General features: G+C 38.6%; 6 protein-coding genes across 10 annotated transcripts in view; 2 read left to right on the forward strand and 4 right to left on the reverse strand.

The window, feature by feature from the left end:
- Positions 1-505: 505 nt before the first annotated feature.
- Positions 506-2,466, reverse strand: LOC113020038 (beta-galactoside-binding lectin-like). Its single transcript, XM_026163706.2, has 4 exons — positions 2,391-2,466; positions 1,753-1,832; positions 1,170-1,341; positions 506-964 (listed from the first exon to the last, which is right to left on the reverse strand). Exons 1-4 carry the CDS (start codon positions 2,397-2,399, stop codon positions 818-820), a joined length of 408 nt encoding a protein of 135 aa, XP_026019491.2. The 5' UTR covers positions 2,400-2,466; the 3' UTR covers positions 506-817.
- A 10,906-nt stretch (positions 2,467-13,372) lies between these two features.
- LOC113021542 (beta-galactoside-binding lectin-like) lies at positions 13,373-15,442 on the reverse strand. Its single transcript, XM_080300675.1, has 4 exons — positions 15,434-15,442; positions 14,970-15,039; positions 13,990-14,177; positions 13,373-13,824 (listed from the first exon to the last, which is right to left on the reverse strand). The coding sequence occupies exons 1-4, from the start codon at positions 15,440-15,442 to the stop codon at positions 13,678-13,680; spliced, it is 414 nt and encodes a 137-aa protein (XP_080156801.1). The 3' UTR covers positions 13,373-13,677.
- An 11,644-nt stretch (positions 15,443-27,086) lies between these two features.
- LOC113020927 (beta-galactoside-binding lectin-like) lies at positions 27,087-41,637 on the reverse strand. Its single transcript, XM_026165259.2, has 4 exons — positions 41,453-41,637; positions 28,568-28,647; positions 27,906-28,077; positions 27,087-27,656 (listed from the first exon to the last, which is right to left on the reverse strand). The coding sequence occupies exons 1-4, from the start codon at positions 41,459-41,461 to the stop codon at positions 27,510-27,512; spliced, it is 408 nt and encodes a 135-aa protein (XP_026021044.1). The 5' UTR covers positions 41,462-41,637; the 3' UTR covers positions 27,087-27,509.
- LOC145428567 (paraneoplastic antigen Ma3 homolog) lies at positions 29,742-33,379 on the forward strand. 3 transcript variants are annotated; one of them, XM_080300928.1, is made up of 3 exons: positions 29,742-30,135; positions 30,225-30,335; positions 31,044-33,379. In XM_080300928.1, the coding sequence occupies exon 3, from the start codon at positions 31,669-31,671 to the stop codon at positions 33,298-33,300; it is 1,632 nt and encodes a 543-aa protein (XP_080157054.1). In that variant the 5' UTR covers positions 29,742-30,135; positions 30,225-30,335; positions 31,044-31,668; the 3' UTR covers positions 33,301-33,379. The 3 variants fall into 3 exon arrangements, with proteins under 3 accessions (XP_080157054.1, XP_080157052.1, XP_080157053.1); XM_080300926.1 differs by having other exon boundaries at positions 29,742-30,335; XM_080300927.1 differs by having other exon boundaries at positions 30,225-33,379.
- An 8,342-nt stretch (positions 41,638-49,979) lies between the features above and the next one.
- gtpbp1 (GTP binding protein 1) lies at positions 49,980-58,262 on the forward strand. Of its 2 annotated transcripts, XM_026165261.2 has the most exons (14): positions 49,980-50,447; positions 51,963-52,074; positions 52,212-52,392; positions 54,014-54,197; positions 54,448-54,612; positions 54,749-54,872; positions 55,031-55,145; positions 55,229-55,373; positions 55,466-55,648; positions 55,834-55,969; positions 56,173-56,351; positions 56,544-56,705; positions 56,983-57,033; positions 57,181-58,262. In XM_026165261.2, the coding sequence occupies exons 1-14, from the start codon at positions 50,253-50,255 to the stop codon at positions 57,295-57,297; spliced, it is 2,049 nt and encodes a 682-aa protein (XP_026021046.1). In that variant the 5' UTR covers positions 49,980-50,252; the 3' UTR covers positions 57,298-58,262. The 2 variants fall into 2 exon arrangements, with proteins under 2 accessions (XP_026021046.1, XP_026021047.1); XM_026165262.2 differs by lacking the exon at positions 56,983-57,033 and having other exon boundaries at positions 49,982-50,447.
- A 931-nt stretch (positions 58,263-59,193) lies between these two features.
- The window catches only part of sgsm3 (small G protein signaling modulator 3), a 13,008-nt gene continuing 1,096 nt past the window's right edge, over positions 59,194-71,105 (reverse strand). Inside the window, exons 2-22 of one of the 2 annotated variants that reach the window (XM_080300929.1) lie at positions 67,745-67,813; positions 67,489-67,574; positions 66,676-66,739; positions 65,823-66,034; positions 65,593-65,700; positions 65,221-65,364; positions 64,902-65,097; positions 64,627-64,772; positions 64,195-64,428; positions 63,875-64,057; positions 63,538-63,693; positions 63,385-63,439; positions 62,732-62,781; positions 62,381-62,533; positions 62,219-62,289; positions 61,944-61,992; positions 61,722-61,807; positions 61,494-61,616; positions 61,220-61,280; positions 61,030-61,101; positions 59,194-60,517 (exon numbers count right to left, since the gene is read on the reverse strand). In XM_080300929.1, coding sequence (XP_080157055.1) covers positions 61,030-61,101; positions 61,220-61,280; positions 61,494-61,616; positions 61,722-61,807; positions 61,944-61,992; positions 62,219-62,289; positions 62,381-62,533; positions 62,732-62,781; positions 63,385-63,439; positions 63,538-63,693; positions 63,875-64,057; positions 64,195-64,428; positions 64,627-64,772; positions 64,902-65,097; positions 65,221-65,364; positions 65,593-65,700; positions 65,823-66,034; positions 66,676-66,739; positions 67,489-67,574; positions 67,745-67,751 — 2,256 coding nt within the window. In that variant the 5' untranslated portion in view covers positions 67,752-67,813 and the 3' untranslated portion in view covers positions 59,194-60,517. The remainder of the gene's footprint in view (positions 60,518-61,029; positions 61,102-61,219; positions 61,281-61,493; positions 61,617-61,721; positions 61,808-61,943; positions 61,993-62,218; positions 62,290-62,380; positions 62,534-62,731; positions 62,782-63,384; positions 63,440-63,537; positions 63,694-63,874; positions 64,058-64,194; positions 64,429-64,626; positions 64,773-64,901; positions 65,098-65,220; positions 65,365-65,592; positions 65,701-65,822; positions 66,035-66,675; positions 66,740-67,488; positions 67,575-67,744; positions 67,814-71,105) is intronic. The other variant, XM_026165260.2, reaches the window with a different exon arrangement.

A 71,105-nucleotide genomic window follows, 5' to 3' on the forward strand; every position in this document is an offset into this window, starting at 1 on the left:
TAAAAAAATGATCTTGATGTCTCTGATAATGGGAAAACAATAAACCCTTCTGGAAGTTAAAAACTCTCTTAACAAGAATGTCAAAAGGTTACCTCATTGTGCTGCAGCTGAGTAACCAAATCATTCAACTTCAGAGCTCCAGCTTAAGCACTACTTCTTATCCATAATGGACTTTGTCATCATTTTCATCATCTTCTGAGGCTCCTCAAAAACTGGTATTTCCTCCTCTGACCTTTTTTTTTAAAGTTTATATTTTAATTAACAACAATACTTAAATTATCTTTAAAAAAAGATAAAGAGTTTTTGATGTTGTGTTGATGTTTTTCATCAGTTTATTAATGTGAGACTATACATTCTGAACTGATCTGTAGTTCATACTTTGGTACAGACGCTAAATACAGCCCATATGTGAAGGTTAAATTACAGACCCCAGCAGTGACGGTTTCACCTATGAAGTAATTTCACTGTGTAAGTGTTACAAGGATAAAAAGTCAACAGAGTCGTGTTTCTTTCATCACAGAAAACGCTTTAATTGATGCTGTTACAGGTAAGAATCAAAATATAGCAAATAACTAACAAAGAAGCATTTAAAGGCACATTAAAGAAAACCTGATCACACTGTACTGTATGTGGTTCTTGCTAGCAAAACATTACAAAAAGGTTATGATTCTTTAGGAGTCCATCTGTTTGGATTTGCTCTCAACAAACTCAATTTCTGAAGAAGCTGAAGACCTAGAGCAACATTATCACCTGCTGCTAGACAAAGTGAAAAAGAAAACAAAAATTTCAATCCAGCAATTCAAGAGAGGAAAGAGATTTACTTGATCTCAATGCTTTGAATGCGAGCACCCTCATGAAAGCTCATGAACGAGTATTCCTGTGCACCGAGGCGGTTGGGGAAACTAAATGTTGAGCCACCTGGTAAAGTCACCTCAAACTCTGAAGGAGTGAATCTGATGACAATCTAAAAGGCATGAGAGACAGAGGACTTATATTATAGCTTGTATAGATAGATAGATAGATAGATAGATAGATAGATAGATAGATAGATAGATAGATAGATAGATAGATAGATAGATAGATAGATAGATAGATAGATAGATAGATAGATAGATAGATAGATAGATAGATAGATAGATAGATAGATAGATAGATAGATAGATAGATACCTTGAAGTCCTTTCCCAGGCTGAAAGGGAAGCGTTTCTCCCGTTGCTCCTGACACCACTTGTCTGCCTCGAAAGTGTTGCAAACAATGATGTTTGTGTCTCCCTTGGCATTAAAACGAGGGTTGAGATGAAGTGCAATTCTGTCGTCACTGGGGCCAATATTCACTGCAAACCTGCAACGAACAGACACACAAAGCTACATGCTTAAAACACTTATTAATTATTACTATACTAGGTAAACTATAATGAGAAGAACAACAAGAATTAAACACAAAAACATGTTTCATAGCTGTACTTTTAAGGTTTCAGCTTCCTTAAAGAGACAAAGACAGTTCACAACAAATTCAAATTTAGAAATTTTTCACCTGGTTAGCATTTTTGTGTGAAATCTGACATTTGGGAGATGACAGCTGCATCTCCCAAATGTATAACAAGAATCGATTTTGTTACATTTTGGTTGAAACTACAATTACTGAAAACCAAAAAGTTCCAATAAGAGTTTTTAGTTTATCCTTTTTATTATTTTCAATTTTACTATGATTCACTAATTTACAAAATCAGTTTGGTCTTACTCAAGTACTTACTCTTTGGAATCAGGTTTAACAACTCCAACAACAGTCAGGGTTTGTCCAACCTTGAAGGTCATGTTCTTTATTGTCATAACCTGTGAAGAAAAATTATTAGTTTACATTAGATTAGCCTGTAGTGTTTCCCTTGGGATAAATATATCGTGGACAAACGAGAGAAACATGTTCTGTAAGATAACGCACACATACAGACACAAAAGTTGGGCAGGTTGATGATATGGTGATGTTTTCTGTCTGAGGCTACAATAATATTTGCATCTAATAAAAAAATCTAGAAAGTAGTATTACTAGACAATAATGCACTGCATTAAGTAACTTACCCGTTACTGTTGATGATAATACAAAGCAACAGTTAAGAAGTGATTAATGCACACTTACACTATGTGGTAAATAGCAAAGGTCATCAAATAAATCCAAAAGGGCAGGACTCCCAAATTTTCAATCAAAAGTCAATTTAAAACAAAAACAAAACAAAACAAAAAAAACAGAGTTACATCAGCCTGGTATAGATTAAGTTTGCACCAGCTGTCAGTTCCATGTTTAAACTATGGTTTAAGACTCTCCATATCAGTTATAGGACTCGGAGAGAAGCAAAAGTAATGTAAGTTAAATATTGCTTCCAAAATTATACTTACAGTCTCCATCCTGACAGACGTAATAGGTCAAGTCGTAAAGCTGAGAAGAAATGAGAGTGCTGTGTGGTCTTGTCTCTTTGCACTCCAGCAGAAGGCCACAGTATATAGAAGGTAGGCGGTGCCTTCAACCTGAATGACATTTCAAACGGCCAGTATAACTGTGCTACTGCACAGTAAAATTTGCAGTGTTAAAATAACACTTAAAGAGTTGAATTTAACACTGGTCCCGAGTCTATTTGGTCCCATTTGGAATTGGTGTTAAATCAACTCTTTCTATAGTGTTAAAATTTTAGAGTAAAATTAACTCTAAATAGAGTGAAAATTTAGCACTGAGTAACAACGCATAGTGTTAAAACAACTTAACACTACTAGTAGTGTCGTATTATTTACTCTATCATAGTGATAAATGAACTCTATTTGAGGAAAATCCCACTGATTTTTAACACTGAACTGACTTATTTGAAATGAACACTGGGGGTTCAAATAACTGATGAGAGTTGATGTTACTCCATACTGTGTTATTCATACACTGATCTCTAGTGAAAAATTAGCTCTCATAGAGTAAAATTTTTAATTAATTTTACACCAAGTAGTGTTACTAAAACTCTTCCTGTAGTGTTACCTTTACACTCAATTTACCATTTTGCAGCATGAAAACTTGGTTTTTAATCATTCTTTTACATATAAAACAAGAAAGCAAAAACCACAACTAGATCATACATTTAACAGCTTTATTTTCATGTCAGGCTCAAAATATTATATTATATTTAGCATGCTAAACTCCTACCAGCTGACTTGTATATGGAATATAGACCATAAAAATGTTAGTAGTTAACAAATACTGCCCCTGTTGGTGAAGACTGGCTGAATGCTAAGAAAAAATATTGTGAGAAAAATAAAAGAGCTAAATATGCTTTTTATTAATCGTAAATGACATGTCACAACCATATTCACTTCATGACACTCCAGCAAATCTGTCACTGGCAAGTTTATGAATTCTGGATGTAATGTAAAGTCAGACATTTAATTAATAATCGTGAATTCACTATTTTAATGAATCACAAAATAACTGTAATTTGTGCATGAAATCAACACAAAGTGGACTGTAACAGTGAGGTGCTTTGAGGAATACTACACTACTACTAAACGTTTACACTGCAGCTTACCCCTGTTTCACATAGAATTGGAGTTCTGGCTTCTACATTATTACTTAATTTAATTTCAACCTTTAATGTGATTTAAATAATTGTAACCCTTTCCAAAAATGGTTACAATTATTTGGGGTTCGGGGAAAAAAGCCCAGTTAATACAAAGTATTTGCTGTGTTCTGTTTAGTTTTAATCCAAAGAGGAAGATTGCAATGCAGCCTTTGGTCAGCTATTATACCGGGAAAGCGAGAACTCATAACAGAAATGAAACAGGGAAAATGTTAGCATGTTTATCTTGCTGTCTAACAGATAATGTTTGTGCATATGTCTTCTCATCTACCATACCTTTCCAAGCAAATTCTCCCCGTATCCAAAAAAGTGATGCAAGGTGCTTATTATAGCCTGCCTAATTTATCAATCTAAAGAGGAAAGAATTCAATGCAGCCTTTGCTCAGCTCTGATACAGGGAAAGAGAGAAGGTGTGACAGAAATGACACAAGGAAATGTTAACATGTGTTTATCTTAATGTCTAACAGATAATGTTTGTGCATATGTCATCTCATTTACCATATCTGCACTGCTTCCCCAATTACATTTTCCCCATATCCAAAATAGTCCAAATGATACAAGCTCCTTATTATATCCTGCCTATAGTATCAAACTAAAGGGGAAAAAATCCAACACAGCATTTGTTTCTATCTAGCAGATAACTGACATGCCTATGTATGTCCATGCAGACAGGAAGATCTTTAGAGCTGATTTAAAATTGTCATTTGATGGCTTAGACCAGAGGTGTCGAACTCCAGGCCTCGAGAGCCGGTGTCCTGCAGGTTTTAGATATCACCCTGGGTCAACACACCTGAATCAAATGATTAGTTCATTACCAGGCTTCTGGAGAACTTTGAGACATGCTGAGGAGGTATTTTAGCCATTTAAATCAGCTGTGTTGGATCAAGGACACATCCAAAACCTGCAGGACACCGGCCCTCGAGGCCTGGAGTTCGACACCTGTGGCTTAGACCATCAAATGTCAAACTCCATCCCTCGAGGGCCCGTGCCCTGAAACTTTTGAATGTGTCGCTGATGCAACACACATGAATAAAATTATTAGGTTATTAACAAGACTCTATTGAACTTGACTGCATGCTGAGGTGGCAACTCCTTACCCTACTCAAGTAAATGTAAATAAATGTAAGTACATGTGCGTTTTTGAAAAAGAAATTACTGAAAATGTACTGAATGGCTGAATGAATGGTTGAATCGGCACCTCAGGATTCTGTGCTTCGAGGATTCTGGTACTTAGAATGACTCGGGGGTGTTGATTCATTTAAACTAACATAATCTTCCTGCTGCAACCAGGTTTCTGTAAGGCAGAGTAAATCAATTTGTTGATTAATTATTAATTTGTGCACTAACAAGGACTTGGAAGAGATAGACCTAATGTTTTCTAAAATCAAATTTGACTCTTTTACTCTTCGGTGCAGATGTGGATACAGTATTCTTTTTTCTTTGTGATTGTATGTTTTTTACGTCATTTTTTGCAGATTTTTAGATTATTTTTGTTTGTTTGTGACCAGACACAGACTCTAAGGAGATGGGGTTTTGGGGGGTAGCAGAAGGAGAGAAGCTATAGAGAGCTGTTTAAGACTGCAACTCTGCTTCCTGGTCCCAAATCTGGACAGTTATATAGTTATGTTTGGATGGGTTTAATAAATTTGGCCAGATTTTTGGAAATGAGAGCTGCTCCCTTCAAAGTGAAATGGATGCTGTCTCTCCTAACAAGACTAGGTTTCCCCCAGAAAGTTTTCCAATAATCTATAAAGCCCACATCGTTTTTTGGACACCACTCAGACAGACAGCAAATTCAAAAGAACGTGCAGCTAAGGATGTCACTCCTGGTCCAACTGGGGAGTGGACAAGAGAAAACTACAGATTCTAGCATTTTTTGGCAAAGTTGCACACCATCCATCCATTCGCTTCCGCTTATCCTTTTCAGGGTCGCGGGGGGCGCTGGAGCCTATCCCAGCTGTCATAGGGCGAGAGGCGGGGTACACCCTGGACAGGTCGCCAGTCTGTCGCAGGGCCAACACACAGGGACAGACAACCATTCGCACTCACATTCACTCGCACATTCACACAATGGCAATTTGGATTTTCCAATTAACCTATCCCCTCAAGCTGCATGTCTTTGGACGGTGGGAGGAAGCTGGAGTACCCGGAGGGAACCCACGCAAACACGGGGAGAACATGCAAACTCCACACAGAAAGACCCCAGCCTGATGTTGGAATTGAACTCAGGACCTTCTTGCTGTGTGGCAACAGTGCTAACCACCGTGCCACCGTGCTGCAGTTGCACACCAATTCAATATAAATTTTAGATTTATGTTACTGGTTGTCCTTACTGCCAATGTGAATTATAATTTTATTCAATTTTGCATTTACCGTTAGCCGGTGGGGAAAAATGGTCAGTCACATGAACAGTTTGGTAGTGTACTGGGGCTTCTGTTTAAGTATATTTCCTCCTCATCATCATCCAGCCACCCTGTGTTCCCCGCTGCTTGGGACAATATGCCGGGGGAGAGCTAATGGGCCCTACACTACCTTTAGCTGCACCAGCTACAGGGGCCTAGCTAGCTACGAGGTTTTTAAGGGTGCGAAGCCAAGTCTCCAGTTCAGTAATCCTGGCATCCAGAGCTGCCAATCTCTACATTTATTATAAGTATCAATACTGCTAAAGGAAGTCGAGGAGTAACACACTGAGCAGGAAAGTGCAGGAGGAACAAGTAAAGAGGCCATGCTACTAGTGAGTCAGCTACAAACTAAGCTAACCTAGCAAATCCCCAAAGACACAGTGAGGTGAGGAAATACTGTGAATATAATTAGCGGGAGAATCAACAAAGAATGTGCTTTGGATAAAGTGAAGATGTGAAGATTACACTATGAAATAAGCAGTTATATATAAGTTGTTAATTAAATTGGCTACGTAGATTAATCAATCAATCACTCAGTCAATCATTTCATTTATTTATACACATATTTAAAAACAACACAGGTTGACCAAAGTGTTGTACAAAGTAAAAAGTAAAACAAACACACACAAAGAGAACAAAACAAAAACTCACCCACACACGGCACAAAAAAAATGTTGATTTATGTACCTGTGCATTTTCAATTTTTGCCGTTCCAGATGTTTTATGTTTGTTTTTCCTACAGGTGCAGCAGTTGGCGATACATTGTGCATTTCTATTTGTATTATATCCTTTTACTATGTCTGAACCTGAATCCTCCCTTAATTATGCTGCAAAAGACCAATGCTGCTGGGGGCTTCCCTGAGTGTTTCTTTTTTTACTCACCTTTTTCACTCATTTATCTGCTTACATATGCATTTAATTAGTAGTTATTATTACAACTTCCTATTTGAACTGTGAAGTTTCTATCTTTCATGCCGAGGAAAACCCAGTGTTTGCAGAGAATGCTACTTGTCTGACTGCATCGTGCCAGGAGGGATTATGGTGTGGGGTTACTTTTCATGAGTTGAGCTCAGCCCCTTACTCTCAGTGAAAATAACTCTGGCATTTCCAGATCAGTTTATCTCTAGAAGGGATTTAAATGGTCTTCATATAAGAATACACAGAACATAAAACATTGCAATGCCAAAATATGGTCACACAGTTTCCAGTTTTGGAGCCTGTCAATTACTGAAGGCTGTTTATATTGTGATGACTCTGTCTGCCTGACTATCTGTGTTTGAAAATATAGTGCAACTTTTGCTATTAATCTACAAAACTGACCATAGATACCAGCAAAAGTTGGGGATTGCACTCTCACACTATTTTGCTCCATTTTTTGAGATTTTTAGTTGAACTTGGAGCTACCTACAGAGTTTTGCTCTCGTTAGACATACATACAATTTAGGATTAATTATTCATTTAATAATATCAAGTAGAATAGATATATATTGTAATTTGATCTGTAGTACAAACCTTGGTACATACAGTTACTGTGAGTCAAAGCGGACCCTCATGTTATGAAATATGACCCATAATAAGAATTAAATTACAGACCACAGCAGTGACAGTTTCACCTATGAAGTAATTTCACAGGGGACGCCCAAAGGCATCATAAAACATTCCATGTTAGTGTAACAAGAATAAGGAGTCACCAGAGTCATGTTTTTTCATAAAAGAATGTGTTTTAAATAATGTTGCTGCAATAAAGAAAGAACAAATGGAATGTCTTGGGAATTCAAACAAATGCTTTAGTACTTTCAGACACCTTACAGAAAAACTTGATCACACTTTATTTGATTTTTGCAAGCAAACTGCTAATTCCAAACAGAAAAATCACTTTGGCTACTTTAAAACTTCAGTTATCTGTGTCAAGGACCAAAGAAAATATTTATCTTACATCCCATCTTCACACCCAAAGCTGTTTGGATCAGGCTCTCAACAAACTAAATTCCTTTAAGATAAAAAATGAAATTAGTGATGAAATTCAAGGTTGGCACGGTCACCATCCACCTTTGGGGAGATTACCTACTGATAGACAAGCAGAAAAATAAAACAAGCAATGTGAATTGATGATGTAGATTTACTTGATCTCAATGCTTCTAATTTCAGCATCTTGACCAAATCCAATGACAGAGTACTTCCTTGCACCCATGCGGTTGGGAAAACAGAATGTTGAGCCATTTGGTAAAGTCACCACAAACTCTGAAGGTGTGAATTTAATGGCGATCTAAAAAAGACATTTTGAGTGAAAAGAAACAGAGAGACAAATTATAGATTGATTGTAATACACACACACACACACACACACACACACACACACACATATATATATATATATATATATATATATATATATATATATATATATATATATATATATATATATATATATATATATACATACATATATATGTATATATATATATATATATATATATATATGTATGTATATATATATATATATATACATACATATATATGTATGTATATATATATATATATACATACATATATATGTATGTATATATATATATATATATATACATACATATATATGTATGTATATATATATATATATATACATACATATATATATATATATATATATTAGGGGTGCAACGATATTCGTATCGATATTGAACCGTTCGATACAGTGCTTTCGGTTCGGTACGCATATGTATCGAACAATACAAAATTTGTAATTTATTTTATCAACTTTCCTTCCCCGACGTCCCGGAGCTAGCGATTTTTCCAGTCGGGCTACCAAAATCTATCTCTTCCCTGCCCGTCGGCCTATCGCAGGAAGGAAAAATATATGTCAATGCTTTTGCATTCTTTCGGAAATGTAGCTGGGTAATTATGTCATTGGCATCGGTGAGCCACTGTCAATATGTGACATATTGAAATCGCGTTTGAATTTGCGCTTGTTTTTTTGCTTTCACTTTGCAATCGCGCGAACTGTGTATAGAGAGCGACAGCACTGATCTGTGAGTGATGATAATTTGCACACCAATTCCTCTGACATCGTCTTATCAATCGTTAGCTTACTATGCAAACATGACAAGTGAAATCTCCCGCAGCAAGCTTAAACATGTGAGAGGTTGATCGCGCAGAGAATCGCTGAGCTTATGTGAGTGCGTGTGTAAAAGCAGCAGGATTTATATTTCAGTTCTGCTGAGCCAAATAAGACAGGTCAGGGTGAAGAAGTGACAGCCAAAGAAAAGCTTACCACAAAACGGAAAAGTTATGACAAATCAGACTATAAGGCAAAAAGAAAGTGCAGCTGTATGGTTTCATGGACAAAAGAATTTCTGTGGCTGCAATATGACGAGCTAAATAACCAGGGCTGCACATAAGTGGTCCGCAGGTGCGCATTCGCTGTCAAAATAAAAAACACGCACAAGGGTTAGGGTTAAATTTAAAAACTGTACTTTTGAGTTAAAATATATATTTATAATTTTAATAAATGACAAATTAAAAAGGCATGAACAATTTTTTTTTGTATCGAAAAAATATCGAACCATGACACCAAAGTAATCGAACCGAACCGTGAATTTTGTGTATCGCTGCACCCCTTATATATATATATATATATATATATATATATATATATATATATAAATATGTATATATATATATATATATATATATATATATATATATATATATATATATATATATATATATATATATATATAAGGTGAAAATACAGGCACACACTCTCATACCTGAAACTCCTTTCCCTCACAGAAAGGAAAGCAATCCTCATGTTGCTCCTTACACCAATTGCCTGCCTCCAAAGAATTGCAGACAAATTTATTTATCTGTCCCTTTGCATTAAAGCGAGCGTTGAAATGAAATGCAATTCTGTCCACGCTGGGGCCAATATCCAGCGTGAATCTGCAATGTACAGACACACAAATATTTATTACATCTTATATTCCTTTTAGCATGCGTAGGAAGGACATAGGGCTGAAATAAACTGAAATACAGATATAGCATTTTTGACACACATTTGCAAATAATTTTGCTACAATAAATTTAAAGGACCATTCACCCCATAATCAAAAACTAATGACATGGCCTCCTTGTTCACCTGATCTGAACCCCATTGAGAACCTGTGGTCCATCATCAAATGTGAGATTTACAAGGAGGGAAAACAGTACACCTCTCTGAACAGTGTCTGGGAGGCTGTGGTTGCTGCTGCACGCAATGTTGATGGTGAACAGATCAAAACACTGACAGAATCCATGGATGGCAGGCTTTTGAGTGTCCTTGCAAAGAAAGGTGGCTATATTGGTCGCTGATTTGTTTTGTTTTGTTTTTGAATGTCAGAAATGTATATTTGTGAATGTGGAGATGTTATATTGGTGTCACTGGTAAAAATAAATAATTGAAAGGGGTATATATTTGTTTTTTGTTAAGTTGCCTAATAATTATGCACAGTAATAGTCACCTGCACACACAGATATCCCCCTAAAATAGCTAAAAATAAAAATAAACTAAAAACTACTTCCAAAAACATTCAGCTTTGATATTAATGAGTTTTTTGGGTTCATTGAGAACATGGTTGTTGTTCAATAATAAAATTATTCCTCAAAAATACAACTTGCCTAATAATTCTGCACTCCCTGTAGAGTGTGGGAGGAGCCTTCAACCTGAGTGATATGTGAAACAGCCAATAGGATTGTGCCAGTGCTAAACACCCACTACCTTACTCATAGTCAAATTATAGACCATAAATAACTAATTTAGAAGTTAAAAAATGTTTGCATATGTTGGTGGTTAACATCCCACTGTTACACTGTTTGTTTGAAATGCCTCCAAAAGACTGTCTGAACTTGAATAAACCTACAATTCTCCTTCTTAGATCTTCACTGACTCTTTTGGACTTTTCAGTTGTTCTGAGGGGTTAAAATGGGACTTGACAAAAATGACAATAATATCTATTCAGAGCTCCAGGAGATTTTCTTTGTGTAACGGTTGTGATGAGCTGACCTGTGTTGCTGCTGCTTTGAAGTTTACTGCTCTTTAATGATTTGCACAACTAAATTCAACAAGGTGTAAGCAGATGCATCCCATAATGCTTTCCATTAACTACTGTTTATATTGTCTTTATCATATAGAGTATAAAGTTGGTATAAAAACTGAATGCAGTGAATGAGTCAAAGTATCACCAACATAAGTTCTAATTTACCTGAGCTGCACATGATGTAATAGTGACCATGAATGCACCGTCACTGTGCACCAGTGCAACACACACACACACACACACACACACACACAAATTATACAAGGCCTAAGGTTCAAGAAGCCAAAATGCAATTCAGCCTTTGCTAAACTACTGTGAAAGAGAGAAGGTGCGACAGAAATCATAGGGAAATGTTAGAACGTGCTTATCTTACTGTCTAATAGGTAACTTTTATGCATATGTCTTCTCATCTGTCACTGCACTCCATTTAAAAAAGGATAAATGATACAAGGTCTTTATTTTAATTTGCTGGGTTTATCAAGCCAATGAGGTCAGAATGCAGTTCAGTTTCTGCTCAGTTCTGATACTGGGAACACATAGCAGAAATGAAATAGGGAAATGTTAGCATGTGCTTATCTTGCTAACAGATAACTTTCATGTTTATGCATGCCTATGCAGATGAGAAGGAAAAAGAAGTAATTATTGTACATATATGCTGTATGGTGAACATTTTGACCTTAAAAGATCAAATATTCAACATTAAAATAATGTTTAAAAGTGAATACAAACATCTGTTTTAATTAAAGCACAGTTCAATTATAGACTAAGCTTGCACCAGCTATCAGTGTTTAAGTTATGTATTAAGAATGTCTATAAAACACAGACAAGTAAAAGTAATATTAATAGTAATACAGAGCAAGAAAAATGACCTTGACAAAACCACGGGGCAGCTAAAAACAGGAAGGTTTCTGGAAATGATTTTAAATAATCATTTGTTGGAAAGTATACAGAGTTTAAAGGATGACATGAAGTCTTGAAGCCTTGAGATGATTATTCCCATTGTTACCATCTTGGCTGTTTTGCTAAAATGGTTGGAGGGGAGAAGAATTTGAGGGGAATTTACACTAAGCAAAGTTGATCTGAGCACCCACTGTCCTCCAGTGATAACACTAAGGTACTTCAATAATCCACATTCTGCAAAAACCTTTCACTACTACTTCCAATAAAGAAAAAGAGACAACTATTATTACACTGTTATAACAAAATGTGATATAGAAAAATAATCACATATGACTCGCCTGAGTTTATTGTAAAAGTGGCAATTTGTTCTCACGTCATTCAAAAAGCAATCAATATAACTAAGTAAATAAATATCCTACTCTTCTTGGGTAAATGCAATAATATCAGAGTATTTGTGGGGATATTTCTCCAGTAAGTAGTAGCTTCAAAAGTAGAAGTCAACAACATTGCTCAGCATTTCTTAATAAATAGCAGTAATCAACTCACCTGATATTTAAAATATTTAAGTTTCCTTTTCAACGGTTTAAAGGTTCAAAACATTTAAAACTGTACCCTATCCACTTTCTCAGAAACAAAATCTGCTGTAAACCAAAAGAAGTTTACTTAAAAAAAAAAAAAGATAATTTTTCAAAAAGAATTATTGAATCCCATTTATTATGTATATGTACCACCAGCAGCTGGAGTCATTTTATTGAAAGCTTTCTCCACATTCTGAGACTACACTGAAGTAAACTGCAAAGTTGCCATCAAAATGACATCAAACCACTTTTAGTGTTTTCTATTCCAAGCATTGATTGATATTGCATTAATAATTATAATTATCAATTGTAGTTGAGGAAGTATTAGAAATACAGCAGTGAGGTGAGTGTTTAATGGTTGTAGTGGTTATTAATGGTTATGTCCCGACAGTCCCACAATTTTCTTGCCATTTTCACATTCATTAAAATGAATGACTGTTTCATTTCATGTCTGTTTTGTGTTAATTTCTTATATAAATCTGTGCACGATGTTGTGTAGATATTTTTCTCCAAAAATAAATCCTAATAAATAATAATAATTCCAAAATCCTGCTTTGAAAAACATTAATTAAGGATTAACAGTTCATGTATAGACTAGTAGATAGATTAGTTATATGTGAAAAATTAATCTATGGTATAAACACTTCTCATAACTTAAACTGGACCCAAAACTGTGAAGGTATGAAATATGACTTGTATGTAAAAGGTCAAATCACAGAGCGGGGCAGTGCCTGTGTTTCACTGGGAAAGGATGAAAGGCATTGTAAAACAAGTATAAGGAGCCACCAGAGTCATGTTTTTTTTTCATAGTAGAACATGCTTTATTGATGCTTTTGCAGGAAAGAATTGAAAAGTAAAAAGTCTTGGAAAATACAAATAGTGAATAGTGAAGCATTTAAAGGCACATTAAAGGAAACTTGATGATAGTTTACTGTATATGATTCTTGCAAGCAAAAAACTACAAATCCAAACCAAAAAATCCCTTGGACTACTTTAAAACTGCACAGTTCCATAACAGGATGTTCAGTCATCTGTGTGCAGAGCTAAAAATCTGCTGCCAGACAAACAGAAAAATAAAACAAGAATTTCAATTCAGCAATTCAAGGGTGGATGTCGTTTTACTTGATCTCAATGCTTCTGATGACAGCATCCCCATGAAAGCCCATGACAGAGTATTTCTCTGCACCCATGCGATTGGGGAAACAGAACGTTGAGCCATTTGATAAAGTCACCACAAACTCTGAGCAAGTGAACTGAATGGAGATCTAAAAAGGCATTTTGAGTGAGAGAAACAGAGAGATGTGAACACTGTAATATAGCTCAGAAAAAGGTCAAATAATGACGTTTTTAATGTAATCAAAGATACCGTGACACACATTTTCCAACAGAGATTGCATGAAAGAACAAGGCAGACAAACACACTCTCACACCTTGAATTCCTTTCCCGGGCTGAAAGGAAAGCTTTTCTCATATTGCTCCTGATGCCAATTGCCTCCCTCAAAAGAGTTGCAGACAATTATATTTATGTGTCTGCTGTCATCAAAACGAGGGTTGAAATGAAATGCAATTCTGTCCTCGCTCTCACCAATATCCACAACAAACCTGCAATGAGAGAAAGCTATTACATTACATTATACAGTATTTAGGATCAGAAAATATGGGACTAAAATGGACTGACATAGAGATACAAAATTATCGGCACAGATTTGCAAATAATTTTGCTACAATAATTGCCCCAAGATAGTAAATCTTAATAAAATGGTGACAGAGTGTGATTACCTACCTTTCAGGGAAAGTTCACCCCCAAATAAAAATTCTCATATTTGCACATTTTATATCAGTACCTTTCAAACTTCAGTTACCTTAACCTCCTAAGACCCAAACTCTTTCATGGCATGCATTTTTAATTTCTCTTTTCTATTTGGGCTGATTGGGACCTGATGAATGAAAAAAAAATGATTTTTTTTTTTTTAACCTAAGTTTTGTTTCTGAGAAAAATTAGACCCACATGAAAGGACATTTGCTTTAAATTCAATAGGACAGTGGCACAGTATAATGTCCTCGTAAGTGGATATCGGGCCCTTGTAGAGCAAAATTTAATTTAATCACCCAGAATGTGATGTCCACGTATGTGGACAAAAGATCCTAGGAGGTTAAAGAGATACTTTACAAAATCAAATTTTCTAATTTTTCCTCTTACCTGGAGATTTAGTTATCATTTTTGTGCAACTTTTCTCTGTATAATAAGATGTACATTTGTGGAACTTTGATTGAAAGTACAATTACTCTTGTTACTCCAAAAAAGTCTCCAAAAGCTTTTTATTATAAATATATTTTATTTTTCAACTTTACTATGACTCACTCACTAATTTAAAAATCCTAATACATCTTATCCTTAATCAGTATTTACCAGATTTGATGACTCCAACAACAGTCAGGGTTTGTTCGACCTTGAAGGTCATGTTCTTTATTATCATATCCTGTACAGATAAAGACAGGGATTTTTGGTGATACTGCACTGGACAGTGCTGTTTACTGGCTGAAGCTGAAATAATAAATGACTCCAAAAAGAGTCAATAGCATTACAAAATAGTGATGCACCCATAATAAATAATGCCCTGCATCAACCATCTGTAGCTGAGAAGACAAAATAACAATTAAGAAATGATTAATGCACACATATGCTCTGTGATGAATATTTCAATGATAAAAGGCCATCAAATAAATCCAAAATGTCAGAATTATGAAAAAACAACAAACCTAAAAGCATACTGCTTATACTTTAGTTTAAGCATAACTCTGCTGATTTAGTTACATCAACCTGGAAAAGAATAAGCTTGTACCATCTGCTTAAGACTGTATATATTTACTTACCTTCATCATCTTGGCATATGTAGTAGGTTAAGTACAGCTGAGAAGAAATGAGAGTTCTGCAGGGACTTAGTCTCTCTGCACCCAGGAAGACTGCATTATATAGAGTGTGGGAGGAGCCTTCAATCTGAATGACATTTCAAACAGACAATATTACTCTGCAATTGCTTAAGACCCACTATTTGACCCATTGTCAAATTATAGACCATAAATAAATAATTAGTAGTTAACAAATACTTGCAGATGTTGGTGAAAATTAGTTGTTAACATCACACTGTTACATTGTAACCTGTATTTGTTCTTTGGACTTTCCCATTGTTTGAAATGTCTCCAAGAGACCCTCTCGACTTGAACAAGCCAGTGTGGATCACATAAAATCCCAAATAAATTCAAACTTGTGCATCCCATTCTTATTTAGAAAGTCATTAAAGATGCATGGGTACAATAATTCCATCATGGAAGAAGAATAGTTCAAAGTAGGGCTGGGCCATATCATACCGTTCACGGTAATACCGGTATAATGTTGGGCAACGATAAGAAAATGAAATATCGCGATAGAATATGGGTCAAACTCGCATGCGCAGTGCCTTTGTTTTCATACGCACATGGCGGAAAAAGCATGGCGGCGACGGAGAATGAGAAGGGCGAAAGTGGATCGTTGAATGAAATGGATGAACCAGAATTGGTTTGTAAAAATGCTGCAACTTCCGTGGTCTGGAACTGGTTTAGCTTTTCGCTTTCACTGGAAATGCCTTTTGGTTAAACTGTCAGCAAGGAATTTGCATTTGCACTGTTACATTTTTATAAAGCTTTAATGCACATAAAAAACAGCTGCTTGTTTAAGTGAAAATACATTGATTTTTTGCGCTAATAAAGTTGTGGAGTTGTAAAGTATTTTGTCTAGTGTCAATTATATCGTCAATTATATCGTCAATTATATCGTCAGTTATATCGTTATCGCAAATTTTCAAATGTATATCGTGATAAATATTTTTGGTCATATCGCCCTGCTCTAGTTCAAAGAAATTGACTCAAATTACCATGACATTCATGCCCATTATGACTGTAGAGAAACATTTTTAAACTACGAGTGAACTCTTTATGAAACATTTTATAAAGTTTAAAAGGGTTTAAATTAATTATAATTTAATTATAGTATGTTTGGTAAATGAGATATAGTTCCTTTGTTACTGAAATTCTTTTTTTTAAGTTGACATTCATTCTATAAATGTTTTAAACTTAGTGCCCAACTTTATATAGCACATTTAACCTTATTTCAATTAACCCTTAATGATATAAGAAATCAACAAGATTTTGATTTTAGCCATTTACTGTATGTCATTTACACTTTTCCAAACATATTTACCCCTGTATCCAAAAAAGCTCAAACACTACAGGATCTTCCGCCTAGTTTATCAATCCAAACAGGCCAGAAAGCAATTCAGCCTTTGCTCAGCTGTGATACTGGGAAAGAGAGAAGGTGTGACAGAAATGACACAGGGAAATTTTTTGCATTTATTTCTTTCCCTTTCTAAGAGATTACTTTTATACATATATCTTCTTATCTACAGTCCTTTCCAAACACATTAACCCGTATTCAAAAAAATTTGATATGATCTGACAGGTTTGTGTTGTATTCTACCTAGTTTATCAATTCAAAGAGGCCAGAATGCAGAAATGACACAGGGAAATGTTCTTACTATCTTACTGTCTAATAGGTAACCTTTATGCATATGTTTCCTTATCTAGTCACTGCACTCCTTTCCAAACAGGTTTAGTGCTTCATTGAAAAAAAAAAAGGCCAACATGTTCTGAAAGGTCTTTTTTGTGTTCTACTGAGAAGGTGTGACAGAAATTACAGGGGAATGTTAGCATGTGTTTATCTTGCTGTCAAACAGATAACTTTCATATAACTTTCATGTCTATAAATGGCTATGCAGATGAGAAGACAAAATAAAGAGTTAAGAAGTTATCAATGTACACCAAGGTTTTCATTCGTTTTTATTTAGTTTCAACTTGAGATTTTCATTTAGTTTTTATTTTTTTGAAAATGCTTAGGTTCAGTTATAGTTTTAGTCTGTTTTTGTAATACAAGTTGCATACAAGGGGAAAGACTGAACAAAAGAATTCAAAAAAGTTATGTGTAACAAAATCTTGTAATATCACAAATCAGGTAACCTTTTTTAATGTATTGATTTCGGGAAGATGAACAACCATCCATAACAGTCAACTGTAAACGATGTATGGCAGAGTAATCTTGGAATTAAGGAAAATTCAGTAAGCACAGTGAACATAATTACAGCAGCACCTGCAAGCTTATGCAAAGGGTTAGCTTCCTTGCCTCCTTGTTAGTTTTATTATCAATTTCTGCTTTGCTACATCCATCGTAACCCCCATGAGAGTATTGACTCTTGGCTTGGCTGCTTGCAGAAGTCAAGTCGAGTAGCGCAAAGTCTATGGTGATAGTCTATAGAAAGAGAAACATGTTTGATAAGTTTTTTTTATTAAGTTACACACAAATAGCATTCTCTGCCAACAGGCTCACAGAACATGAATATGTAGAAACAAATAACAGACCAGAACCAAAGAAGCAATGTGTACAAGCAGGTGACAAAGACAAGTTTGTACAACACATGGCTCCGTAACAGCTCCAGTGTTTCCTGGAATTGATTCGGAAACACTAACAGAGTTATTACCTATCAGTGAAATTTCCCCCAGATAGTCTTGGTTGAGATCTGGTGACTGTGGAAGCCATGGTATATGATTCACATCATTTTCATAATCAACTATTCCCTCTTCAAATACTTAGTCACAGGCCAAAGATAATCTCTCATAGCAACTTTGCACTGATACGACTCTTTTCCCTTTGACAAGTGGACCCTAACATGGGAGCAAAGTGCAACAATGGGGGTGCCCAAATTGACAGGCTGCATCCTCCTGAGGACCCGGCCTTCACGACCTACGTGGCCCGGGTCCTCCGAAGGCCGGGTAGCCTGAAGTGATCGGCTGTGAAACTGGACGGTCTAGCCTTCAGTTTTGCGTCACCAGCTGTCTCAGTGGAGTTTAATAAACCCAGCTGTCTGCTCCTTCCTATCTAAAATATAACAGGACACTGGCGTAAATTTTCAATCATCTCACACTTCTGTTTAATCATTTTTTCTGTTTGACATTTATTCAGCTGTCTGAAAACTATAACTTTAATCTCAGCCAAATCGATTTACTCACAAACAAATAAAACACTGAAAAAAGCCAAACAATAAAAATTTTAAGCTATCTGAGTGACTTAAATCAAATCAAATCAAATCACTTTTATTGTCACATCACATGTGCAGGTACATTGGTACAGCACATGTGAGTGAAATTCTTGTGTGCGAGCTTCACAAGCAACAGAGTTGTGCAAAATACAATAATGTAAACAAGCAAAATACAAGAATGGCTACATCTGAAACTAATAAATATACGTACAATATATAATAGTGTATGCAGTCTGGATGTGTATACTAAATATTTTTCTACGTGTGTGTGTGTGTGTGTGTACACATATTTTACAAATTAAATAGAGTCAACAATAAATAAAATATATAAAAATATACAGAGTTGAGACATGTGCAAAACAGTGGCATTACTGTACAGTATGGAGTGCATAATGTTAAAGTTCCAGTAGTGAAGCTGAGGTTTCTATGAAGTGTTCAGCAGTCTGATGGCCTGATGGAAGAAGCTGTCTCTCAGTCTGCTGGTACGGGACCGGATGCTGCAGAACCTCCTTCCTGATGGAAGCAGTCTGAACAGTTTATGGCTGGGGTGACTGGAGTCCTTGATGATCCTCCCCGCTTTCCTCAGGCACCGCTTCCTGTAGATGTCTTGGAGGGAGGGAAGCTCACCTCCAATTATCCGTTCAGAGCACCGCACTACTCGCTGGAGAGCTTTGCAGTTGTAGGCGGTGCTGTTGCCATACCAGGTGGTGATGCATCCAGTGAGGATGCTCTCAATGGCACAGTGATAGAAGGTCCTGAGGATGCGGGGGCTCATGCCGAATCTTTTAATCTTTTATTCGACTTATATATCATGTTCAACCTGAGAAGCGAAAGACCGCAGAGGGGTTGAAAACGATGTACCGGGAGTTTGCTATTCTCACCCCAGCTAACTATCGAGCTGGTGGGTAACAGACGTCTCCGAAAACGTCTGAACACTTTTGCAAATATGTGATATCTTGATAAGCTGAGCAGATATTTGAAGTTTACACAGCTACATTCTCGCCTAAAAATATCTGAAAAGTTTATTTTGTGACCCAGAAAGAGTAATAAGAGTAATATTAAAACTAAGTAGCTGCCGCCATTGCTGGAAACTGGAATTGGCTGGGCTGCGCTATGAATTTTGGGATATGGTGGGCCACGAAGGATACACCCGACCCATCCTTCAAATCTGGGGAAAAGGAGGACGCATTTGTCAGCTGCATTCAGGTTATTTTCCAACCTGTTTTGGCTCAAAGGAGCAAAAGAAAAATCCTCATCAATGTTGGAGTAAAATCTTGATGCTTTTATTGTACATACGCTGATAATTGTTGCTCTTGTGTCATTGTAAACCAGTAAAAACAAATAAATAACACATTGGGATCACGCTGAAGATCACAGACCACAGCTGAGCCATCAGGTGGGATAAAGGAGCTGGAAACATCACCTAATAAAGAAAAAAGACAACAGACTGAATGAAAAACAGAAGTCGCCTTCATTGCACATTTTTGACCAATCAGAAGTCCCCTTCTTTCACTCTAGACATTTGACCAATCACCGATCAGGATGAATTGCACTACCGTATGGTCCGTCCCCCTGCCCAAATCCTGACCGGGGCATAGTGTTATTATTATTACTGTATTATGGTTACAATATCAGTAGTGCCAACATGACCAATTATATTTGCGATAACAGGCCAGAAATGCTTGTACGGAAGAGGATTAGGGCCACTTGTTTATCACACAAATGACATCTAATGAAATTTTCCATTCAACATTTGAACGAATCCCCCAGCCAAATAATGATAATAATAATTTCCCGAGCCTTTCGGTTCACACAGAGGAGGGTCAAGGTTGAATGCACCTGCCAGAACTCAACTTTAGGGTTTTTAATGCTGTTAATGCTTAACAGAAAACTCAGCTGTACTGCTGTCCTGCATCCCACTCTGGCTTCTTATTCTTATATTTATTTTAGTTTGTTTTCCAGATACAATAAAAAAAAAAGACTATAGTACCTCGGACTGAAGTGGAGACCTTCTGCTTTAATTTAAGTGGTTTTGCAGTTCGACGTTATCAGAGGCTCAAAATTAACTAACTGACAAGCAGTTTCAGACAAAAATAGCAGCTGACTCATGATCATTTATCATTGGGGTGAAACACAACACACACACACGCACATTATCATAAAAGACTGCAGTTCCTAGTTTATATTAAATCACGGGTGAAGGAAGAGAAGGAGAGCCTCACCTGCTTTATAGCTGTGAAAGAAAACCTGTAAGACAAGCATAGGTGTTTATGTAGCTCTTTTTTAAAGGTGTAAAAACTGGCAAGTTAAGTTGCTTGTGTTTCTTCCCCTCAAAAACCTTTTCACATGATGAACACAAAAGACGCAACCAATGTACAGTATATACAGTGGCACATTTTTATTCATGGATCATACAGTACAACACACACCAAAAACATTAGTCCACCTCCTAATCCGCTTCCTGTCTGTGTTCTGGGTCAGGCCAGAGAATCTCATCCACATCACAGACTACATTGGCCCTAGCCAGGCAGCGGGGGTAAAATCCTCTTGCATGCCTGCTCCACCCCTGGCATGCATCTACTGATATATCTAGGTCTTCCATGACCTGGAGGAGGTGCACACGGACATAAGGTTCTCTGTCGTACACCATAACTCCTCTGTTGGGTTTAGAAAGGAAGAGTATGCAGGCAGAAAGATGTGCACAGACCCTCCACTCTGACCAAGGACATTTACAATAGCCCAATGGCCAGTTATGTTCCTCCACCTCCTCCCTGGTGTCTTAGATCTCCTTCTCCTCCTCGACCTCTTTCTTTGCATGTCTTTGGATCCATTGAGCTGACTTTGGCCCTTTTGTCTATCCATCAAAGTTTCTGATTGGTGTGTGATACATTTTGACTCCTAGTGTTTCCACTTTGTTAATTGTGTGCTAATTGAGCTAAAGCTGTGCTGATGTGAGTTAACATTATTGACTGCTCGTGCTTTTTAAGTAGTCGCATGGTGTCAGTACTGACAAACGTAGAGATCTGTGTGTAGAGTTTTGCAGTAACAGTTCACCACATCTGATTCATGTGGCAAAGCAGGGGCATAGTGTTTATAGCTCAGGGAAATGGGTGTGCTTTTTGGAAATTAGCTTTATGGTTTTGAAATTTGGATTCACAAGATTGGTTATAGTGTTTAAGCAATCGAGAAAAACTGTAACAAAATTTAACCGAACACCTGTTCACTAAGGAGTGCCAAAATGAATTAAACAAATATGTCATTAAATAATTAATTGGGTAGGTAATTAAAGTTTGAAATAATTAATTAATTCAAAACATAATGATAAAATATGAATTCACTTCATTTATATGTTTATGCATATTTTACTTACTTTGAATTTTAACCAATTAATGTTTATCACATTTAATTAACTCATAATAATTAATGACACATTTTACTTTCAATTATTTAATGACATTTTTTTATTATTTAATTATGTGTTTGGTTAAATAATTTTGGCACTCGTGGTCCTCCATAATCTCACTGCCAGCCTAGCCTCCTCTTGTTTTTTTTTTTAACTATCCCCTTTGATGACTAATTTATATAAATTGTACATTATTAAAAGTGTTGAGCAGCCAGCTGTGCCACTTTCACTGAAGTCCGTCCACTTTATTTCTCTGAAATCATCAAAGCTTTTGGGGAAAACCTATTTATTTACTTCAGGAATTAAATGATACACAAAATGTGTCATATGGAGCTAACTGGTAACTCATTACTGCTCACAAAAAAATGACAAGTGACAAAAAGTGACAACGACCAAAATGAATCCTCTAGAGTAACAAAAAGTTTCTGATTTGCTTTACCTTCTCAAAACAAGGTTTTTTTGCGCCAGTTTGTTTGAGGAGAAATGAGCTCAGTCAAAAGATGAAAAAAATGAAATAAGAGAAAAACATATAAACACAAAGGTGTGCCAGCTACTTACAAGTAGGCCCAGAATGCAAAACAATATCCTTTGCATCCTGAAAATAAATATATGCACATTAGCAGGCAATCCAATTTGTTTTCCTGTTCCCACGAGTCCTTGTTTGAGTTTTTACCTGAACTATTCGCTCCTTGTTGTGCGTCTTCACATCTCAAGTTGCAAAGTTTACCCAAGTTTTCTTCTCTGTTGTGCGCTCACAGCCTCTTACTAAAGTACAAGACTAACCCTGGCAGCAGCAGCAGACTCCCGCAGCACAGAGGCGTGGGTGTTATTGCAGTCGGCAGAGTGAGGTTATAAAAGTATGGTTCGGGGAACCCCAGAGGCCTTACAGCTTTTTCCGAGTGGTCTCTTTAAATGTTAGGCTTCCACTGATCAGCAAATGTGAATCTAGCAGTCCAAGTTAACTGGACTGGACAATCTTTGGTTGTCAAAATTTATTGTGAGGATAAGGAAAAACTTTATATACATAACTGCTGCTGTTAGAGCTGAAACTAGAAGGACTGCTTTGTGATTACTGTGAAGGGAGTGTAGTGCAGGCAGTGGCGGTCCTAGCCTGTTTGGCGCCCTAGGCGAACACTCCCTCTCCCTCTCCTCCTCTTCTTTTCTATTTTTTCTAAACTGAGCACCTGATGGCTTTGAACTTTTCTTGTCCATGTTCCATTGGTTTTGATTTTGCACTCCAGTATGAACACCCATCCCCGAACCCGAGGATCACCACAACATAACCTAACAGACCTACACCTTAGTTCACAGATTCACTTTGTCTAAGGTGTATTTCTGGGATTTCGCACAACCCAGGATTCAAATCATGAATACATAATGGGCCTGGATTTACAACATTATGAATGAAATGTGCTCTATTTGGAAGCAGCCGCCCCCAACCCTGTCGACGGGGGCGTTGTGTGTGAGACTTTAAATCATCAAACTGTAAATTATAAATTTTAAATTGTTATTGATCCCTTTACCCCTGGTCCTAAAGTGTATGTTTATTTCCTTTCTCTTCTTATATATATTGTTTGTTTACTTGCACTGCTGTAACTGGAGCCTCATCATCTCGTCTCTATATACTGGACTGTATGTAGCGGAGATGACAATAAAGTTTACTTTGACTTCAGCAGCAAGCAGGCGCACCGAGGGCTCTCGCGCTCACTTTTCACGTATTTCGAAAAAACATCGGTGCAAATTATAAGTCTGTATCATGATGTCTGGTGTTTTTCTGTTTGTTGGTTTGTTTTTATTTCGTTTTGTTTTGCGAGCTGGTTATTAGATGCTGCTCCAGCCAGCCAGAGATTCCCCCGCCGCCCCGCCCTCTCCTCCCTGGGCCGCAAGCAGCAGGCGCACCTCGCAAACGGAGGGCGCCCTTACTCCCAGCAAATGGGCGATAGAAAACCGATCGGTCCCTATGCCATTCCCAATATGCGCTGGCATGACGTCAGGGCAGCATGAGTACGAGCAATTCTTTTTTTTTTTTTGCCGATGGTGATGCCGCCCCCACCACGATGCCACCCTGGGCAACCACCCGTGTCGCCTGTATCAAAAACCGCTACTGAGTGAAGGGACATCTTTAAAAAATTATGAGCTAACAATAAATAAATAAATAAAATCCTATAAATTCACACATTTCTCTGTTCCAAATTATAGCACCAACCAAGCCTGTGTCATTATTTGGTCAATAGCTGCTTAAAGCTCCCCATTCCCAAAGTCAGGAGTACTGTGGCTCACTTCTTTCTGAAAATCAGAAATTCTCATGAGGCACTTATGATGATCTTAAATCATTACTCTAAACAAAATCTATCAGAAAGTGATGCATTTACTTGTACATACATTTACTTGAAAATGTTATTAAAACCCATAAACATCACAGGCTGTTGACTGTTGCTAATGCTATATCCATGCTTTATCAATGCTTTGGTTATATCCAAAGAGGTAAGACAAATGTGTGACCTACCTGCTATATCACAAACTAGCCAACTTCTATGTTTCAATTAACTTTTCACATAAATGAATACATTCATTTACAAATATGTACCAGTACATACTTGTGAGTAATTTCAAACTGGATTTCTGTTGTACCAGCAACCCACACTTTGAGCATCTGCACCAATCATAGAAGCATGACTGAGGAGAAGAATAATGGACCCTGGGAAGTAGGCTATCTATTCGCTCAGGAGGCTGTCTCTAAAGCATGATCTCACTTGAAACTTGTAAATTTACTATAAGTGTACTGTGTGTTTATAGATATTCTGCGTGTGGGTTCATGATGTGGTTTAACACAGGTTGCCTATGCTTGAAGCAAACTGTCAAAGTTGGCCTTTCCTCTGGAACTGACCCAGAATAGGCAAAAAAAATCTCACCCAGTATAAAAGAGTCTTTTAATAAAATAATAAGTTCAAGGTACTTAGAGAATGTGCACATTTGACAATCAGCAGATCTATTGCCACAGAAAATATGTCCATAGACAGAGTATGGTGTGCACTCACACGCATTCTTGCAGACACACACATAAAAAACACATTTTTGTATTTTTTTCCACTATTTACATAATTAGCTGTGATCAGAGGATTAGCAAAGTTGATCAGCTTACTTCTGAGTTATTATTCCACAATAAGTTGATCTAGGCACTCACTGCCCTCCAGTGGTCACAGTGAAGTACTACAACAGTACACATTCTCCAAAGACGTTTCAGCATTGGTGCAAGAAAAAACTGAGGCAGCTGTTATGGCACAGTGACGAAAGGAAAATCATGAGCACTGATGCAGGTGTGAAGGTTTCTGAGGATGTTTACTCTGAGTGTTGGAGATGTATAGCTTTTAATTGCCAGTTTTTTTACACTGGAAGAAATGAAGCTTATGTATAAGTCTAAGAGGGAAGATTTGTAATATCTCATCTGCCTGCTTTGCTGGGTGTTTGGCTGCTAATCTATTCAGTACATCACTACCACTTTTCTATGCTCTTAATCTCAATACTAATATCTTTACTCTTGTCCATTCATTTTGTTGTCAGCCTCTGCCCTCACTGACACACAAAACAAAACAATGACTACACAACAGACTAGCTACACAAGAAAACACACTATACACTCCACGCTAAACATCACAAATCTCCCACATCTCAAAACTTGCTCTCTAACCCTCACTCGCTCTGTCTCGCTGCCATCACTACCAAAACCTTCGCCTCTTCCTAACCAACCAAATCCCAAGTGTTGAGTTTTTTTAAAAAATTGCTCGACGTAGTACGTTTTTCAACCAATAGCAAAGAGGTGACTTTTTTTCTTTATTTACTGTTTTTGCACTGTCATTAGAAAATGCTTTAAAAAATCCCCCAAAAAAACCCACCAAAAAAAACTTGACGATAGTATTTAAGAACTGGTGTATACTTTCAAGTCCAAACTTTCAACACGGCCTGAAACAGAGACTCAGCGTGGCTGCAGCTTGTTGCTATGTCAGTTTAAATCAGTCATGTGATTTGGAGGTGTGGCGTGTCTGTGGACCCCAGAAGGTTAATAACACTCACCTTCATTCCATTTCCAGAGTGTAACAACCAACCACCTGTGTGAAATCTGAAATTGCCATGGTGCTGATCCATTTGGTAATGGTGGAGGCAATATATTCAGTTTAAGAATTTATATTCACTCTTAACTGTAACTATGTTCAAAGTGTTAGTGTTATCTTATTTTAATAAACAACACTGTCATATACAAAACTGGGGTAGCAAGAGATCATCTTAGGGTGGCACAGGCCACCTCATACCACTCTTCTAAATCCGCCCCTGACCTTGTGGTGTTTTTCAGACTAAGTCCACAATAATTATTGCAATTATTCATTTTAAATTATTAAAATTAGCTATTAAAATCATCTTCCATTACATCCACAGTAGTTCAGGAGTGCTAACGGCTAATTACAACATAATGGCCTACCAGCCATGCTGCCCTCAGAGGTGCTGATCAAAGTTGTAATTATATGAACAACCCCCTCATTGGTCCACTGTTAACATATTCACAGTGATTGAAACGCTACTGGTGAAAACACGTGGTTATCCACTCCCACCTTGTTAATATTCAGTGGGTGCTGAAGAAGGTTTTATAATACAGCAGTGAGGACAGTGTTTATTTGTTGTAGTGGTTATACATGGTTATATAAATCCTAACATTTGCACAATGTTCTCCTTATTTTCACTTTCACATAAAAATATATAAATCTGTGGACGTTATGTGTTCGTGCCTTATGTAAAACCACGCATGGTGTGGTGTCAATGTTTTTCTTCAAAAATAGGTGTTGTAAAATCAAACTAGACCCAGACCCACCTGTGACACATGAAATACTGCCTATATGTAAGGGTTAAATTACAGAGCCCAGCACTGGCTGTGTATCACCTATAAAGTAATTTCACAGGGAAAGGATGAAAGGTGTTGCAGAACAAATAGAAGGAGTCACCAGAGTCATTTTTTTTTCATAAAAGAAAATCCTTTAATTGATGTTGTTGCAGGTAAGAATTAAAAAGTGGAATGTCTTTTGGAGCATTTTGAGACACATTAAAGAAACCTGACCACACTGTACTGTATATGAATCCTGCAAACTGCAAACAGAACAATAACTTGCTTTAACTGCTTTTCTGGTAGAGTTCCAGAAAGGGGTGTTCAGGTTCAGAGCTAACGATTCTAATTTTTAAGGCTCCTTTTTTATGACCATAGCTGTTTGGACCTGTTTCTCAACAAACTCATATCCTGTAAGCTATGAAAATCTATAATTAGATTAAAGGTTAACAAGTTTTCAGGAAGCTGAAGACCTAGGACTTTATATTACCTGCTGCTAGACAAACAAAAAAAGAACATTTTTCACATCCAGATATGAGAAACGATGGCGCTTTACTTGATGTCAATGCTTCGAATGCGAGCATCCCCATCAAAGTTTAGGGCCGAGTATTTCTCTGCACCGACGCGGTTGGGGAAACGGAATGTTGAGCCATCTTGTAAAGTCACCACAAACTCTGAAGGAGTGAATTCAATGGAGATCTAAAAGGTATTATCAGTGAGAGAAACAGACAGACAAAGGAATCAAATATTGTAATAGATGTGATGTATAACGCTCAAGGTCTTGCAGATGAATGTGCGGTATCAAATAATGAAGTTCTCAAAGATGCAGTGGCACTTATTTTCCACCAGAGGTCACTCTCAGAGAGAGGCACTATACAGACTAAAGAGGAAGCTAATAGATTACATATGACCCATGCAAGGCTAAAATATAAACACACACTCTCACACCTTGAACTCCTGTCCCAGGGAGAAAGGAAAACTTTGCTCGCGTTGCTCCTGACACCAATTGCCTCCCTCGAAAGAGTTGCAGACAATTATATTTGAGTCTCCATGGGCATTGAAACGAGGGTTGAGATGAAATGCAATTGTGTCCTCACCGGGGCCGATATTCACAGCAAAACTGCAATGTACAGACATGTGACAAACCTCATTTACTTTAAATAAGTAGCTCAGTCTCATTCTAATGGGGAATTTGAAAGAGAAATAAGCATAGTAAGTAAAATACAAGGGAAAGAAGAACAACAATCAAGCACGTTTCACGGCTTAAAACCACATTTACCTTAAATTACTGACTCAATTAAATTCTCATAATCAATTTCAAATAGAAGTAACTGAGTCAAGTTCAGAAAGATACATGACATGTTCTATAGCTTTATTTCTGATGGTTCAGCTACTTTAAAGAGACAGCTAACACAGACAAAATCTAATTTACTCATTTTTTTTAGCCAAAAACACTAGCTACCAGTGTTTGTACTAAATGATAAATACAGTGATAACGACACCCTGTCAAGAATTAATTTTGCTGAATATCGATTGAAGATTTTTCTAACTTTTCTGTGATTCATTCATTTACAAACTCATGACACAGCTCGTCCTTTATCAATACTTACTCTCCAGCCTCAGGTTTGGCGACTCCAACAACAGTCATGGTTTGTCCAACCTTGAAGGACATGTTCTTTACAAACATACCCTGTGCATAAAAAGAAGGCAAGTTTGGTGATACAGTGTATTATTGTCTACTAATACTACTGACTTTTATTAGATCCAATTATTATTACAGCTTCAGGCAAAAAACAGCACTGGTATAGTCTCGGCCAATTCTCCGATCCTCACTTTATCCCTGGAAACTGCAGAACATGTGTTTTCAGTTATATCCCCATTGACTGGCTGGTCAAATATTCCAGCTCTTGTGTCCTGAGGTTGCCAGGGACATTTTTCTGTACGCCGATTTTGGCAGAGACTGAATGTTGAAAAATGATGAGGGACAACTGTTAAACTGAGTCAAATTTTCCTCAGTGCAATACTAGATACCGGGAGTGGAAAAACACTAAGCTTAGCAGAAATTCAGTTCCTGCTGTACATGTGGCAGGGAAATAGTGGTTTGTGTAACAATTAGGAAATGGTCATTCTAATAGGGAATTTGAAAGAGAAATAAGTATAGTAAGTAAAATATAAGGGGAAGAAGAACAACAATCAAGCACGTTTCACGGCTTAAAACCACGTTTACCTTAAATTACTGACTCAATTAAATTCTCATAGTCAATTTCAAATAGAAGTAAATAAGTCAAATTTAGGAAGAAACACTAAATGACATGTTCCATAGCTTTGTTTCTGAAGGTTCAGCTACTTTAAAGAGACAGCTAACACAGGCAAACTCTTCCACTGAAGGCACAAGTCCTTAAAAGTGTATTCTAAAGATGTAGGTTATCATATAAGTCTGTTAGACTCTTATGTCTATTCATTTCCACCTAAATTCCTAACGCAACTTTTATAGATTTTTTTTTTATTTATTTGTATTTCTTCACTGCCCACCTTCATTTCAAGGCACAAAATCAGAAACCTACCTGTGTGGGTTTTAAATGCTGCAGTTGTTAGAGAAACATCCTAGATACAGTCAACAAGAAACCAAACACATTTGCTAGAAATAACCATGAATACTTGATCATATTAGATCATGCAAACAATTCAATTTTAGATTCGCTTGTGAAGAGACCAAACTTTCCCACTGAACATGACTTTGAAGACTTAGTTGTTGATAAAATAATTTACATTGCTAGTGTAACCCAGTGAGTTTACACGACTCAGTAATGCACTACAACATGTTATTGTTAATTGGGATTTATCATTACTCTGTTAATCACTGAGTTGATCAAAAATAAATCAATAATAAAAGATAAATACTATAAATATAAGAATAAAACCCAAAGAGTATATTTAACACCCCTACTGGTTAGGAAGGAACAAGCCCCGCCTTCCCCTGCTCTGTACCGTCACGTGCTCAGACACAGAGAGAGACGGAGGTGCACGAGACCATCACTGATTTTCACCGCCAAGCTTTTCGCTGGAAAATAACTATTAACTTGATAAATTGAGCAAATATCCATACCGGAGATCTGCATGGACCTTGGAGAAACGGACCTGATTTATTGTGAACATTTCGGACCTTGAAACCATCGCGGTGAGTCAGAAGCTGTTAAGCTAACCTTGAAGCTAAAAAGCTAACAAGAAGTTAACAGGGAATATAATGGCCCGATTTCAATGTTGTAGATCTGCGCGGGAGCGGATGAAGTGGACAAGATCCTCTCTGAGAGTTGAACAAGATCCTCTCTGAGAGTTGAACAAGATCCTCTCTGAGAGTTGAACATTAGAAGTGTGCTGGTGAGTTAAACTGGGACTGGGCGAATCAGGCTAATTGAAAAGCTAACTAGCCTAATGCTCATAGCTGTAGCTGACCACGTTTTCACTGTGGGAGAACACACGGGGTTTCTCACTGAGTTCAGCCATTTTGAGCACTCAGCTTGTGTGCTGATGATGTTCTAGTATTATTTGTTGAATATTAAATGCACTAAAATTAGATGATGGAATAAGTTAATGTTGATCTTAAAGGTCATGAATCTACTTTATTTTGTTACATTTGATGCTCGAGCGGCACTGGATAGATGTCCGTGTGTATTCTTACTGTGCTGATACGTTACCACATACTGTAAAACTACAGCCTGTGGGTTTTTGTATATTCTTTTGGTAATTTTATTCTGTACATTGAGTGTAAATAATATATTGCTTCATTGCTATGCAGTGTAAAGCAATGCTCCTGTAATTCAGTTAAAGGGCAATACTGTAAAAAAATAATCTACCATAGTTTATGGTTTATTTCTGATTTCTGATAGAAATGTGCACCTTGACGATAGAATAAGCTGATTGTGATTTAAAGATTGCATTCATGATTAAGATGCACTGTATAGACTATAGTTAGAAATTAGAATTAATGTTTTGTGCTTGTTTTGTTATAGCACTTACATTATTTACATATGGCCATGTATATCATTAGAGTGTGAACTGAATTAGTAATAGTCCTGTTGTTTACAGGCTAGGTTTTTTTTATGGGATCGTGAGACCTGGATCTCTTCCTGACGAGGAAGATGGCGAGCCTTTCCCTTTGAACCGAACCGAACCACAGCCATTCTGAGTTGGCCCAGAAGGGCAGGTTGCTCTTCTCTCACGAACAATTGCAACAGTGCGGTAGGACGAAATCGCACCAATCACAAACTTTTGACCTGTTGGATTTGACTTGACTGAACACTGACTATTAAGCCGGCAAGACTGACATATCTGAGCTCAGATAGGATTCTGACTGTTATTATTATTGCTGTCACTGTATTTTATTTTATGTTTTCATTCCTGTTCATAAAATGCTGTTAAATTGTTGCTAAATAGTTTAATACAATTCATAGCAACTTTACCTGTGGCTCCAGTCATTCTTCTCCACGCAACTCCCTTTATCCCTCCTGCGAATCTAGCTATTGGCCCATTCTCTCCATCTTACTTTAATTTCCCCTACCCTATCCTGTACTTGGCTACAGAAAGTGGCGAGCCAGCCAGGAGGGTTTGCAGAGTTGTTAGTCCACCCAAAATTTAATAAAACGATTAAGAGTGCCTGGAGCTTCACAGTGACTTGTATTTTTTTCTACTGGTACTTTTACGTGTCCTAACCATGGAAGTTGTGAAAACAGAGAATGTTAAAGTTCAAAATGCTGTCTTGGTCAGTGGTTTAACTAACACAGACATTGATAAAGAAATAATTGAGTTCTTAGAAGCTTTCGGTCCTGTCAGTAGGCAGATTAAGCTACCAACTGGTGGTCAGATTATTGTGGAATTTCAACATGAGGCTACTGCTAAAGAACTAGAGAAAAGATATTTGCCTTATGACAGACCTTGCACTGTGAAACCTGAAGTTGTCTATCACGTTCGAGACCTAGCCAGTGCGTATAGCATTGAAACCAGCGCATCAGCTACTGTAACTTACCTGTCACAGCTTAAAGATGTGGCAGCACGAAGCAACCGATCGTTTAAAGACCTTTTGATGGATGAACTAGCTAAAATTGGGGAGTCATTGGGAGGGGATGTCCACACAGTTGAGCCTTCCACTGAACAAGAGCCAGTGCCCCACAGTGATGAGGCCCTACCTTCTTCTCCTTTAACACCCAATAGCAACCATGTAAGTGCCTTGAATACTCACCCACCGGCAGAGGCTGAGAAACAAACCCCTCAGATTCCCACCAACCTTTTAAGCACACCTGAAGTGCAGCGGGTTATTGTAGAGCACATTGTTAAAAGCAGTGAAGTCATTCCCCCACCAAACTCGCAATACAGACTGAAACCTTTTTCAGGGAGAGTTCCACATCCTCCTTTCGAAACTGACTATGACACTTGGCGCAGCAGCGTAGAGTTTTGCTTGACTGATCCTTCGCTCACTGAAACTCAAGTTGTGCGAAAGATTGTTGAAAGTCTTTCATCCCCTGCAGCGGACCTGGTGAAAGCTCTTGGTCCAAAAGCAAACCCCAAAACTTACCTTGAACATCTTGATTCTGCCTATGCAACTGTAGAGGACGGTGACGAACTCTTTGCTCGCTTCTTAAACACCAATCAGAATGGAGGTGAAAAACCCTCACATTACCTGCAAAGATTGCACACAGTGCTAAACCTAGTCATAAAAAGAGACGGAATTGCTTCTAGTGACATCAATAAACAGCTCCTGAGACAGTTTTGTAGAGGGTGTTGGGACAGCTCATTGATTGCAAACCTTCAACTTGAACAAAAGAAAGACGACCCACCTCATTTTGCAGAGCTACTCCTCCACCTACGCACCGAGGAGGACAAACAGGCAAGTAAAGCAACCCGCATGAAACAACATTTGGGGATCCAAAAGACTCGTGTTTATTCTAACGTGCAAACCACACGCTCTCAAGGTAGGAACGATTATGAGCATGAAATGGACAGCAATTCGTCTGACCTCCAGAAGCAAATTGCTGACCTCAGGTCTCAAATCGCACAGCTCAGAGCTGATAAAACAGAGAAAAGATCGCAGAAACTTCAAAAGGAAGCAAAAAGGAACCCAAGTACCAAAACTCAGAACAAGCCGGGACAGATACCACAAATTGCTGCAGTGTCAGCCAAACCCAAACCTGGATACTGTTTCAAGTGTGGAGAAGATGGTCATATCGCTTCCAGCTGTAGTAATGATCCCAACCCAGCATTAGTAGCAGCTAAAAGGAATGCCCTCAGACAGAAGCAGCGAGAATGGGAAATATCCAGACCAGTTGATGAGTCATTTAATTTAAACTAGAAGGAGCCCCTGTCGCGGGACAGATGGGTGCTAAATCTGAACCAAGTCCCACTGAGAAAAAGACAACAAAAGCCCAATGTGAAACAGCTAATGTTCACTCAGTGCCTAAACTTCCCAAAAGACTTGTGGGTAGAAAATGCACAGCCAGAGTTGTTATCAATGGCATTGAATGTAGTTGCTTGCTCGACTCAGGCTCTCAAGTAACCACTATTGCCAAATCCTTCTATCAAGAACACTTACCTGATCATCCTATAAAACCCATCAGTGATCTCCTAGAGGTCGAAGGTGCGAATGGTCAGACAGTCCCTTACTTGGGATACATTGAGACGAGTATCATGTTCCCCAAAGATCTCGATCAGTCAGAGCTTGAACTATCTACTCTTGCCTTAGTTGTCCCTGACATTCGCTCAAACTCAGACACACCTCTACTAATTGGCACAAATACACTTGACCCCTTATATGAGCATCTTTGTGAGAACACCTTACCTGACTTTAAGGTACTCCCTTATGGATACCAACAAGTGCTAAAGACATTAGCATCCAGAAAAAGACAAAGTGACAGTGGCAAGATCGGCTTGGTAAAACTTCAAAGTAGAACCCAAGAAGTCCTTCCCGCAAATCAAAAGCTACTAGTGGAAGGTTTTATGCATGCTAGCCACGCTAAGCCTGAACAGTGTGCACTTATTGAACAGCCCACTACCGGCTCCCTACCTGGTGGTGTGTTTGTAGATTGTTGCCTTATATCTCTGCCAAAGCACGGACCTTATAAAGTTCCTGTGTTGCTGAGAAACGAGACTAACCATGACATTACATTGCCCACTAACTGTGTAATTGCTGAGCTAGTTGCCCCTGACTGTGTCATGCCATGTCCTGAGCCTGAGAAAGGCGACCAAAAGGTGTCTGCAACGTGTAACTCTCAGCAGCAGACTTCAACCTCAAGACCCCCTCTCAGTTTCGACTTTGGTGAATCACCACTATCTGAAGAGTGGAAAGAGAAGATAGCTGAAAAGCTAAACACCTTCTCTGATGTTTTCTCACACAATGATCTTGATTTTGGGCATGCCACACATGTAAAACATCACATCAACTTAAAAGATGAAACCCCCTTCAAACAGAGATCTCGCCCGATTCATCCCCATGATTACGAGGCAGTTAAAAAGCACTTACAAGCCCTCTTAGATGCAGGCATAATCAGAGAATCTGAATCTCCATTCTCATCACCGATAGTGGTGGTCCGCAAAAAGAATGGTGATGTGCGGTTATGCATTGATTTTAGGAAGCTTAACTTGCAGACCATCCGCGATGCCTATGCCTTGCCAAACTTAGAGGAGTCATTTTCTGCTCTTGCAGGATCTCAGTGGTTCTCTGTGATGGACCTTAAGTCAGGGTACTATCAAATCGAGATGTGTGAAGAAGATAAGCCAAAGACGGCCTTCGTGTGCCCCTTCGGCTTCTACGAATTTAATCGTATGCCCCAGGGAATAACAAATGCCCCAAGCACTTTCCAAAGGCTTATGGAAAAGTGTATGAAAGACATCAATCTGAGAGAAGTGTTAGTCTTTTTGGATGATTTGATAGTCTTTTCCAGTTCCCTTGAAGATCATGAGACCCGACTCATTCATGTTCTTGAGCGACTCAGAGAGTACGGGCTGAAACTCTCGCCCGACAAATGTCGTTTCTTCCAAACATCAGTCCGTTATCTAGGCCACATTGTATCTAGAGACGGCGTAAAGACTGATCCCGAAAAAACTGAAGCACTCAAGACTTGGCCGAGACCCCAAACCTTAAAAGAACTCCAATCGTTTCTTGGTTTTACCGGTTATTACCGGAGATTTGTCAAAGATTACTCAAAAATTGTCAAGCCCCTCACCTCCCTCACAGCTGGCTATCCTCCGAGACGAAAGCATAGTAAAAACCCACCCAGTGATCCAAAGTATCTGAACCCCAAAGAGCCCTTTGGTGATCGTTGGGGACCAGAGTGCCAGAAATCGTTTCAAACTATTATTGAAAAGCTCACCACCTCACCAGTCCTTGGGTATGCTGATGCAAAGCTACCTTACCTGGTACACACAGATGCCAGTACAACCGGACTTGGGGCAGCTCTTTATCAAGTGCAGAATGGAACCACACAGGTTATAGCCTATGCAAGTCGTGGTCTATCCCGTAGTGAAGCTAGATACCCTGCCCACAAGTTAGAATTTCTAGCTTTAAAGTGGGCCATAACTGACAAGTTTCATGACTATTTATATGGAAACACATTCACAGTCATCACCGACAACAACCCATTGACTTACCTTCTGACCACAGCAAAGCTTGATGCCACGAGTTATCGTTGGTTGGCTGCATTGTCCACCTATAACTTTGACATTAAGTACAGAGCTGGGAGACAAAATCTTGATGCAGATGGACTATCTAGGAAACCACATGACAAACCTGAAGACGATCCAGTTTTTACCCAGGAATGTCAGCGCATTGATAAGTTCAGATCCCATCTCTTGTCCTCAGTCAAAGATGTCGAGCTCCAACTTCAATCCGATACCGTGATGGCAGCCTGTCAAAGATATATGGCTATGGATCAGACTGAACCCTCTTGTGCTCTAGTCCAGTCACTTGCCATGTCTGCAGGTGCCATTCCAGACATGTTTCAAGAAGAAGGCAATGATAACAATCCCCTAGCCTTACCCAGATACACCCATACTGATCTTGTCAACCTGCAGAGAAAAGATCCAGCCATTAGTAAAGTCATCAAGCTGCTGGCAGCTGACTCACGTCCACCAGCCGATACTAAGTCTGAGTCTCACGATGTTCTCTTATTTTTAAGGGAGTGGAAACGTCTTGACCTCCAAAATGACTTACTGTACCGGAAACGCCAGTTGGGGCCAGAGACCTTGTTGCAGTTAGTCCTTCCTGATTCCTTACGCCCTACAGTTATGCTTAATCTTCATGACAACATGGGGCATTTAGGGGTCGAACGCACACTGGAACTCATTCGGTCACGTTTCTACTGGCCAAAAATGGCAGTTGATGTCGAAAAGAAAGTGAAAGCTTGCGAGAGATGTGTCCGTAGAAAAGCCCTGCCAGACAAGGCTGCTCCTCTGGTAAATATTAAAACTTCCAGGCCCATGGAGCTAGTCTGCATGGACTTCCTCTCAATAGAACCAGACAGTAAAAACACTAAAGATGTCCTAGTGATCACGGATCATTTTACAAAGTATGCTGTGTCCATTCCAACCAAAGACCAGAAAGCCACCACCGTTGCAAAGAACTTATGGGAGAACTTCTTAGTTCATTATGGCTTTCCAGAGCGACTTCATAGCGACCAAGGGAGAGACTTTGAATCGCGTACAATCAAAGAACTGTGCTCTCTGCTCGGTATCCGCAAAGTCCGAACAAGTCCTTATCATCCTCGTGGCAACCCTGTTGAGCGATACAATCGCACATTACTCAGTATGCTTGGTACCTTGAAAGACACCGAGAAACATCACTGGCGTGACTTCGTAAAACCACTTACTCACGCTTATAACTGTACAAAAAATGATGTAACAGGCTATTCTCCTTATGAGTTAATGTTTGGTAGACAGCCTCGCTTGCCCATTGATATTGCCTTTGGCCTGCCACAGCCAAACAAGCCACAGTTGACTCACTCTCAATACGTCAAGCAGTTGAAAAGCTACCTCGAACAGAGCTACGAAATAGCCATCAAAAACTCCCAGAAAGTAGCAGACAAAAACAAGAAACGGTTTGACAAAATCATCCGTGAATCCACACTACATGTGGGAGACAGAGTCTTGGTTCGAAATCTCCGCCTGAGAGAGAAGCACAAATTAGCGGACAAATGGGAGCAAACAGTGTATATTGTTACCAAACAAATGGAAAACTTACCAGTATACACTGTAAAACCAGAAAACGGAGATGGACCCAACAGAACGCTCCACAGAGATCTGTTACTTCCCTGTGGATTTCTCTCACCAACAGAGCATGAACCCGAGCGAGTCACAAAAACTAACAGACCACGCACAAGACAAAGTTCAGCTTTGGAAGTTGACTCCGACCAAACACTTGAGGAAGAGGAAGATGAGTTTTCTTACCCTGAACCTCCACAAGTGAAAAACAGACATTTTTACCAAGTATGCGCCATACCGCCAACCCAAGGATTCAAACAAAACAAAGATCCTGTAAATGATAACGAACAACCTAACACATTACCGGACATGACAGACTTACCTGAAAAGGAAACTGAGAACGAAACTGAAACATACTTACCTGAAGGCGAAATTGGAAGTTCAACTGACACCAACTTACCTGAAATGGACCGTGAAACAGACCTACCTCAGACAGAACGTGAAAGTGAAGCAAACGTATCACCAAGTGAAAGTGACACAAGCCTACAAAATAACACACCAAGTGAGTCTGAAACAGACACTCGAAAAGACAAAAATGTTTTGTCGACCAGTTTGTCAGATTCACCGTTGTCAGAGAACTCAACTCATCAACTTTCACCTGAAAGACAAGTTGAAAACGATGATGAACCTGAAACCTTGCAAACAGAAACACAGATCAGAAGATCTGAAAGAATTCGCCAACCATCCCAAAGACTCACTTATCCCCAGCTAGGTAACCCATTAGTAACAGTGGTTAAATCACTCTTTCAAGGATTGAACAAAGCTTTCATCGACTCCCTTGCTCATGATGTTACCTATTCCCCCAGAGCCATGCACGGGGACGTGCATGAGATTTAAGAGGGGAGGATGTAACCCAGTGAGTTTACACGACTCAGTAATGCACTACAACATGTTATTGTTAATTGGGATTTATCATTACTCTGTTAATCACTGAGTTGATCAAAAATAAATCAATAATAAAAGATAAATACTATAAATATAAGAATAAAACCCAAAGAGTATATTTAACACCCCTACTGGTTAGGAAGGAACAAGCCCCGCCTTCCCCTGCTCTGTACCGTCACGTGCTCAGACACAGAGAGAGACGGAGGTGCACGAGACCATCACTGATTTTCACCGCCAAGCTTTTCGCTGGAAAATAACTATTAACTTGATAAATTGAGCAAATATCCATACCGGAGATCTGCATGGACCTTGGAGAAACGGACCTGATTTATTGTGAACATTTCGGACCTTGAAACCATCGCGGTGAGTCAGAAGCTGTTAAGCTAACCTTGAAGCTAAAAAGCTAACAAGAAGTTAACAGGGAATATAATGGCCCGATTTCAATGTTGTAGATCTGCGCGGGAGCGGATGAAGTGGACAAGATCCTCTCTGAGAGTTGAACAAGATCCTCTCTGAGAGTTGAACAAGATCCTCTCTGAGAGTTGAACATTAGAAGTGTGCTGGTGAGTTAAACTGGGACTGGGCGAATCAGGCTAATTGAAAAGCTAACTAGCCTAATGCTCATAGCTGTAGCTGACCACGTTTTCACTGTGGGAGAACACACGGGGTTTCTCACTGAGTTCAGCCATTTTGAGCACTCAGCTTGTGTGCTGATGATGTTCTAGTATTATTTGTTGAATATTAAATGCACTAAAATTAGATGATGGAATAAGTTAATGTTGATCTTAAAGGTCATGAATCTACTTTATTTTGTTACATTTGATGCTCGAGCGGCACTGGATAGATGTCCGTGTGTATTCTTACTGTGCTGATACGTTACCACATACTGTAAAACTACAGCCTGTGGGTTTTTGTATATTCTTTTGGTAATTTTATTCTGTACATTGAGTGTAAATAATATATTGCTTCATTGCTATGCAGTGTAAAGCAATGCTCCTGTAATTCAGTTAAAGGGCAATACTGTAAAAAAATAATCTACCATAGTTTATGGTTTATTTCTGATTTCTGATAGAAATGTGCACCTTGACGATAGAATAAGCTGATTGTGATTTAAAGATTGCATTCATGATTAAGATGCACTGTATAGACTATAGTTAGAAATTAGAATTAATGTTTTGTGCTTGTTTTGTTATAGCACTTACATTATTTACATATGGCCATGTATATCATTAGAGTGTGAACTGAATTAGTAATAGTCCTGTTGTTTACAGGCTAGGTTTTTTTTATGGGATCGTGAGACCTGGATCTCTTCCTGACGAGGAAGATGGCGAGCCTTTCCCTTTGAACCGAACCGAACCACAGCCATTCTGAGTTGGCCCAGAAGGGCAGGTTGCTCTTCTCTCACGAACAATTGCAACAGTGCGGTAGGACGAAATCGCACCAATCACAAACTTTTGACCTGTTGGATTTGACTTGACTGAACACTGACTATTAAGCCGGCAAGACTGACATATCTGAGCTCAGATAGGATTCTGACTGTTATTATTATTGCTGTCACTGTATTTTATTTTATGTTTTCATTCCTGTTCATAAAATGCTGTTAAATTGTTGCTAAATAGTTTAATACAATTCATAGCAACTTTACCTGTGGCTCCAGTCATTCTTCTCCACGCAACTCCCTTTATCCCTCCTGCGAATCTAGCTATTGGCCCATTCTCTCCATCTTACTTTAATTTCCCCTACCCTATCCTGTACTTGGCTACACTAGGTTAACAAACTGACAGGTCGCAATACCTTAGAGCAGTGGTGTCCTGCAGGTTTTAGATGTGTCCTTGATCCAGCACAGTTAATTTAAATTGCTAAATTACATCCTCGCCATGTCTTGAAGTTCTCCAGAGGCCTGGTAATGAACTAATCATTTTATTCCAGTGTATTGACCCAGGGTGATATCTAAAACCTGCAAGACACTGGCCCTTGAGGCCTGGAGTTGGACATCCCTGCCTTAGAGCAACATTTTTCACCTCAACCTCTTCATGACTGTGATTCTCAAATCCTACAGAAGAGAAAGTTTTCCAAGGACCTCTGCATATTCTGTAACCCCAGTTACATGTTCATTGTTATCTGCATTATTAGATCCCAATTAAACTAAATTCTGTTCATCTTAAATTATATGTCACCACCATATCAGAGTTTCTATTGGTACACAGATAACAGTACTTTCATTTATATCCCCTTTGTAGACACACAAACATGTAATGATCTGCACTGTTCTATAAACAGGCTGAAATCGTGGCACGCCACAGCTCACTGCAAAAAATATAATTTATTTAAAGATCAACCAGTGTAAGTAAGGGAGGCATAGTAATGTGAACATTCTTCCTCTGTTAGAAAGTGTGTTTGGCTGTGCTGGACTGGGCTTGTGTCCGAGCTGGCAGTGACGCTGCATGTCTCCCAGACATTCTGCCTAATGAAGGAATCTGAATAAAGTAATGTGTAAGACATGATACTTCACTGAATCTGTCACTGGTGTGATGATGAAATTGAGCTGGCAAGTTATTAAAACAGTAACATGTTACTAGTAATAAAGTAATTATAAAAAATAAACTTCACTGAACTGAATGAATAATTGTCATTTCTGTGTGAAATCAACAAAAAGTGAATCTTAACAGTGCCAGGGACATTATTTGAGAGATAATTACACTTCTGCTTAAGGGTGAACTGTTGTTGACCCCTGTTTGGCTTAGATTTGTTGGTTCTTCTTCTTGTTTCTATGTTATTACTTTATTTCATTTCATCCCTTAATGTGATTTAAACCACAACACCCCTTTAGCCCCAAAAAAGAAAAAGAGATACAAGGTCTTGATTGTATTCTGACTATTTTATCAATTCAAAGATGCTAGAATGCAATGCAGCCTTTGTTCAGCTCTGACACTGGGAAAAGAGAAGGCGTGACTGAAATGAAAGACTCAAGTGTTATCATGTGTTTATATTACTAAGGATAACTTTCATGCATAGCCATGACATTGATCTATTACTATAGATGAGAAAAAGAAAATAACAATTACGTAGTAAATAATGTAAGCATATGCTCTGTGGTGAATATTTTGACCATAAAAGGTCATCAAAAAATTCAAAACATTAGAACTCCTAACAGCTCAATAAAAACTAAATGCAAACATCTGTTTTAGTTAGTTCAGTTTAGCTGATGCAATTACATCAGCCTGGTAAATATAAAGCTAGGACCAGCTGTCAGTTCAATGCTTAAAATAGGCTTGAAGCCTAAGACTGTTGATATCAGTAAACCAAAGAGTCATATGAAAATCAAAGTAATAGAAGTTGACTATTGTTGTCAAAATTTTACTTACATTATTCATCTTGGCAGATGCAGAAGGTTAAGTACAGCTGAGAAGAAATGAAAGTGCTGCAGGGCCTTGCCTCTCTGCACCCCACCAGATGACTCCAGTATATAGAGGGTGGGAGGTGCCTTCAACCTGAGTGACATTTCAAAGAGCCAATAGAATTGTGCCATTGCTAAACACCCAAGAGCTGACTCACAGTGAGATTAGAAACTGCAAATAACTAATGTAGCAGTTAACAAATACTTGCAGATGTTGGTGAAGTGAGGCTAATTAGTGAAAGATCATTTGTTAACATCAAACTGTTACATTTTAACCTGGTGGAGCTGAGCCTGACTGTGAGGGGAACTGCAGACTTGGAGTTAAAAATAGAAGTGTATTTGTTACCAGGGAGACAACTAAATATTTAGCAGAGCCAGCGGTCTTAATGTCCACTTACTGTATATAGCTCAGGCCATACAATAAGATCAAATGCCGGCATTTGGAATACATCTGTGGCAAATTCTAGGTAGAGTTGAAATTAAGTGAAATGTTGGAAGTGAGTCAGATCCTCAAAATGATTTGAATATATGACTCACACTTAGAGCCAGAGTATACTGTCAGCTGCTGACAGAAGACAGCTGCTGTGAGTGCAGCAGGGTGGGTCAGTTCCACACATATCCACTACAATGTATTACAAACTAATGTAATTCAGAGCAATGTCACAGGAACCATTTATCAAGAAGTAATTTCTTTTACAGTTATCTGCTGTTTTTCCCTCTGTAACTACTAATTCTAGTCATATTTGCAGTGTAGGGCTGCTCCAAACTAAATTTGGCTAATATCTCATCATTTAAGAATCATTTAAGAACCATCATTTAAAACCAAGAGTGGAGTTTCAGAAGGCGTTCTATTTTTATAATCTAGGTTCAGATTCCAGGCTGAAAACTTAAACCTTGTGACCAGTTCCCCTACACTTCACACATTGTAATGGTACAAAATAAAAATTCCTCCCTGTGCTTTATGACTTCTTTCTGGGTCATGTTATTGATTAAACACTTTTTGGCACCACCACCTCAAAATAATGTCCTGAGAGCAATAGAAAAATCACAAGATCTTTAAGTAAAAAGTACAAAAAGAACGCTTTAAACTAATTTACATAGTCCACACAGTGCAAATGGGTAATCATTCAAAAGCAACTCAACAGTCTATAAAGACAAAGAAAGGAGATATTCTTCAACTGCCAACTCAGTCATCTGATCTCAGCCCTTTAGCGCATACTTTTCAGTTATTAAATAAAAACTGAAGGCAGAAAGATGCACAAACAAGAAACTAAAGACAGCAGCTGCATCAAAGGGTTTCCATCGGCTCTGGCCTTCAGACTGCAAAGGGTTTTTATCCAAGTAATAAAAACTAGTATTATAATAACAAAAATGCAAGCTTGATCAGTTAATTCCTAAACAACTAATGCAATGTGCAGTAAGTAAAAACCTGACTGAATGCTAAAATTTCTATAGGAAATAATCTTATCTACTTCTTGAACCATGTGCTCCTGTGACCATATGTCAAAACAGGGTGCTATCTTCAAATGATGCATGATAGGTTCTCACACACCTTTCTGGATGGTCATGGTCTAACCCTACTGCACAAGCAAATGCTGTGCAGTAGGGGAATTATTTACAATTGTGGTCAAAAGCTTATATACACTCCTCTTGGGGAATAATGTCATGATAATTAGGGACTTTTAATGGTTTCTTTAACAGTTGATTGATTGAATGGTTGCGCAAAGGTCACAAGTTGCACCTTGACCACATGCTTTTGGTCATCAACAAGCTTTTAGCGTAATTCTGGATGGATATTTGAGCTCTCTTGTTGAGAAAATTGGCAGAGTTCATTTAAACTAACTGGCTTAAATGGACTCGGCTTTTAAGAGTATTCTACAAATTTTCAACAGGGTTGCGATTGGACCTTTGGGGAGGCCATTCCAGAAGCTTCATGTTAGCTTCTATTCCAAAATCAGTTTTGATGTGTTTTTTGATCATCTTTTCTATTGTCATTGGCTTATACTTGTAAGATTAAAAATGGTTTCCAAGATTTCTACCTTGTTAGTTTATTTGATTTCATCTTTTAATGCGATTTTAGATATTGCAAACCTTTTCAAACAAATGTATCCCTGTATCCAAAAAAGCTCAAATGATACAAGGTCTCTATTGTATTCTGCCTAGTTTAGCAATCCAAAGAGGCCAGAATGCAATTCTGCCATTGCTCAGCGGTAATATTGTGAAAGAGAGAAGGTATGACATCACATCTCTGTTAGAAAGGGAAATGAAAGGGAAATGCATGTTGACAAGAAGACAAGACAGAAAGACATTTTCCCAAACACTTCTATACCACATGTCTTCCTGGAATAACAGCCATTGCCATGTATTGGATGTCAGTGGGAATACAGATTTAAGACACTTCTGTATTGGCTTTAGCAATGTCCATGGTTTCTATGTGGGATGGCAGGCTCCAGAGCCTGAGGGCAAAAACACCAAAGTCCTGGTTTTGTTCTCTGGCAAGAAAGGGTCACTGACACTGACAGAAACTGGAAGGATGAACTCAGTGACCTCAAGGTAGAATATGGAGTTAAAAGATCTGCAGTATATTATGGAGCCAATCAATGGAGTATTTGAAAACAACTAATACTGAACTTAGAAAATGATTTCACACATAACCAGTGCAACTGAGCGAAAACAGGATAATGTGCTCTCTTTTCTGTGCACCATTAAAAAAATCAGTTTTGAACCATCTGTAATCAAGGAAGGGTGAAACTGAACAGTCTTATTTACAGCAAGTTATGGTAATCCAGGTGAAAGGTGACACAGACAGATAACTGTTTCAACATTTCAGAAATATAAAGGCAATGCATGATGTATGTAGCACGTATGATTAAAAACAGAAGAGGAACAAAAGTGGATCCTTGTGGGATGCAACAGGTACTGGAAGCCGACTAGCTTCATCTTTCGATCATGACGTTCCTATATTTGAGGAGGGAAACCAGTGTAATACGTGACAAAGTTTGTGTTCCAGATATTTTTAAAGAACTTGTTAGATTCTATGCTGAGATCAAGCATGACTAAATAGTAGACTGACAGACAAAAGCAGATTATTATATGCCTTAAACAGAGTAGTTTTTTTCTACGTATGCTTTTCAAACCAGAGTGAAACTTGTCAGATATGGTAAAAGTATTTAAACATGGCTATAATTAGTAACTTTGCAGTAAACCGAGTCACTCATTTTGTTTTAAAGCACACAGTCAGCACACAGTCACACAATCCTATAGAAACACAACATGGACCCTGATCACCTCAGTAACTATAGGCCTGTTTCCATTTAACACGATTTTAGAAAAAGCTTTGTTCTAATTGGGACTAACAAAGACTACTTTAAGAAGGTGTGGTGGAGTTTTGTTACTAGTGTTTAATAATGTTTCTCAGAAAAGTGATCAAAACTGGCAAATTTTGTATTTGGAAAGATTATCTTCACTTTCAGATCAGCTTGTTCAAAGTTATGTACCACCTTACAAGTGAACGTCTGAGGATCTTAGTTCAGCTGTACCAACAAACAGTGTGTGGTTTGTTCAGAAAGCAGGTGTAATTATTATTATTATTATTATTATTATTACTATTATTGTTTTCAAAGTTCATCTCTCTACAGGATCAATCTGGAAAAGCTATGTCATATTTGTTGCTAGTATTGTGAAAAACTGGACAGTCTTATTTACAGCAAGTTATGGTAATCCAGGTGAAAGGTGACACAGACAGATAACTGTTTCAACATCCTATATATGGAGAAAAAAACAGCTTTAATGTAGCAATATTCTCGGTTGATTTATTATTAAAAGACATGAAACTATCCACTGAAACATTAAATAGAGTCTGAATTAATGTGGATAGAATGCCTTAGTTAGAATATTTATAGAGCTGGGTGTGCCACATAAAATAACTTCAGTTTTGGTATTGTTTAGTTGAAGGAAGTTCAGCTCATTGAAACAGTCAAAAAGGGTCATCATAGGAACAGTCACTGTCAAGTGTGGCAGGTAGATAAAACTGTGTATCATTCAAATAACAGAGATAGAAAAATGGTAACATGTGTTAATCTATTTCAGAAATATAACGGCAATGCATGTTGTATGTAGCACATATGATTAAAAACAGAAGAGGAACAAAAGTGGATCCTTGTGGGATGCAACAGGTACTGGAAGCCGACTAGCTTCATCTTTCGATCATGACGTTCCTATATTTGAGGAGGGAAACCAGTGTAATACGTGACAAAGTTTGTGTTCCAGATATTTTTAAAGAACTTGTTAGATTCTATGCTGAGATCAAGCATGACTAAATAGTAGACTGACAGACAAAAGCAGATTATTATATGCCTTAAACAGAGTAGTTTTTTTCTACGTATGCTTTTCAAACCAGAGTAAAACTTGTCAGATATGGTAAAAGTATTTAAACATGGCTATAATTAGTAACTTTGCAGTAAACCGAGTCACTCATTTTGTTTTAAAGCACACAGTCAGCACACACTCACACAGTCCTATAGAAACACAACATGGACCCTGATCCCCTCAGTAACTATAGGCCTGTTTCCATTTAACACGATTTTAGAAAAAGCTTTGTTCTAATTGGGACTAACAAAGACTCCTTCAAGAAGGTGTGGTGGAGTTTATTACTAGTGTTTAATTATGTTTCTCAGAAAAGTGATCAAAACTGGCAAATTTTGTATTTGGAAAGATTATCTTCACTTTCAGATCAGCTTGTTCAAAGTTATGTACCACCTTACAAGTGAACGTCTGAGGATCTTAGTTCAGCTGTACTTTGAGTATTGCCAACAAACAGTGTGTAGTGTGTAGCAGGTGGAATTATTATTATTATTATTATTTTTAAAGTTCATCTCTCTACAGGATCAATCTGGAAAAGCTATGTCATATTTGTTGCTAGTATTGTGAAAACCAGTTCCTTTATCAGACGTTCAGTGGGACAAAGAGATGTGACATGTTTGCTCATGCTTGTGGTCTTAAGGCAGTCAGCAGATCTTATGACACACACATATCCGCCTACACACACACACACACACACACACACACACACACACACATACACACACACACACACACACAATATTTACTGAATATTTATTATAACTATTTATTATCATCACATGAAAGCCAGTAATTCAGCTACATACTTTAATTATATGAGATAATGAAATGCAAACCACTACAACATTTATTCCAGGCTTCACACCAGCACAAAACAATTATATTTGTGTGTATTTCTTAAGATTAAATGCAAACTATTTTAAAAAATTCTATCTGTTGATTGGTAGTTAGCAGACAATTATCAAAATTCATTATTTTACTTAAGAGTTATTAGTGAAAATGCTTGAAGGTGAGAAGAATTCGAGAATAGTTATATTGTTTGTGGTCTGACACAAAGGTGATCTGAGTGTTCACTGTCCTCCAGTGGTCAGAGTGCAATACTACAACAGTCCACATTCTGTAACGACTATTTACTACTGGAGGCAGCTGTTATTACAAGGTGACAAGGAGAACCAATAGAGCGCTAATGTAGGTGGGAAATCTTCTGAGGATATTCCCAATTAGTGTTGAGGATGTATAGCTTTAACTAAAGTAACATAAAAGTAAAAAACAAACAAACAAACAAAAATATCAATCTGACAGTGATGCAAAATTATAACAAAATAGAATGCAAAACGTCACACACCACTCAGCTACACAAAAGTCAATCAAACTACATAGATACGCCACCATTCTTGGGTAAATGCAGGAGCATCAGAGTTTGTGTGAGGGTAATACACCAGGAAGGATTATCTAGCTTCAAAAACAGAAAGCAAAAATAAATAGCAATATTTAATGCTTATTAGAGATTTTCAAAATTGAAATTTACTTTAAACAATTTGGGCTCAAAACAGTCAAAAAACAAAAAAAACAAATAGGCTATTTTTCACAATTCAGCCTCCCATATTATTCCTGAGAAAAAAAATGTGGTGTGAAGCATAAAAAAAGAGGGTTTTTTAAAAAAAAAAAAGAAAAAAGCACTTCACTATGCTCTATGAGTATAGTGTTTCTGTCACTGGAGAACAACAACAACAACAACAACAACAACAAAAGGAAAATATAAAATGAAAAATTGTACACATTACATCACATTGTTGCCATTAAGAAATGCAAAACAGTAATCAGGTAAATTACACTAAACTGGCTATTTAATCACAACATTTACCAGTCAAGCACAACATTTTGTACAACAGGTACAACAGGTTGTACAACAGAAGTGACCTTTCAGACTGCAGATCAATGTTAGACTGAGCATTGGTCACAATAATAATTGAAAAGTACAACATATCATTTCCTTGTCATAATGACATAGGTCAGACAATATTAACTTTTGAATACATTTTGGTGTCAGACCAAAGCAGACCAAACCGACACAGTAATTATTGCATACATTAATCTTAAATGTATGTATGTAAGATAAGATAAGATAAGATAAGATAAGATAAGATAAGATAAGATAACTCTTTATTGTCACTGCACAGTCATACAGTGGGGCAAAAAAGTATTTAGTCAGCCACCGATTGTGCAAGTTCCCCCACCTAAAATGATGACAGAGGTCAGTAATTTGCACCAGAGGTACACTTCAACTGTGAGAGACAGAATGTGAAAAAAAAATCCATGAATTCACATGGTAGGATTTGTAAAGAATTTATTCATAAATCAGGGTGGAAAATAAGTATTTGGTCACCTCAAACAAGGAAAATCTCTGGCTCTCACAGACCTGTAACGTCTTCTGTAAGACGCTTTTCTGTCCCCCACTCGTTACCTGTATGAATGGCACCTGTTTGAACTCATCATCTGTATAAAAGACACCTGTCCACAGCCTCAAACAGTCAGACTCCAAACTCCGCCATGGCCAAGACCAAAGAGCTTTCGAAGGACACCAGGAAAAGTATTGTAGACCTGCACCAGACTGGGAAGAGTGAATCTACAATAGGCAAGCAGCTTGGTGTGAAAAAATCAACTGTGGGAGCAATCATCAGAAAATGGAAGACATACAAGACCACTGATAATCTCCCTCGATCTGGGGCTCCACGCAAGATCTCATCCCGTGGGGTCAAACTGATCATGAGAACGGTGAGCAAAGATCCCAGAACCACACGGGGGGACCTGGTGAATGACCTACAGAGAGCTGGGACCAAAGTAACAAAGGTCACCATCAGTAACACACTACAACGGCAGGGAATCAAATCCCGCAGTGCCAGACGTGTTCCGCTGCTGAAGCCAGTGCATGTCCAGGCCCGTCTGAAGTTTGCCAGAGAGCACATGGATGATACAGCAGAGGATTGGGAGAATATCATGTGGTCAGATGAAACCAAAGTAGAACTTTTTGGTATAAACTCAACTCGTCGTGTTTGGAGGAAGAAGAATACTGAGTTGCATCCCAAGAACACCATACCTACTGTGAAGCATGGGGGTGGAAACATCATGCTATGGGGCTGTTTTTCTGCCAAGGGGACAGGACGACTGATCCGTGTTAAGGACAGAATGAATGGGGCCATGTATCGTGAGATTTTGAGCCAAAACCTACTTCCATCAGTGAGAACTTTGAAGATGAAACGAGGCTGGGTCTTCCAACATGACAATGATCCAAAACACACCGCCCGGGCAACAAAGGAGTGGCTCCGTAAGAAGCATTTGAAAGTCCTGGAGTGGCCTAGCCAGTCTCCAGACCTCAACCCCATAGAAAATCTGTGGCGGGAGTTGAAAGTCCGTGTTGCTCGGCGACAGCCCCAAAACATCACTGCTCTCGAGAAGATCTGCATGGAGGAATGGGCCAAAATACCAGCTACTGTGTGTGCAAACCTGGTAAAGACCTATAGTAAACGTTTGACCTCTGTTATTGCCAACAAAGGTTATGTTACAAAGTATTGAGTTGTATTTTTGTTATTGACCAAATACTTATTTTCCACCCTGATTTACGAATAAATTCTTTACAAATCCTACCATGTGAATTCATGGATTTTTTTTTCACATTCTGTCTCTCACAGTTGAAGTGTACCTCTGGTGCAAATTACTGACCTCTGTCATCATTTTAAGTGGGGGAACTTGCACAATTGGTGGCTGACTAAATACTTTTTTGCCCCACTGTACATAGTACAGTAGTACAATGAAATTGGAAAACTGTCCTACGTCGGCACTACATATAACACAACACGACACGATATGACACATCACAACGCAACAAACAACACAACACAGTATATTAACTTAGTATAAAAAAGAAGAAGAAGTGTATGTGTATTGCACACTGTTATTATTGCACATGTAATTCAGGAATACGTGCTATTAGAGCCCTGTTGCCCTCTGAGTGTGAGGGGCTGATCCAGCTTGTAATCATATGAACGACCCCCTCACTGGTATTGGTCCACTGTTAACATTTTCCCAGTGACTTCAACTCTACTGGTGAATATGATGTCAAAACACACGGTTATCCACGCCCTCCTTTTTAATATTCAGGTGCTGGTAGGTTTCATTTTCAAACGCGGACAGACGGTACATAAGTAAGCGTTATTTTAATGTTAGTTAAAGCGCGGTGAGACCCTTGCTAACGTCATTAACTGTAGCGTAGCAAATATCTAACTAATACTGGAATTGACAGCTCGAGGTGCACCGGTTAGTGTGTATATGTGTGTGTGTTTGCCTGCCAGCCGTCATCACAACAGTTTAGAAAACCTGCAATTTATTACTGCAAAGTTGGCATAAAAATGGCATCAATAGCGGCGGCGCATGAGCCAGGCATTAGCCCAGGCTCCGTACCGCTGGCCGATGCTTTAGTCCCGGCGAGTATATTTGCTCCAGACCGTGGAGGATGCAGCGACGACGCCGGGGATGAGTGTTTCGAGGATGGAGACGTGCTCAATGGCGAGCCCGAGGATCGGGGGATTGACTTTACTAGCAAGGTAAAGCTAAGCTCGCCAAGCTAATGCTAGCTGCTGCTGTCAGTGAATGAATGAATGAGAAAAATAATGCGCCTCTCCTCTACAGCTATGTAATTAACGTTTTATAGCTACGGAGTATTTTTAAGCACCAAATATAACACACGAGTGATTTTTCTGGACACCGAGCTGCTTTTGTTGACACTAAACAGCTAGCAAGTGTTAGCAGTTCCAGCTAAAATAGCAGCGGAACCCGGCGCTAACGTTAGCTGGACATAGAAGCACTTCTCAAAACAAGTGAATATGGTTCATCTGTTATTAACGGTTTGTGAACCCAAAACAAAAACATACGGGATAATAAAGAACAATGAGATAATATGGTCGGCTTTCCAGGGTACCAGCTAAAATACCCGACATGTTTTGCCTATAATGTCTACCTATGATATATATTGTTGGCTGTAGCTATATGTGCTGCTGAACCATTCTGATCAACTGAAAGTTGCTCTTAAATACCGAAACTTGTAGCATGAAAAAATAGTTTTTGGCCTGACGTAATCCGGAATGTTTGAATGTAAGAGTGAAAGCAATCATGTCTTTGCCCACAGGTATTAAATTGCACGTTACAATGGTGTTTTTTGGTCCCATAAACACATTGCACAGAGTTGCATCAGGTAGGCAGTCCCTTGTTGACTTTTGGCTCCTGATAGTTTCAGCATGTTAGCAACTGATATGCTATTCTGTGTAGCAACTTCTCAATAACCCAGTCCACTGGGTACTATTCATCTAGCAGGCCTTTAACACAGCCCTTGTAGCTCCAAATGCATATCTCTTAGTATAAAGTATGATAGTACTATTACACTTGTAACCCGCCCTTAAAGGGAAAGCAATGTACTGCCACTAAGTAAAGTATGTTTCTGCTACTACTGGACCTAAACTACATTTCCTCAATAGTTCACTTATTTCATTTTGTGTGTGTTTGTTCTGGTTTCTTTTAAAGATAGAAACAAAAACTAGCAAATAATAATAAAAAAATGTTTGTTTAATCAGGGTCCCCATGAGCATCACGCTCATCCTTAGCTACTCTTCCCAAGGTCTTACACACTCAGGCCAACATTCACAACAAATAAACATAAAACAAGCAGGTTCTTCTTATACAAAAAGCATTGCACTTCAAGGTGTTTTTAGGTCCATATCAGCAGGGATAACAACACTGTGTTCATGTAACCGTGAGGTATGTCATGAGAAAAGAAGCAGCTGTGTTTGCAAGTTGGGTGATGCGTTCGACCCTGCCATTCCCTTCAGATTTCTTTTTGCTTACAGGGTATGAGAGTGTCCTCCAGTGAAACTAAAATGTCCCAAATAAGTAATAATGTTTGGTTCAATGCCTGTTCTTTTTTTTTTTTTTAAACAACCTTACCTGATGCAGTCTCTCCCGGGACTGTTATTAACTGTTATTAGAAGAAGAATATTTGATTTAACAATTTCATGGCCAGTGTTATTCTTTATGTTTTCTCTCTTCCCCTCTCTGGAACCCAATAGCTGGCACTTGTTAGCCCAAATGGAGAGCAGTATGATTCGTTACTTCGGCAGCTACGAGACAGGATGGAAGAGGGATGTGGAGAGACTATTTATGTGGTTGGAATGGGCTCAGGTGAGAGATATATAAAAGCCCTTGTCCAAATTCCAAGGATACTGTAGTGTAAATTACGAGTCTCTCTCTTCCGCCTTTTCACCTATTCACTCTGTAACAGTTTGTAACACATCTGTTCTTGTTCTCCTCCTGTGCAGATGGTGGTGACTGGGGTTTGGATGAGAAAGATATGGAGGCCTCAGTAGCCACAGTTCACTCCATGTGTGAGCAGCTAGATGCTGACCTGATCCCTCTACGGGAGCGCAATGAGGCTGCCGGTTTGGTACGTGACTATCTGATACGGAGGCGTGTGGGTGAGCTGGACTTCCTGGAGGTCAGGTGAGCAGTAATGAAGTCACACTTACTTTCAACAGTGCACAGTGTGTTCAGTACAGGTGACATGTGTCCTGACCAGACTGTTTCAATTTTTTATCAGATAAACTACTGAAAAAACCCAGAGGCCCCTCGGGTGTGGAAAAAGTCAGATGCACACTTGGTACAATTACAGCTGAGAATTTTAAAGGAAATTTAAAGAAATGTTTATTTTAAGCTAAATATTTATAATAATAATAATAGTCATAAATCACCTTGTAGATGTTATGAATATTGGTACTCTAGGTGGTTTACAGCCCAGGTTTCATCTAGGAGGATTTTGGGAACAAACATACAGACATACATAAGCTACGATCATGATAGTGTGATGATGATGGAATATTTCTGTAATTAAACCAATCACAGGGCCGGGTTCCAAATCCCTTACTGACTTTTGTCCAGTGGCTTTGACCCGTGTGCTGTCTAATTATATGGAGGGAGTGCTTAAAAAACACCTCACCTCAGCTATTATGGATCAGTTGGCCTGTATGCAGTTAGCATGCAAGTCACAAAGGAGCACAAAAGACGCTGCACTGATACTACTTAATACAGTTACACATCGCTTACAGCAAACAGCTGATCAGGGAAGGATTATATTTGTCAATCTGACTTCAGCCTTTAATACAAGGACACATTTTATTGCAAGAACAAATAATAAGAGGGTAACAGTGGATTAGATATTTTGAAATTTATTGTTCGCAGAAGGTCTGTATTACTCATGTTGTCTAATGAAATAATTTGTAATACGGGGAACCTGTAAAGGTGTGTTTTATCCCAATTGTTATTTTCTCTTTATATAGATGATGTACAGCTACAGGATGGGAATATGAAGCTGGTGTAATATGCTGATTATATAACTCTTGTTGGTCCCGGTCATAGGAATACCAACCCTGATGATTTTGCATCATTGCGTAGGTTGGAGGAATGCTATAAATCTCTCTATTTGTTGATTAACATTGACAACACAAAAGAGCCTGTCTTGAATTACACAGGCCCTAAAACAGGTCTTTCATTTTCTGTTCAGTCTGTGGAAGTCATTAATAGGTTTAAGTATCTGGGAAAACATTGTGATAAGGAATTACATTTTGCAGCTAATGCTGATTACATCAATAAGAAAGTTAGTCAGAGACTGTTTCTTATGAGGAAGCTAAGAGGCTTTGAAGTTAGCGAATACGTTTTGGAAAGAGTAAATGTCAGCTTGATTGAAATCGTCCTCATGTTCAATACTCAGTCTGGTGTGGTAGCCTGACTGTGGTAAGTAGGAACAAACTGGACTGAATCTGAATTGCACTCAGGTCAATGTTATAGAATGCCTCTGGCTTGTAAAAAGCTATATAGAGGATGATTTGTACCAAATTCAATTAGTATGATGAATAATAAGCTGCAATATATTTTTATAACTTTACCAATGGTTTATGCATGTGTGTGTATGAATGTGTGCTGATAATTATCAGTTTTTAGTATGAATTGATAACTGACAGTTTTCCACCAGTTTGGACAATGAAAGTTATTCTGTTCAGTTCTATTCTGTTCCCTGAAGCATCCAGGGCTCTTTTTTCAACCTATATGGTATCCTTGTGTCTCTCAGGGTTGCAGTGGTGGGCAATGTGGATGCTGGTAAAAGTACTCTGCTGGGAGTATTAACACATGGTGAGCTGGACAACGGCAGGGGCTTTGCCCGCCAGAAACTATTCAGACACAAGCATGAGATGGAGAGTGGCAGGACCAGCAGTGTGGGCAATGATATCCTGGGGTTTGACCAAGAGGGACAGGTGAGTGTGTATGCTCAGTGCTTTACTTCTAAAAGAAGTGTAACTCTGAAAATGACTCGTGTTTTTAATGATGGTTCATATATTGAGTCATGAGGTGCTGAAATATGTTGACTGTTAAAATAAGTGTGAGAAGAAATGAGTTTGGTGAGGTGAACGTTAATAGTAATATGGAGGATCTACAGAAAATGTTGATGGAAGATGAAAGACTGTATGTTTACATAGGATTTCTGTTATTGTACTTGCTTCCCAGGTGGTGAATAAACCAGACAGTCATGGAGGAAGTCTGGACTGGACCAAAATCTGCGAGAAGTCCTCTAAGGTCATTACCTTCATAGACCTGGCCGGCCATGAGAAATACCTCAAGACCACAGTGTTTGGGATGACAGGACACCTTCCAGACTTCTGCATGCTTATGGTCAGAAAGGGGGAGGGGGAGGGAAGATGGTGTGCGTGTCTATGTACAATATCCATGATGTCCCAAAAATCGTTTTCTTTTTTTTTCTTTTTCATACAAGTGTAGGAATAAAATTCACTTTTCCCTTCCTTTCCAGGTGGGCAGTAACGCAGGTATCGTAGGAATGACCAAAGAGCACCTGGGCCTGGCTTTAGCTCTGAACGTGCCTGTGTTTGTAGTGGTAACCAAGATAGACATGTGCCCAGCCAACATCTTGCAAGGTAAGCCTTCTGGGGTTTTATTTGCTTTGCAATATTTCCTTATTATGCAAAAAAGACATCTTCTATTAGCTTATATGCTGTTTATCTGCATTTTCACGTGCTAAAAAAATTACAGTAACAACTAAATAACTTGTGTGTTCTTCATTTCCTTCTATCAGAGACCCTAAAGCTGCTGCAGAGGTTACTGAAGTCCCCAGGCTGTAGAAAAATTCCTGTCCTGGTACAGAACAAGGACGACGTCATAGTCACCGCTTCAAACTTCAGTTCGGAGAGGTACTGGGTCTGTTGTTGCGAGATTCAGCAGCAGAAAGACAATGTCTCACTGTAAGCTACGTGTGTTTGTTGTGCACCCCCAGGATGTGCCCCATCTTTCAGATCTCCAATGTGACCGGTGAGAACATGGACCTGCTTAAGATGTTTCTCAACCTGCTTTCCTCCAGGACATCCTACCGGGACGATCAGCCTGCTGAGTTTCAAATAGATGATACCTACTCTGTACCGGTACTATGAACACTGATAAACTGCTCTCCCTAATGTATTTTATCATGTAAATTTAATGCAAAAAAACAGGTCATGTGTTGTTTATGTCTTAGGGTGTGGGAACTGTAGTATCGGGAACTACTTTACGTGGGCTCATACGCCTGAATGACACCATGCTGCTGGGACCCGATCCTCTAGGGAGCTTCATCTCTATTGCTGTCAAATCAATACACCGTAAGAGAATGCCTGTGAAGGAGGTCAGAGGTGGCCAGACTGCCTCGTTTGCTCTTAAAAAGGTAGAGAAATAATAAAATCATCCACTGTCTAGTGCAGATGCTTGGCATTGCATAGGTCAGTTAAATGTTAGCAGTTTTTTTTTACTCATTAGGCCTTATTGCTGGTCTTGAAAAGTGTTATTCATCTTGATAATAGAAGGGCAGTGAAAATGATGACATGTTTTGTCATATGCTTCCTTCCAAAGATCAAGCGTTCGTCCATAAGGAAAGGCATGGTAATGGTGTCCCCGAGGCTAAACCCACAGGCAACTTGGGAGTTTGAGGCTGAGATCCTGGTGCTGCATCATCCCACCACAATATCCCCGAGATACCAGGCCATGGGTGAGTAGCAGTGACACGCTCTGTGTGTGTTTCTAGAGTCACCTTAAGGCAAAGGCAGGACATTTCAGCAAAGATTTATAGCAAAGTTTCTAAATGACATTGAACATTTGTATGTATAAATGTTATGGGACTGAAATGGTCATTTTACAACCACAGTAAGCATCAATTCATTCTCCTTTACGTATATATTCCCCAACACTCAGTCCACTGTGGCAGCATAAGGCAGACTGCCACCATCCTGTCCATGAACAGAGACTGCTTACGAACAGGCGACAAGGCTTCAGTCCACTTCCGTTTCATCAAGACCCCCGAGTACCTGCATTGTGACCAGAGGCTTGTGTTCAGGGAGGGGCGCACCAAAGCTGTAGGAACCATCACTAAGGTAGCAAAGCCTTCTGGAAGCTGAAGGTTTATGTTGAGTTAATGCTACAGCGATCTGAGGATCATGAGCCAGGTTCTAAAGCTGTAGTTGGAAATAATATTAAGATTATGTCCAAAATGTAGAAATCATTGTAGGTTTATGTGCTCACAGATAGTTCTTTGGGACTAACGTGTTGTCTCATATCATTTTCAGCTGCTGCAATCCACCAATAACATGCCATCAAACTCAAAACCGCCACAAATCAAAATGCAGTCTACCAAAAAGGCGCCGCCGCGAAAAGAGGACGGCACCGTGGTGTCCGGTGACGACGTGGGAGCAGCAGCTCAACCGGCAGCCTCCAACTCGACACAACCGGTGAGTCACAAGTCATTAAAAGTACTAAAGCTGTATGCTGTATGTACAAATTCTGTGTGTGCGCAGTAGTGCAGTTCCTGCGTTTCTTCAGATTCTGATTACTTACCTCGAAGTTGCTGTTCTAACTTCTGTTTCCTCCTCCTCTTTTTTTCTCATGTAACATCTTGTCTGTGAATCTATACACTGCTTTGTAATATTTCACCCTAAATTTTAACTCACCCACATCACTCCTGTACACTCTCTCCATCTCCTTTGCTTTCGTGGCTGGCTCTCAAAGGGAGAGGGAGATGATGACCCTCAGTTAAAGGAGGGCAACAAAGAGAACAAGGTAAACTGTGTTGACAGAAAACAAAAGCAACAGTGAGGCTGAATTGTGGAGACTGGACTCTGGTCTTTGCATTTGTTGTTGTTTTTGGCATTGTGATGCAGTGCAGCGACTGCCTTATTGAGCGGTTTCGTTCTATCTACGTTACAGCCAAAGTCTGGAGGTGGTGGAAGGAGAAGGGGTGGCCAGAGGCACAAAGGAAAAGGCCAGAACAGCAGCACCAACCCCACAGCAGCGCCTTCCTCATCGGGGATAGGGAGCTGCTGAAAAGCCCACGGGTCCCATTTCTTCCTGTCACTCCACCAAGTGTCTTCATTCCACACACCATGAAGGAAGCAGATGTTTGGAGCAAGACACTCTCCTCAGTCTTATTACTCCTCGCCTTTTTTAGTTTTATTGGGTTTCTGTTTTTTTTTTTTTTTTTTTTTTTTTACACCAGGTCCCATACTTTTTATTTAATTATTTTTGAAAGGGAACACAGAGGGGTATGTCTCACACTAAAAGCATACACCTCCTAAGCATTTAATATCAGCTGCCTTTACCATTTCGAATGGCTTGGGTGATTGAAAGCAGTGTGGTTTTTGAGGTTAGCCTCACTCAGGATGATGAATATATTTAATTTTATCCATATTTTATGCGTGTCTGAAAACAGTCCTCTGGCTCAGTTTCAGGGGCAGGGAGGAAGGATAAACCCAAGACAAGGGTCCAATACCTATATTTACGAGCAGCTATTAGTGACACCCATGAATTCCCTGTGTATTTGCAATGATAAACAGTTGTACTATTTATACAGCATTAATTGCCTCTTAGTTTTACAGATTGGAATGATGTACAAAATGTATGCAAATCACAAATGTAGCAGAGTTGATTTAAGATTCTAGGTATACAGAAAATATAAGCTGTTTTGTTTTATAATTATTTATTTGACATGCAGAACATTTACTCTTGGATGGTCTTTATCTTTTGAGATAAGTTCACTTGCACACCTAGATTCAGTAGTATGCGTCATTCTTCCATCGTCGGTCTATATACAAACCTTATAATAGTGTTAGTACCAATACAGCACAGTTTCTCACTTCAGCAGCTGCTACTGATTGTAATACTTGCCGTACTTGCAGTGCTACTTGTAATTCTCATATCCCATGTGTTATGGCTTGTTGCTGTAGACATATTGTGACATTTTAAATCCCTTGCTACAAGAAAAGAACCATTAATAAACACAGTTTACTGAACTTTTCAACAGTGCTGGCTATTGTGTTTCCATATTTTCAATATTTCTGACATTATTTGCAGTAATATTATTTGCATGGATGTAACCCCTCATTTTCCATCAAGACAAGCCCACACTGCTTCAGCTATGTTGAGGCCTGGGCTCTGGGAAGAAAAATCCATGACTGACAGCGTTCTATTGTGTTTTTCTATCCAGATGTGCTTTTTTGGGGGCACTGTATTCAAAATCATTGTTATGTTGAGGTTGTTGACAGATGCTTTCCAGATGGTACTAATGCTTTATAAATCCATCAATATTGACATGATCCCCTACACCACTGGCTGAAGTGCAGGTCAAATCCTTACAGTTGCCACCAGTTTCTACAGATGCCTGCAGACACTCACTGTTGTGCCTCTCTCCAGACCTCCTATGTACCAAACGTTTCAAATGTGCAGGTATCACTCCATCAGACCTGTTGCCACTGCCTTTCTGTCCAGTTGTTGTGTAACCCCAGGCTTTTTCTGCCAGTTTCCCTTCCTCAAAAATGGCTTCTTGACAGCCAGCGATTCTTGAGACCATTTCTGACGAAGCTTCAGTGAACAGTAGATGAATCAACTGCAGAGCCAAATGCAACTCTAGCCCTGTCAGGTCTTTGCTGGAATTTTTTCCCCTCTTAGTTCAGAAAAATTACTTTCAGATACTGTTCTTCTGTTGTCATTTTTGAGACCTGCCACTTCTTTTGTGCCCCTTTTGTCAATCTTCTTAAGGACAGATTGCACACCTTGCAAACCTTTGGCTGATGGATTCACTTTGTTGGCTATTTTATGTCTGCAAAACTATTGCTCAAGACCATTTCAGAAAAGTTTAAGTCTGTTTCATTGGAAGCAAAGTAAGAAGAAGAAATGTGGGGTAACTCAATGTTTTGCAAAAATGATTTGCCAGGAGAATAGATGTTTTTCTTCAGTAAATCTTTAGTTAAATTTTGTACAGCAGGACTTATGGATTGGTGAAATATTATTTACTGTAAATGATATTAGTGAAAAGAAAGAACTGTTAGTTTGACAATTAAGTAAAAAGTCATGTAGACCTAAGAAACAGCTCTAAGTATTTTCTTTAAGTCTAAGGGATAAAAATCAAAAGAACAAAGTCAAAACCTTTGTCTTAAAAACAGTAATGAACATGTTTCATTACATGTAACACAGCTCACTGAACTTGATACAGTTTATTTCTGGATGTTTATGTCAAAGCTAGAGATCAGTCTGGTAAAATACAGATAAAAAGTCCTATGTTTGAATTGCCTTAATGATACATATAGTCACAAGCATATACAAAAAACATTACAAAGTATAGACTTGTATGTGTAGTTATCTTTTATACATATATAGGTGTAACACAAATTATCTGCTTCATGTACATTATATTATACAAGACAGACGTTTTACTACCACTGCTTAGGTAGCACACATACCCATAGTTTTATATCACAACTTCACAAGGCTTTACTTGGCATGTGCAACATTTAATGAAGTATTTTGTGGAATTTGTGATACTGAGGTAAAATACATTCCACTTGAAAATAGTTTGTAACTTTACAGCTTTGTGTTTAGTAATGTTCTAGTTTGGCCTTAAATCTTTAAAGGATGATGAGGATGAAATTTAGGATAAGGTTACAAAAACTTGTGTTCGTCATGGCAACATTATGAGCAGAACAAAAGAATAGATTGTATTTCTCACCCACTCATGCACCATGAGCTTCAGGTACTGAAAAAAAATGCTGTTCGGTCATATGTTGTAGTCTGTCCTGTCCAAACTCTTTCTGTGGCAGGAGTGTGCAAGATGTTTATATAGATATATTAGATATATATGTATTTTAAACCTTGCAGTGAAACCTCCAGTACTGGGTATTGATCCGTTTAAATTATGTACAATGATGTGCACATGCTTCAGCCAACACGAGCCAGTTGAGTTTCAGTCATTTGGGTGTTACCATTGTCCAAAACTGACACAGGATGAGAGGGTGAACCGGTTGGTGAAGTAGTCACTTCTTTTAGCAGGCTGACAGTAGTGTCTAGATTTCTTGTCTCTGCACTTTTTTTTTAAACATTTAAAGAACAAACAAACAAAAAAAAAAAAAAAGGGCTAAGCTATGACTTTGAGACCAAGTTGTAGGTTTCAGCCATTTTTGCTGCACATTTATCCATCAATGTCCCAGCTGAACAGGTGATGTTTCACCAACATATCCTGCACTCCCTCTTTCAGTGGCTTCTGCTCCTTTTCCTGGGACATAAATGAAATGTGGAAAGCTTTTACTTGAAGTCAAAAGTTAGTAATGCATCACCTGACAGAAACACTAATCAGCAATTTTAATGAAAATATGTTTTATTATCTGCCTAAAAGAATATTGCCTTAATTAAAAAACAAAACAACACAACGAGTTACCATCTGGAGTCTGAAGGGGAAAAAAAAATCATGATACTGACCGCACATGATGACTATAGTATCTACAGTCAGCATAATAATATAGAAGTGAAATCAGTAGATCTTATAGAGATGCAGCTTTTTTCCCCCCAGAGGAGACAGTCTGACTTGCAGGAAGGAGATGGCAGCGTGTCACTAATAGCACTAGCAACTGCCATTTCTAGTCTACTTCTACAGTGACATGGAAAATTTTCTTCTTTCAAAGATTTATTCTACAAATGTGCCACCTCACTCTGAAAATGAAGGGTAAAAGAAGACAAAGAACACTAATACCTACGCGAATCTACCGATAGTTTGATGAGCGACATTACCTAGAGATCCCAACTAAAGAGGTGATGCTGAACCAGCACTTCCATAACTTCTGCTTTCAGAATAGCAGACTTCTGCAACAGTATAAGTCATAATGTTTTTCGTCACTTAGTTCTAACAAGTCGTCCTTGATAGTAAGACTGGCTCACAACCGCTCTATATTGAGAAGCTGTCACATGCTCCTTGACTCACCTCTTTTTTGTCGGGAAGCTCACAATCTTGGGAGAGACTGAAGGCAAACTTTGACAGGACCCTGAAGAGAAAACAAGTTTGTTAATCATTATCCTGATTGATACACAGCTTCACTTTGTTTAACTTTTACCCTTCAAGCTTCTTTCACATGTATATTCCTGTTTTTACACGACTGAATTCTGTGTGGAAAATGCAAAAGATGGCTCGTGGATAAGATACAGCCAACTTCAAGAATTTAACACTCGGTAACCATCCATGATTTGAGCAGACTGACCTGAGCTCACACTTGATTTGAACCCATCCGGGGCTACGAAGGAATGACCATGGGTGATACCATTTTTCTACAGCCGCCATGCTGGAGCACAACACCTCCAACCATAAGTGCAGCACCTGCTCACTGAAGAGAAACATGTTAAGATTCAGACAGACTCGGTATGAAAATATGATTCTACAGAGTGACTTCGATGATTTCAATTCCACATGCATGTGTGATGAAACTTACTTCAGGCCAACACACACAAGAGACCTAAACTTGACATCCATTTGGGCATGTGCTGCATCATGGCTCATGTTGACTGACTGCACTGCCTGAGAAGGTAATCAAAGGGAAACAGTCATGCACTTTATCAGTCCTCAGTGCTACACGGCAACTTTACAGACTAGAAGCTAAGCCTCATATTACTGACAAAACACTTGGTTATTAATAAATAGAGTGTTCACTCACTCTGTAAAGCAGCTCCTCTGGGGTTAGTACTTTTCCATCTTCATCTAACCTGGTAAATCCCAAAGACAACCACTTGTTACTTCCAAATCTCTACTAGCAGTAGTGCAAAAAGCACACAGTGCACTGAGCATACAGTTAACGGTAAATGGCCCATTTATGTTCTTAACAAAGCATCATGCAATGCTAATTAAAGTCAAGTGCATCCCTGATGGCCCGTGGAGAACATTACAATTTGGGTTAATATAGCAAAGAATAACACTTTATGTACACCTCACCTGTAGGTTTTACACAGGACTAGCCTTGAGTAAACAGAATTGAAGTCCCTCTCTACCTCCCTGCTGGCCGCCTGAGTAAAAAGAAGAGGATTTAATTTAAATTGTCAGTTTGACAGACGCATGTGTGATACATGGTACTATGATGACAAAACGTTTTCCTACCTCCTCTATGAATAACCACGGGTGACATGGCCCTCCAAGTATAGATGGTTTCTTCAGACCATGCTGAAAGATAGCCTTCAGAGCTGGACATAGAGTCCCTCTGGCCAGGTCTGTCACTGCCTCTGTCACAGAGTCGTCACCTGCTAGTGAGTACTGAAGACATGTACGAGATCGTCAATCACTGTTGAAGACACTGTATGATTCGACAGTCAGGACATTACAATAATAAAGAAGCAAAGACAAAACCTGGTGCATAGTTGATGACATCGAACACTGGAAGAAACATCAGCTAACTGGACAATTTCAAAGTGCTTAGCTTTAATTAAGAGAATAACGTAAGAATGTGCATACCTCCTTGCTCCTTTCATCAAGGATCTCAACAAACTTTGCTGGAAACCAGCCTGTTAAAGACAAAATTTATCATACAGCAGATAATTACTTACTGATCTTTTATATCAGTTGTTTCTATTGTTACATTTTACTTATGCATTTACTTTAACTTGATTCCTTTTATAATTTTATCCTATATCTTTTACACAATTTTACTTATTTTGCACATTTTTATTATTATCACTTGTATAATTCTTTACTTTGTTTTTCATTTTTAAATGTGGAATGTAAATACATCTGCCTTTGGATCAGCTTTTTAAAATTTTAAATGTGCTAGATCAATAAAACTTTTTTGGCTCTTTATATTAAAAAAAAGAGCTCTTTATATTAAAAAAATAGAAAAAAAAAAATAGAAAAAAAAAAATTATATATATATATATATATATATATATATATCCCATCTATCTATCTATCTATCTATCTATCTATATATCCCATCTATCTATATATATAGATGATCTATATATAGATGATCTATATATAGATGATCTATATATAGATATATATATATATATATATATATATATATATATATATATATATATATATATATATATATATATATATATATATATATATAATTTTTTTTTTTTTTTTTTTTAAATCCCACATACCTCTAAGGCTGTTGAGTTCACCAACCCAGCAATGTTCGTCCTTTTGCGAAATAATCTGAGCGACAGAAGAATACAGCAGGATGAGACACAGAGACCAGACGGCGTTAAAGCTGTGCTTCTTTTTTGCCAGCATTTCTGTAAATTATGACTCACAGTGATGATGTCATTCTTTCTAAAGCCCAGTTCATCATCATCATGACGCTCAAAGTCTAGCAAAGCCTTTGCTCGTCTCCGTCGGTTGCGAGATACCACAAGAAAGTTTTCATGATCCCGCTGATGACTCTCCATGGAGTAGTCTGGAGTCAGATCCTAGACAGAAAAAATGGAACGGATCGATATGAAGTCAAAATGTGAGAAAATAATAATCTTAAAATTAATTCCACAATTTGGAAGTATTATAATGCTACAGACAGCAAATGAAAGTACAGCATGGCTGATGCTCTGTTTATTTTGGTTGATTGGTAGTTCAGAACAGGACATAAACACTCACAGTGCTGGAGTGGCGTGGATCCAGACAATGGAAGTGCTCTGCAATGCGGGTTATGGCCTCTCGCAAGGAGGCCACCAACTCAGTCTGCTTTATGTTCTTTGACTTCAGAGCTTCTGCCTCATCCTCCCCAAAAAGCAGGGAGGTCAGGGTGGATTTCCTGCGCAGCGACTGCCTCCTCACCACCTAAACATTTATCAATAAAATCTCAATTTTTTCCCCTCTTTTTGTTTAACAAAATTTTTAGAAGTAAATATACAACTCCTACTCTCCCTGTCTAAACCACATGACTAATAAATTATGCCAATACTATAATGACTGACCTTGTTGAGATTGGTGTTGAGTGTTGTGTTGTTGCCATTGCTGAGCTGTGCCTGTTCATTTAGGATGTAGGCTAGGTGCTTGTGTCTGTGAGCTTCCAGAGTTTCTTGGGAGAGTGTCCCTGCTAGCCTCATAGCCTCCCCTAGAACTGCAGGTGCGTCTCTCAGCTGGCTCGGCAAATCCGAAAGAGTATTAAAAATGGATGCAGAGTTCTCTGATGACACAAGTTCCTCCTCCTGGAGTAAAGAAGTAAATTAAATAAGATTAGGATTAGGATGATGGCTTAATCTTCCATCCTAATTGCTCTCCCCCAAAGAAAAAAATCTAATTGGTAACTGCACACACCGACTAAAGAAAACAATAAATGTAAAGCATTCAAGAAAAATACAAACTGCAAGAGGCTATTGAGATTCAGCAGAAGTACTGTGGCTAACCTTAATCTTGAGCATGCCCAGTGTCACCTGGAAAAGCACAAGTGACCCTTCATAGAAGAGCAGATCCCAGATTCTTAGGAGCAGACGGATATCCACCACACTGGCAAATGATGTCAGGAACCAGTGCAATGTGATCAGTGACAACTCTGGATGTTCAAAAAAAGAAGATGATGTTACCTACTGTATACAATGTACAGTATAGGGTGCAACTCACAACCCTTTTTCCACAACCCAAGGACTAAACTCTCATCATCTTTCTTGATGCTTGATCCTACCTATGTCATGCTCCTGCAAAAGGCGGTCAAGGGCCGGCAGGTACTGAACAATAAGTTGGCGGAGAACTCTCTGATCCGTTTGAACGCCCAGCAGAGTGGAGGAAAAGTAAGATGGAGGAAGAAGATCTTCGATCAGGGCGCACATCATCCATAGTGCATCCTCCTCCTCGAGAAAGAGCAACAGGCAGGAAACAACCTGGATGGATGAGACAGATATGAGAAACAATGAGAGCGTAAAGAGGAGAATATCTTCTATGCTGAATCAGCTGCTCTGAGTAATGTAACTGATCAGACAGACTCTCTATGTATGTGTTCTTACCATGCCAGTGCCCTGACAGTACCCAATGTCAGGGTAGAGCCATGCTAGGCTTCTCAGTACACGTCTCAGCCTTGGCACTCCAACACTGGTCAGACTATTGAAACACGCATTGGTTGGCATAGTCCGTAACAAGTCCTTCTCTATCTGAGGGACAAAAGATTAAGATGGGATCATCCCATTATTATTTGAAAGATCTTTAAGGATTCTGCAGAGCAAATGAAGAAAAATAGTGCAAAACACCCTAATGCTTGAAGTCTAATCTCCAAATGTGTCAGACAGATTTGTTGACTGTGTTTAGGCAGTACTTTTTGAACTTAATAATAATAATTACAATAATAAGTCTTCACACATTTATACAGTTAGGCATTTTACCTGTTTAGCAACTGTGGTGTCATCATTAGAGCTGTTCTTGATGATTTCTCTGTAAGAGATCTCAGAGGTCCTCTTCTTTTGAAGGGCTCCAGACAGACGCATCCAAAGCTAGGAGAGGAGGGGGAAAAAAAACGATGTTTCAGTAACATCACTATATAACTAGCTTGCTTTAACAGTATTTTAGACTTCTAGTCAATGCTACAAGAAACAACACTGATGGTAAAGCTTACCTGTGGTCTCATACTATGAGGTATTCCTCCTAGCACCAAGGAATGCAAACGCTCAGAGCGTGGAAGGACAGGATCAATAAGATCCCAGGTCAGGTCACCTACTGTGTGGTTATGGGTGAACTCCAGGTGGGCTTGCCAACGCAGTCGCTGCTGGGGGTCTTCACGCTGGGGCGAGCCCTCAGTGCCCAGCCAAGACTTAGGCTCCCCACCATCTAAGAGAAAGTAATATATTCAGCCTTAACTTCAGCTTTAGTTTGTTATCTGTGCAGGCTCTATATTAAAATTGTTATAACTTACAAACTCTTGGATTAAGGAGAACAAAATAATGGAAAATGGTACCAGCTACAATACTGTGGGCATTCACTGCAGAGATATGAAAGCTGCTTCACTTAAAACAAACTCAGCTGAGACTACTCTCTCCAGGAGGACTGGAGAGAGTAGTCTACTTTTGCATGAGTTGTCAACCAGCACACTTCAGAGAAGCAGAGAATTCTGCTTTCATCATTCATGACATTGGAACCATAATTGTGTGTATTTGGATTGTTTTTTAAAATCACTAAAATTTGGCTGATAGATTAACAAAACCTTTTTCTGGGGTTTAAAACTCAAAATACACACTCAAAGACGATTCAATAAATAGCCTTCTTCATTGTCATAATAGGTCAAGGCTGGAAAAACCCTGAGATCACATGCACTTCACCTACATAATAGAGCTACTATGCTCATATCTAAAAAACAAAATTTTTCCCTACTGCGATTCACCAAATGATGATAAAAAAGTTTTAAGACAGAAAAGAATTGTCTGTATGTGAATGAGAGAGAGCAAAAGAGAAGACATGGATAAATGAAATACCCTCTGTGTCCACCCTAAAGCCAAATTCATCATACTGGAGTTCAGGCTGCTGTGAAGAGTCTTTCTGCAGAAACAAAACAGTGACATGCATTTAATCGGTGAACATCTCATAGTAGAAACATGACTATATCAAACAAACGTGGCTATAAAGAAGTGAGATTAATGGTTTCAGTGCCATTAAAGGAGCAGTGTTTTAAACTGATGAGATCACCATGGTAACTTTTGCTGAACAACGTTACCGTCGCCCAAACAGGCTACAGTAGATGTTTTAGATATAAACCGGCAGCACAAAAACACATTTTAACTACGTTTTTCCTCTCAATTTAAAAGTAACCTCAGATACATTATATACAAACCTGTGGGTTATTTAATTGGTGATTTAAAAACTAAATATTTAAGGTTAGTCGTAAATACCTGATAATGAAACTGATAGAACACAGAAAACAAAAACGATAAGTCTACTGATATTCATACCAAACCAATTCATGGATTATACACAATCAAAAACTTTTATTTCACTTTGATTTGGGCAAACACTAAAGGGAATTCCACCCCTCTTTCACTGTGGGACCATAACCTTGAATGCACTTAATTTTTTTAATATATTCTTTATTAACCTCCACAACTCACATCTTTAACTGAAGTAGGCAGCAAGCATTTGATTAGTCCATTTTTTTGTTGAAGAAAACTAAATAAAGATGGATGTAGATGTGTGACAGCCTTTAATATTTTTTTCCTCAATTTCTAAAATCTGAAATGTTCGATTTCTCAAGAAACTTGTTTTATCAACAATGTGGGAAACCATATTCTTACTTGATGGTACTTGGCCAAAATGTCCTGGGGCCACATGCTTGGGGTAAGAGCCGAGAATGGCCCACCAGGAGCTGGTGTGTAGGTACCTAAAAGAAAAAAAGAAAAAAAAAAAGGTCTTATTATATCCATCTTTCTATTGCTAAATCCACACACACACACACACACACACACACACACACACACACACACACACACACACACACACACACACACACACACCAAAGTTCTGCAAAGAAATTACATTTTGCAAATATACCTGACATTTTGATGATTGAGTTCAATATGGTGGGACACCTGGGAGTAAACAAGTCAGCAGATAGCCACTCTATAGGAAAGAAACAGGTGCTGAGAATCAGTTGGCAGTTTAGATCGTAAACATTTGCATATTTCAGAACGATGCTGAAGCTAGTCAGTCCTCCAGCTGACAGCACTCCGTATGTTTGTGGGAAAATCTCCAGACACATAAATGACCTTTACAACCACTAACCACATCAAATTAGCGGACATTATAAATGTGTTTGTCTTCACTGTTTCAGTAGCAACTGTAATGTTTGAAATCCTTCGGATACCATAATCAGTTACTCAGGACCTCAGTCCATTTTGATACTATCCAAGTTACTATAATGTAAACCTACCTAACTGCTAAACAAATACGCCATTCTTCAAACCAATCAAGTACAAAGAAATTGTCCAACAGACCAACAACAATGTAACAAGCAAGGCAGTGCCCCTTCTTCTAGAACGAACTCCAGGACATGCAGAGCTTCGGCACAAACACAGAGAGGAGAAAAAACAAACAAAAAAAAAAAAAAAAAAAAAAAAAACCACGAGATAAAGAGAATTCTTGTTTCTCTCTTCAAGGCAATATGACTGCTGTAATTACCAGAGGCTAACTATTCTACTAAACTCTTTGTGTATGTACAAATGTGTGTTGTGATGCTCTAAATGTAGAGCGCACATCTTGGGGTAAAATTAACATTCTGTGAGAAAACCATAAAATGACTTGCGCCTACAAACACACAACAAAGACTTAACATACCATGTATTTATGAGCTTTTGTCTGCAAGATTTTAGCCTTTGCATTAAAGCTAAAAAAGTGACTGTTTAAGCATATAAATAAATTACATGGCAAATATTGGCAATGAAGGGGAGCAAAGTGGGCCATCCCTCTACAGCACTGCGACAAATACCATGATCTCATCTAACTGTTGGTACAAAGTTGTTAACCTCAGTACAGCCTTTCTGTGTTTTAGATATTATCATTAACAATGGTGTTTCCACAGGTTAATATTCACAACTTTAACTCAGGTTCACACACTTTGCACACTATGTAACTGCAGTGGGTGAACCTGTCCTTCACCCACTGTCTGCTCCGGTATAATATCCACTCTAATAACAATGTAATAAAATAAAATAAATAAATAAAACAAAAAGATTAACAAGAGAAGTCTACAGAGAGTCTGTATATGTTTCGCCCTTAAGGCATTCAGACCATGATTCTGCTCACTATAAAACAAAACAATCAACAACAAAATAAAAGGACATTTTTCTAAAGTCAGAATGGTCTAGAGGACACTGATTTATTTACAGCCTTTGTGTGTACATTTAAACAGCACTGTGCTTGGGAACAACCCAACATTTTTCTGGAGGATTTGTGATGAAATCTGACTTTAATGAAAAGATGCAGTTTGTATTTTACCCTTTACAAAACAGAAAGCTAGAAAACTATTCTTGGAGTAATTGTGCGATGATTCTGGCTCAATTTTTCTAAGTAATCACTGCAGCATTTCTAACAAAGTACAAGTCACATAGGCATATCAGGAAGATGTATGTGTAATGGCCGATATATGGTTATTGGACAACTTCAAATATCCCTCTAAAATGATGGATTCTTGCCATTAGCATCTAAGAAGATTTCAAGTCTCAGTTCTGTCTTTTGCATACAAATAGTAAAACACTATATATGGTTTGTGTTTGATAGATGTTTTGTGGGCAAATACAACAAACGAGTTGTTGCCCCAGAGAAGAAATAATACAGTATATAAGTAAGACAAACCACTACTTGGAATCTAAGCAACTACAACCATAACCTGTGAAAAGAGGCTCGCCTGCATGCAAACACGCTGCCAAAATGATTCATTCTAGCAGCAGGCTTGCGGCATGAAGGGAGATTTAGGACTTAAGGGATGAGAAATCAATTTGAGGTCTGGAGGACGGCCAAGTGTTTTCAGGGAAGCTCTGTCTAACTGAGGGAGGCCTGGGATTTTAGAGCATCTCCTTTACAAGAACATTAACAGTTTAAGCACCTGCCAAAGAAAACCAAACATTACAAAATCCATCCTGCAAACTGTTGCACATATCAGTAATCTGACAGCAAAATTCGTCCGCAAACCCGAAACAAACATAACGAGCAAGTTCTGAGTAACCCACTATGAATCCTTATTCTCATAATATCAATCCTTATTCTCAGAGTCATCGCAGAATGCGCTCTATACTACAAAGAAGAACACCAAGTTTGCAAACACGGATACATAAAATACGATTGTGACTCTGCATGTGATTAATAAAACACATCGAGTATTTTAGATTTTGTCGAGAAAGGCAAAACTTGGGCAGAAACAAGTCACAACTTTCAGGAAATGAACAGAACTAAGGTGACTTGGAAGTTAATGCTCTCACATGCATGTGATAAATGGAAATCATTAACTTGTTACAGTTTTGTTCTCCCAAGGATGTAAACAGCACAGACAAATCAAATCACTTCATCTGAGGACCTTCCTGGACCTATAACAAAGGGTCTTTCATGCTTTTTTCCTCTCCAAACAAAATAACATCCTTTTCACTGCGGAGGTGTGGCTGTACTCACAAGTGTTTGCACACACACTGGTCAACACCCTGTTGTAAGAACACCAACAAGCAACATCCTGCTGTGCAAACAGGCCAAGAGTATGCATCGTGCACAGCAAAGCCCTTCCTTTTAAACACTATAAGGAAGCTCTTACTTCTACTCTAATTAGAGTTTGTGCTGCCCCATCAGCCTGCCCAATCAGCTCTACCCACTCCACTTCCCCTTACACCTCCCCCAGCTGTCCCTTTCACTAACCACAACATTGGTGACTCATGTCGCCTCCTCACCAAAGGAAGAAGAAGAAAAAAAAAGGGTGTCGGTGTATGCCAGAGCATCTCTGCCTTGTGCCCAACAAATCTAGCTTTGGCTGAAGAATGACAGGCGCACACCTTCAGTCTCATTGGCAGTCCATCTGTGTGTGTCTCCCCTCTTACACACTGGCATGCATCGCATCTAATTATAGTCTCAGTTAGACTTACGCACACATACACGCAAAGGGATGCTCGTGGAAGGCCACTTCTTTGAGTGAAAGTGCTGGAAACTCCCGTCTAAATACCCTTACTTCCTCGTTTCAATGGAGTGTAAGGCAAGAACCTGCAGGGAATAGGCGCTGTATGACAAAAAAGCACTGCATCACTCTTGTCAACATCTATCTGCAACACCCAAGCTCTGTTGTCAGTAAGCCATAAGGTTATGCATAAGGCAACAAGTGACTCTCCTGCGTCTGATAGCACTACGAGGCACGTTTGAGTGTAAATCATCTGTTGTG

The sequence above is a fragment of the Astatotilapia calliptera genome, chromosome 4 (genome assembly GCF_964374335.1).
Source record: "Astatotilapia calliptera chromosome 4, fAstCal68.1, whole genome shotgun sequence".
Taxonomy (NCBI): domain Eukaryota; kingdom Metazoa; phylum Chordata; class Actinopteri; order Cichliformes; family Cichlidae; genus Astatotilapia; species Astatotilapia calliptera.

Coding starts and splice junctions, on each gene's coding strand:
- LOC113020038 (XM_026163706.2), bottom strand. Junction 1,342..1,752: donor GTTAAACCTGATTCCAAAGA/GTAAGTACTTGA, acceptor TGTTCGTTGCAG/GTTTGCAGTGAATATTGGCC. Junction 965..1,169: donor GCCTGGGAAAGGACTTCAAG/GTATCTATCTAT, acceptor CATGCCTTTTAG/ATTGTCATCAGATTCACTCC.
- LOC113021542 (XM_080300675.1), bottom strand. Junction 14,178..14,969: donor TGTTGGAGTCATCAAATCTG/GTAAATACTGAT, acceptor GTAATGTAATAG/CTTTCTCTCATTGCAGGTTT. Junction 13,825..13,989: donor GCCCGGGAAAGGAATTCAAG/GTGTGAGAGTGT, acceptor ATGCCTTTTTAG/ATCTCCATTCAGTTCACTTG.
- LOC113020927 (XM_026165259.2), bottom strand. Junction 28,078..28,567: donor GCCAAACCTGAGGCTGGAGA/GTAAGTATTGAT, acceptor TGTACATTGCAG/TTTTGCTGTGAATATCGGCC. Junction 27,657..27,905: donor CCCTGGGACAGGAGTTCAAG/GTGTGAGAGTGT, acceptor AATACCTTTTAG/ATCTCCATTGAATTCACTCC.
- LOC145428567 (XM_080300926.1), top strand. CDS start 31,669: ATGGAAGTTGTGAAAACAGAGAATGTTAAAGTTCAAAATGCTGTCTTG.
- gtpbp1 (XM_026165261.2), top strand. CDS start 50,253: ATGGCATCAATAGCGGCGGCGCATGAGCCAGGCATTAGCCCAGGCTCC. Junction 55,649..55,833: donor CCTCGTTTGCTCTTAAAAAG/GTAGAGAAATAA, acceptor TTCCTTCCAAAG/ATCAAGCGTTCGTCCATAAG. Junction 55,970..56,172: donor CCCGAGATACCAGGCCATGG/GTGAGTAGCAGT, acceptor CCCAACACTCAG/TCCACTGTGGCAGCATAAGG.